Here is a 67,979-nt window from a genome sequence, read left to right as displayed (position 1 = left end):
CAATTGGGTCATGTCATATGTATAATGTTTGAACATCAAACATTTTGACGAAGAGAAGAAATATAAATTAAAATTAATTATTAAAATATCAAGAATTGAACTTAAAACTTCTTAGTTCAGAGCATCACCCCTGTCAGTATTGTAAATAGTTTGACTTTGAGCCTATTATCCATAGGAATAGATCTTAAATTAACTAACACGTCAACATACCATTCAAATGTGAAATAATGTAAGATCACATGTCATTTTGTTGTCAGGAAACTTCTTCTAATTGCCAAAAGAGTACGCAGGTCGAATTTTCATAGTGAATGCCAAAAAAAAAAAAAAAAAAAAAAAAATTGAGACTTTACATTAAAAAAATAAAAAGTTATAATCGTCATTTTTGACGGGTGACGCTTTTCGACTATTCAAATTTTCTTTTCATCTCTTTTTATCAGACTTATAAAGTCAATTGACACTTAGCAAACATAAAACATAATATGGTATTACTTTAGAATTCCCTTCCCCAGTACTAAAAAGAAAAAATCCTTAAGCTGAATAAAAAACTTAAGCATAATCTTTAATAAAAAATATATATCTAATATTAATTTTTAATATGCATATAGTTTTAATAGCGAGTGCTTAAAATCATTAATTTTTAACATTTTGTAGTATAATAAAATTGATTAAGAATATAAATATTATAATTTGCTTTAAAAAATTGGATGCAACTTAACAAATTATCTCAATGCGAAGCATCCACAATAAAAAGGCCAATTGGGATCTACAATACTTGCTTGCCATGTGAAACTTACTTTTTTTTACACGTACTACCTTTTCTAGTCATGTGAAACAATATATAATCTGTGAAATGTATAATTTTTTTTTTATGTTTTATTGAATTTTTTTTAAACCTTAAATTTCATGGTGAATTATTATATTTCTAAAAAATTATCAAATTGGTAGTATTGTAAACCTTTTCAAACTACTAAAAATAGTTTTTTTTTATATTCTTTTTAGCTTTTATATATAAAGTATTAATTTGATTTACTATTAGTATAATTTTGGAATAATAATTTTTATATTTTTTTAATTATTGAAAAAGTGTTTAATTTTTCCAATCTTGTAAGTTGAAATGTTAAATAGAAAAATTTACGAATTTAAATATTTAACATGTATATTTTTATAAATTAAAATATTTAATAAGTTAAAATAAATATTGAAAACACCATGAAATTTTTTTAAATAAAATCCACGAATAAATCGATGATTTAACCATATATAATTAAACACACAAGCATATGATGTTCTTAAGCTACCACCAAGTTAATAATTTAATGATAAAGTACATAAACTTATTTAATGATTAGAATAACAATGGCCATGATTGTGAAATCAAGAAATTAGAATGTAAAATGAGCTATAAAATAAGATTAACTCAAATAAAGAACCAATTGAATAATTTAAAAAACAAAAACAGACTAATTAAAAAATAATAATGATAAGTGAAATTATCTTAAAATAAATAACTAATTAAATAATTAAAAGAAAAAAACTCTTCCCAATTGTCGCATCGATACAGCTCTGCTCCCAGCGTATCAACCGAGTCCATAAGCCTTTTTTTAAGAGCTAATCTCGCGACTCACACACTCTCTCTCTCTCTCTCTCTCTCTCCATTTGTCCTCCTTTTCACATTCCCTGCTTTACTTCAATCATTGTACGTATAAATAAATATACACATCTAAGCACAAAGCGGAGCTAAGATCGGATCAGATCATTAGAGTCTCTCTCATTCTCAGATCTCTCTGTTTCTGTTTGATCTAATCCAGGTGAGTAATTTCAATTCTTCTTTCTTCTTTTTCACTGATTTCTTTTCTTATTTTCACTTCTTTTCGTTATTAGATTGCTATGATATGATTACAGTTTCTTAATTGTCACGACCATCTCCTTTTGAAATTTGTTCAGAGTTCAGACTTTCTGCTTCTATTACAGTATTTTTCTCTTTATCTTTCCTTTTAATTATCCTTTTTTAAGTTCATTTGATTTCGTTTCTAAAGTTTTTCGCCTGCCTTAAACAAGGAAAAGACAAAACAGGTTGATTGATCATTTCGTTGATAATTCCTTTTGAGTCTGTTGACCTTTTTTTATAACTTAAATATGTATAAATAATAGGCTAATTGATTCATTTAATTTGCATTTTCGGACAGGTGAAGAATGGCGCAGATATTGCTGCACGGAACTTTACACGCAACGATCTATGAGGTGGATAAGCTTCATAGTGGGGGTGGACCCCACTTTTTTCGCAAGGTATATAGTTGTATATTCTCGATTTTTTTGTCCCTCTCGGTGGATCTTGAACTGTATTAACTTAATTTGTTTTGGTAATGGTGCTATTTTTTTTTTTTTTTTTTAATTCAGTTATTATGGAGTTTTTCATTTTTCTTTTTGGGAAAGAGAGCTTACCTAAATTTTGGTTGTTGGAGTAGCTTAGTCATTTGCACTGCAGTTATCTTAATTAGCATACTTCAGGCAAAGATCTTTTCTCTGTAATGCTTTTCCATGTATCGTGTTGGTGTTGATTTGGAATCAACCTAAGAAATTCACCAGTGGGAAGTGGTGAACTGACTTTTATTAAAGGTCCTTGTTTGTCTACTGGCAGATTAACCTGGTGGACATTTATCTATTTGGGTAAATGATGTCTAGTATTGACTGATTGAGTACCAGTTGACCTTTGTTTAACATTAAGCTAACAAATTCATGAATAATGAATTGTTATTACAATCTATTGCTGATCAAAATTTAGTTTGAGGGAAACTAAGTAATGAGAATACTTGATGATATTTTTATCAAGTACCAGGCAATCTCCATGAATTGTTAACTTGAATTAACTTCTAAGAACAAATGATTTGGTGCTCTTTGTTAAAAAACTCGTTTCTCTTTATCACATGCCTGATAGGATTTAAACATGTTTTCTGCATATTCATAATTGAAACATTAACTTTAATTTGTACCCACTTCTTGCATTTTTAATACATTTCCAATGATCTTGATTTTTTAACATTTTTGTCTTTGTTCGGAACTTTCATTTGTCTTGGTTCGGAACTTTCATTTGTGATGACAATGGCCTTTCTGATCTTATATTGCTAATATTTCCATTTTCTTTTGATATGTATAGAGTAGGGTATCTCAAAAAGATGAATTATCAAGAAAACAGAAACAGGAAAAGGAAGATTTGTAGTTAGACAAATATCCTGGCTATCTTGTCAACATGAATTTGTGTTACTGTCTGTTACACCATGAGACTTTCAGCTCTTGATTTTGAGTACTAATGAGACTGACATTTTGGTAAACTAATTACATATGATGTTGGAAACAATTCCTGGTCCTTCTCATATGAGTGGAAGTTTATTTTTTTAATAAAGTGGTTGAAGCAGAGGTCCACAGGCGTGCCTTACTTAAGGCTCAAGGGATTGCACCTCAACATTCCTTAGTCCTCAGGCAGGCTAACTCATTCAGGCTATTGCCTCTAGGTAGAGGCGCTCCTTGGGCATGCCTTTCTATCTTTTTTTCTTGAACAAATCACCTAGCGTTTTCTTTCAATATAAAGATTTCTAGCAAGCATCTATTTACATAAAGTAAGTAATAAATAAAAGAAATAGAATGGAACACAAAAACTCGTGATGTGTTTTGTCATCTAGTCTTCAGCCAGCAACCATTCAGATATGCCTCTCTCAATTTCTCTTCCGAATGTTTGCTCTCTATTTTCTATTTTCTTTTTCATATTCTTGATACTCTTTTCTATCTTAACTCCAATATCTTAAAATATAAATCTTCATGTTGCCATTTTTTTTCAAAGTTTTTCTTTCTTTTTCTTTTTTTGATATCTTAATTTATAATTTTCAAATTTATGTGTTTTAATTTTTTTTTTTTTTTTTTTTTTTTTACTTTTCACCTCACCTCATTCAGGTGCGTGCCTTGGCCCAATGGCTAGCGCCTAGGCTCTAGCAGTCCTTTATGCCTTAGTGTGCCTTGCGCCTTTAATTACTTTGCAAAGCTCAAAAACCACATGTCTGCATTGAGAACTTGTTTGTTTAGATTTACTGCAAAATTTTCTGAGATCAAAATATTTTCATCTGTTGCATATCTTGTCTTGAGGATTGAATTGGCTGTAGGTAGTTGATAGAATTTTGAAAGACTCAATGCCAAAGTTCTATGAAGCGTTATTTTTGTTGATCTCTCTCTTTCCATTATGACATTCAGTCTACTATAGTCCCACACTCCTATCCCATTGGTTATTTACATGGGCTGAGATTCAATAAGTTTAACTTTCTAGTTTTCTATGTGTCATATCATGATGGCCTATTTTGTTATTTCCTCATGCAAAGAAAAGTCGTGTTTGGTAATACAGAAATGATTTGCCATGAGAAGTTATACTTAACTCAATTTGAAAGCCTTAATTCCAAACTATTTGCAGTTGGAATATGGGTCTGTTTCCTCCATTCTATTCCAAACCAATTTGGGGAAAATGAGGTGAAAATATAAAGAAAATTTGAGTCATTTCTGGAAAGTATATCAAATATATTTGTGAAGGTAATGTACTTCATCACAAACATTTGTAAGTAGTAATCTTGCCTGTAGGAGATTTGTTTTTTTATTGTAGTTTTACTAAAAAAAAAATGTTTTGCATTTATTTCAATTTTAAAATAGGTTTCATTTTTTGGCATTTTTATCATTTGAAGATATTTTCTTTCTTTTTAGTTGTTTTTACAGGGAATAATATTATTGACGAAGAAAGAAATGATTGTACACTCCTATAACTCAAAAAAACCTGACAACAAGAAACATAATATACAAACTAAAAAGTAATGCCTTCCAATTGAGTTGATTTTCTCTTTCTTTTTTTTAATTTGTTTATTTATTTATTTTTTGTTGTGATTTATTGCCTCTGAGTTTTGGTATTTTAGGGAATAAAACTTTGGCTTTCTTGCTCTCTGAAGTTGTATTTGTAATTTTCTTCTTCTACTGTTTGGCATCACGAACTTCTTGAGCTCTTTTTCCTTTTGGATACTAAACTATGTTTTCCTGTGCTGCTCAACAATCCATTTGAAGCTATGTATGTTTTTTTTTTCTCCTAGTGCCTGAGATTATTTACAAATCACGGTTATCTTTTGCGGCATGCGATCTTGGTGTTATAAATAAGTTAATGGCACTGGAATTTAAAAAGGAAAAAAAAAAAATCTTTGCTTCAACCTTCAAGTATCTGATTGTAGATCTTTGTTGTAGCTCATGGAAAACATTGAGGAGACAGTTGGTTTTGGCAAGGGAGTCACTAAACTCTATGCAACTATTGACTTAGGAAAGGCTAGAGTTGGGAGGACCAGAATACTTGAAAATGAACACTCTAACCCCAGGTGGTATGAGTCTTTTCACATTTACTGTGCTCATCAGGCTTCGGATGTTATATTCACAGTCAAGGATGATAATCCCATTGGGGCAACTTTAATTGGAAGAGCATATGTGCCAGTTGAAGAGTTACTAGATGGGGAAGAGATAGACAGATGGGTTGAGATATTAGATGAGGAAAAGAACCCTGTCAGCGGTGGTTCTAAGATCCATGTGAAGCTGCAATACTTTGACATTAGCAAGGACCGTAACTGGGGCCGGGGTATCAGGAGTCCAAAATATCCTGGAGTGCCTTATACATTTTATTCACAGAGACAAGGATGTAGAGTCTCTCTCTACCAAGATGCTCACGTTCCGGATAAATTTGTTCCTAAAATCCCTCTGGCTGGGGGCAAGTACTATGAGCCTCACAGGTGTTGGGAAGATGTTTTTGATGCAATTACGAATGCAAAACATCTGATCTACATCACTGGCTGGTCTGTTTATACTGAAATCACCTTGGTAAGAGATTCAAGGAGGCCAAAGCCAGGAGGGGATATCACTCTTGGTGAGCTGCTTAAAAAGAAGGCAAGTGAAGGTGTCCGGGTGCTTATGCTTGTCTGGGATGACAGAACCTCTGTTGGTCTATTAAAAAAGGATGGATTGATGGCTACTCATGATGAAGAAACTGAACACTTCTTCCAGAATACTGACGTACATTGTGTTTTGTGTCCTCGAAATCCTGATGATGGTGGAAGCATAGTTCAGGATCTACAAATCTCTACCATGTTCACTCATCACCAGAAAATCGTGGTGGTTGACAGTGCATTGCCTAATGGAGATTCTGAGAAGAGGAGAATAGTTAGTTTTGTTGGGGGTCTTGACCTCTGTGATGGAAGATATGATTCCCCATTCCATTCCCTTTTCAGGACATTGGACACAGCACACCATGATGATTTCCATCAGCCCAACTTTGCTGGTGCTTCAATCCAAAAAGGTGGTCCAAGAGAACCTTGGCATGACATCCACTCTAGACTTGAAGGACCCATTGCATGGGATGTCTTGTTTAATTTTGAGCAGCGATGGAGAAAGCAAGGGGGTAAAGATCTGCTCCTTCCGATGAGAGAACTGGAAGACGTCATCATTCCCCCTTCTCCAGTTATGTTTCCTGATGACTATAACACATGGAATGTCCAGTTGTTTAGATCCATTGATGGTGGGGCTGCATTTGGTTTCCCTGATACACCCGAAGATGCTGCCAGAGCTGGGCTTGTTAGTGGAAAAGATAATATCATTGACCGAAGCATTCAGGATGCTTATATCAATGCCATTCGAAGGGCAAAGAATTTCATTTATATTGAAAATCAGTACTTCCTTGGAAGTTCATTTGGTTGGAGTCCTGATGGTATTAAGCCCGAGGATATTAATGCATTGCATCTAATTCCCAAGGAACTTTCACTTAAGATAGTTAGCAAGATTGAGGCAGGGGAGAGGTTCACTGTCTATGTTGTTGTTCCAATGTGGCCAGAGGGCATCCCAGAGAGTGGATCAGTTCAAGCAATATTAGATTGGCAGAGAAGAACAGTGGAAATGATGTATAAGGATATTGTACAGGCTCTTCGAGCCAAAGGTATTGAGGAGGATCCTCGGAACTACTTGACATTTTTCTGCATTGGCAACCGTGAAGTGAAAAGGAGTGGTGAATATGAACCTTCAGAAAAACCTGAGTCTGATACAGATTATGAAAGAGCTCAATCTGCCCGGCGCTTCATGATTTATGTTCATTCAAAGATGATGATCGGTAAGTGCCTATGTTAACTTTACGTTGGCCCTTTATTTTATTATCTTCTATTGTTGCAAGTTGCCAAGTTCCTTTGCTAATTTTAAGGATGTTTAAAATGGTTCTTCTTGCAAAATGAAGATGCACATGTACTCATTTGACATGACATATCCTAGAGAGGGGGAAAAGTTCAAAAAAATTGCTACTTTGGGATTGTAGATCTTAGATTGATTCATACTTGTATTTCTCTGTCTTGCTTTAATTGTTCGATATTGTTACCTTAAGTATTTGACACTCGGCTTTTGCAGTTGATGATGAGTACATAATAGTTGGGTCTGCCAACATCAACCAGAGGTCAATGGATGGTGCCAGGGACTCAGAAATAGCTATGGGAGCCTACCAACCATATCATTTGTCAACCAGGCAGCCAGCACGAGGTGAGATCCATGGTTTCCGTATGGCATTATGGTATGAACACCTTGGCATGCTTGATGATTCCTTCCTTAATCCGGAAAATGAGCAATGTGTAAGGAAGGTGAACCAGGTTGCAGAGAAATATTGGGATCTATATTCAAGTGAGACACTTGAACACGACCTACCTGGTCATTTGCTTCGTTATCCTATTGGGATTACAAGTGAAGGAGATGTGACAGAACTTCCAGGAACTGAGTTCTTCCCTGACACCAAGGCTCGTGTTCTGGGCGCCAAATCTGATTACCTCCCTCCTATTCTCACAACCTAATGGAACTCTACTCAGTTCTCTAATAACAACTTGCTTTGTCGACTGGTTTATATTACTAGTTGTAGTGAAAAATAAATCATCCTATTCAATGCTTGCTTGCTGTATTGTTTTCCTGCCAGGATGTTCATATCAGTGTTTACAGAGATGTGTTAATGCTATGTTGTGATATGACGGATGCTGAGTTGCTGACTGATTTGAACTTTAAGCTTTGTTGATCTCGCCTCTGTATGTTCTCTTCATTGTCCTAGATTGTCTACAATTTTCCCTGTAATCAATTTCTTAATAATCTCGTTCCGAAATCTTTATATGTTGCTTCTCTTTCCCTCTCTCGCTCAGGAACTGAAATGACTGAAATATTTCGTTTTAGTACTTTTTCTTTTTGTAGCAATTGTGACAAGATCAAGTGTTCTCTAGCGCTTTTGACTAATAACTTCAAAAAAACGGTAAATTAACACGTGTTATACAAATTATTATTCCCATTCAACAGACGGTTGATTATCTTATTTACAATTGAAAATGCGAAGGTGGAGTATTTGTTAGTTGATTAGGAATATTGGATTATTTCTTGTACTATCTACTAATTATTTTACACCACAAATTTGTAATGACTGTGATTGGGATGTCTGAATCGACGTTACGAGATTATCTATATGGTGATTGTGACCAATTCGATTAGGTGAAGTAACTTTATCATTTTGTACAAGTGTCTGGTCATGTTGCTTCAGGAAAAATGTCGACGAGGTCATCTTGATATCTACTTCTCATCTTCAAAAACTGTATCGTATTACTTAGAGTCTGGCATTTCTAGTCGGCAGACAATCTTTATAATATTCTCTTAAAATTATCGGTAAAATGTTTTTATTCTAGACGGCTAAGAAAATTACCACTCTGTCGTTCAAAAGCGATCCATCGTTTAGTTTAATGCGAGGTCATGACCTGTCGTTTTCTCAAATTGCAAAAAAGAAGTCAAGATGAATGGACGGTTAGCTTCGAATTTATATGGATGACATTATATTAGCAAGTAAACGACAAGTTTTGGTACGGAGAACGAATTATTTCCCATTAGACTGTTAGATTAGAGCACTTCTGCCCGTCCACGTGGGCCGGCATTTTTTAAATTTATTTCTACCTCCCAACTTGTAGTACGTCAAGCAGCTGTTTGGATGAGCATTAGTAATTAGTTTTCATAGCTAGTTAAGAGTTAGGGTGAGGAAATAGATCGGTTCGTTCAAACCAAACCCAACTAAGGAGGGAAAAAAGCAAACTTATGAGAGTGTATTGGATTAGGATTATGCAAAATTTTTAAAGAATCGTTGAGTTTAATAGAATTAAAGGATTTCTTAAAATTTTCACAGATTCCATTAAAATTTTACATAGAGCTTTATGAAAATTGGTGAGACTTTTTTTTATAAATTTTGATTGACTTTGATAAAATTATAATGATTTCTCCATATCTAATTAAAATTAATTTCAGAATTTAATTGAACAAATTAAAAGGTTTTGGAAACCAATTGAAAAACTGAAAAACAATAAGAAACCAAAAAGTTAACGTGTCATCGTTTCTAAAATTATTTTTTTTTTCTTGAAAAATGACTAGACAATCAATCGTCGTAAATTAAAAAACAAAATAAACTAAAATTGAATTAATTTGATCCTTGTCAATAAGTAAATCTCCGTTGAAAGCAATTCCTCTAATAAATTTGCAACAGAGACTTTTTATTTCACTTTTAAATAACAACCTAAAAATTTTGCATAATTTGAATTTTTGAGAAAATCTATAATTGGTAGTAAAAACATAATAAAAGTATGATACATTGTATACTAACCACAAATCATTGTTGTTTGATCACCACGGAAGTGCAATAGAGCACAGAAAATGACATGACTTTTGTCTGGAATATTTACGTTCAAACATAGTTTTATATCAAACACATGGATTTAAATTTGTAAATCAGCCGCGAAGCCACGTTGAAAAAAAAAATTTCTGAAATTCTAATTCCGAGTCAGTTATATTTTTCTTGGAAAATCCCAATCAAATTGGAAATTTTCTTTTATAAATACGCACAAATATAATAAAACAGATGTCTCCAACGTCTGGTCAGTTATAGTTAGAAGGACACGTATTAACGACCAAATCGTTTATCATGTCGTTAGATGGAAACGTGCTCTTCACTACTTGGTGCCAAAGCGGATGTTGGACAATTGATATGCCTCCACGTGTGAGTAGAGTAGGCCCTTTGGGGATATTTATCCCTCAAATTGGGCTCCACAGGACCCAAACATATTTCTCCATCAATATCTTTTTTTTTTTTTTTTGAAGAAAAGAAGAAGTTAGGTTATCTACTTCATATTAGAATTATATATGTATCATTTAGCTAGTAGTTAGCTCCTTTTTTTTTTTAAAAAAAAGTTATAATATATAAAAAAATAATAATAATATGTTCATGTAGTCACTAATGGACTTATGGCCCCCAGCCCATGATATGTTAATTTTGACCTCACCGACTTCATAATACTACTAAATATATTTATTAAAGCACTTTAGTTTGATTAAATTTGACCCTTTGTTGTTGGAAATTCATACAAATTTTTCTAATTTTAAATTGTATGATCAAATTATTAATATGATGGAATATTCTTCTTTTTAGTAAGTGGGAATTGAAATGAATTGTATATAAAAATAATTCTTATAGAATTTTCTCGATTTATATAGAAATCAAATTCAAGATGTCTGAATAAAAATTTTAAGTATTAGAAACGAGAGATTGTTGAAGTCATTTTGAATATTACAAAATTTTGATTGAACTTTAATCAACATATGATTAAAATTAATAATTCATAAAAAAAAAAATTTACAAACTAATTAACTATTATGACATTCAAATTTAATTAAAATCATTATTGATGAGTTTAAATTTAAAGTTAAATTTTGAAATTTTATTAATCAATTCCCTTGCTTTTAATTTGTAATTTTTCAATTGAATCCCTTCAATCAATGGTATATATTAATGAATTGATTAGGCATAATTTTTTTATTTCATAATAAACACTATCTACAAGAAATATTATGCTCACGCATAAAATTTGCCACATTTCAATTTACATACAAAATTAAAAAAATAATTAAACCACCTCAATTTAAAAAAAATAATAATATTGCAAGTTATATTTTCCAAAGTGATAGATAAAATATAATAAAAAAAAATCTAAAAAAGGACATAATGTAAAGGACAGAGAGATTATTTTTTTTTTGTAACAGAAAAAATTATACTTTTCCATCTCATAAAGATGAACTTACTTGCTCACGAGGAATAACATGAGATGACAGAAATTCATTTTCCCTTAATCAGAAATTTCGAATTTAAACTCTGAGTATGGAGTCTTTAAATACTCGGAAGGGAGCGCTTTGCCACCTCTGTGGACTACCTATCATAAATTCGGATTAATCGGACCAATGAACTTCAAACTTCGGACGGTTAAAAAAAGAAAAAGATGAACTTACTTTCTTTTTTATTTAATCCAAATTATGTTTTGAAAATGAATTTAATTTTTTTAATTCTCTAATGCACTTTCTTTTACAAATATACCTCTAATTTGGTATACATTATCATTAACAATTTATAGAGGCATAATAAGAAAAATATTGAAAAGGTTTATTATAATTTTTTTAATAAGTGTGAAAATAAAAATAAGGCATGGCCTTGATTGACCATTGAAATTGGCATTGGCATCATTTCCCATTCTCGATCGAGACCCGAGAATTTGACCAACTCGTATTTTGTAGAGGCGTGTTGACTGCTCGATTCGATTCCTCCTTAAACCTTCCGTGTGGGTCAACAAAAATCCCAAACCAAACGCATCAAAAACAACAACAACCACCCTTCCCTCTTCCAATTCCTTCTATCATTTTAAAGCAAAAGGAGCAATCCACGCCTATATCAAAATTAAATAAAATAATAAAAATTCACAAAATGCATAATTTCATATTTATATTTTACATGTGTGAATTTATATATTTAACTAATAAAAATTTAATCATCAGGTGAATGGTGAAAAAATAAAATTTAACTTAAGTAAATTTTATTTACTAAAGTAAAAGTAAAGTCTAAATATTGACAATTCCTAATCCCTTTCAAAGGGTGATATCACATGACTTTCCAATTTAAAAAAAGAAAACAATAAAAATATCAGTATGGCCTGGCCTACAATTAAAACCCAACCCATCTCTGATTCTGATTTCTGAGTCTATAATTCTATATAAGTTCTCTTCCTTCCTGTACATGATTCTTGGTACAAGTTAACCAACCGAACTACCTTCTTCTTCTTCTTCTTCTTCTTCTTCTTATATCTTTCCCCAAATACAAACACTCTCTCTGTCTCTTTTGGCTTCAGTTCTTCAATTGATAACATGTCATCTATTCTTAGCTTAAGCTCTCAAGGTTTGGTCTTAGCCACAGCCATGGTAGTCTCTAGCACTGTACTGTTTCTAGCTTTTACTAAGCAAAAAACTGACCTTCAACCTCAGACTTCCAAGAATCTTGATTCGCAATCTCCAACTCAAAGTCTTCGTTCTTGCTTGTTATCTTCGGGTACGTAATGGATTTCCTTCCTTTAGTTCCTCTTCTTGATTTATTTTCTTGGGTTCTTCTTTTTTTTTTTTTGTGTGTGTGTTTCTTGGATCTTCTTCTTCTTCTTCTTCTTCTTACTAATCTTGTTCCTTGATTTTTGTTCTGCAGAGGAAAAGAAAAGAGAGAAGAAGAAAAACAAGAAAAGAGTGAAATTTGCAGAGAATGTAAAGGACACAAAACGGAACGGAGAAGATTACAGGAGAAAGAAAGGAAAAGAGAATTCGACTACGAAATTTGATAGAATTTGCAGAAATGAAATTCCGGGAATTGAAATGCCGGCTAATAGGATTGCTCTTTACAATGGAATTCTAAGGGACAGAGTACACAGAATTGAATGCTCATACTAATTTCTCTGAGTCTCTGTACAATTCTGGGTCCAATTATTTTCTCTCTCTTTTTTTCTTTTTTAGTTGGGTGTAAATATTAGAAGAGCTTTGTCCAGATTATGGTTTTTTAATGGTAGATTTTGGGCAGAGCTCTGTTTCTCAACTAATTTTCCATGTTAAAGATGTATTTTCTTTCTTTGAATTCCAACTTTGGTTTCTTGAAGTCAAAATATTTGTATGTTGTTGTTGTTGTAGACTTTGAACCATGAAATTATTCTTTTTTTTTTTTTTTTTTTTTTTTAAATTTTCATGATTTTTCTGGTAATTCTTTGCTAGGAAATAACGAATGGATATCTAATTTTTGCAAATATTTTAATTTTACTGCTTTACTATATTCTAGAAAAGAAAAGTCAATTTCACAGATTATTTTAATTATTTTCTTCAAAAGACAACAGCTAATACTTAATAACTACTTAAGCAAAGCCAATCTGTATTTTATATTTTATGATGATTGGTAGGTAGTTGTGAGCTCGTAATATTTTATTTTTTTTTATATACATAAAAGGTAAGGTGAAAAGCTTGTTAATGATATAATATAATATACTGATGCTTATTCCATTAATGCAAGTATGGATTAATTTTTTAATTTATCCATATATCGATTAAATAAATTGATTATTATTATTTTTTAAATTCATCTTACCACTTTTCCGTCTCTATTATTAAGTTAATTAAATTAAGGAATGTCTTGATTACAATATAGAAAGAATGATTTAATTGTTCTTTCCATATAAAAACATATGCAAAGAATTTTACTTTATTATTATTAGATTTGACTAATTATTGACTGTATGTGCAAAACTGCTTGAAATCAAAACTAAATTTTTTATTAATTAATTTTGATTATGTGCTAATATCATAGAAATCAAAACCAAAATTTATATAATTCATTTATCAATTCAACATTGGAAACTTTTTATTTATTTTTTTTTTCTCAACACATGAAAGGGTCAAAATCTTGGCACTATAACCAGATAAGCAACAGTCAAGTTGGCAGGCAAGTTGGTCTTTCCTGGAACCAGAGAGATCACTTAATGCTTAACTATTTTGACCAAACTAATTTTTTCTCTTTCCTAATTTTCTAATTTATCATTTATTTAGATATAATCCCTTTGTTATGTTAAATTTGATACTTTTTTTTAAAATTTTTTTCCATTTATCATTTTAGAAAATCAAGGAAGTATTTTTTTTTTTACAATTTTATTTTTAGCTTTTGATATTTTTACTAAATAGACAGTAATTAATTAGAGAATTAATAAGAAGAGATTTAGCCAATTACTTTTTTTTTAGCTTTTGATGTCTTTACTAAATAAACAGTAATTAAATTATTTATACATTTTTTAAAATATATTTAATAAATTGCAGTTCAATTTTTTTATTGAACTTTGAATAATGTTAATTAAAAATTATGGTGAAGATGTTTCAAACGCTGTGATTTTTTATTTTTGATATTTTTAATAAAATGTCATAAATGCTAGCCAAGAAGGAAGGTAATCTGGAATAAAATAAAAAAAAAAAACAGGAAAAAATAAATAATAAAAAAAAATCTGAATTAGGCAATAGGCAATAGGCACGTCTACTTGTCTTTCAATAGAACTAGAAATAGTAGAAGTCTGGAAGAAGAGATAAGAAAGGTACAGTCAAAAGAAAAGAAAATCCATTTTTAAGTTTTGCCAATTTTCAGTCTCAGAGGTAAGTTTATGCTTTCTCTTATTTTATTCCTTTCCCAGTTCTATTTTTCACTCTTCGTCTCTTATTTTCAGTTTCTCTTTGAAGGGCTATTTAGTCTTTCTATTCTGGAATTCGATTCTCACTGCTGAAATTGCTTTCCCTGGAAAATCCTACTTCAAGATCTGATTGACTCGTTGGCTTCTTGATTTACTGTATGCATGGGGTAAGTTTTTTTTTTCTTCTGGTTATTTCTTGATTTTGGGGTTTGTGAGGTTTTGCTTGTGGGAGGGCTTTTGATTTTTCGATTGTGAAATTGTATATACTAGGCTTCGTTTATTCATGATGTTTATGACTGAACTACTTTAATCTGTTTGGTTGCCCCTATATCCGTTGAAGAACGATTTTGACCTTCAACAAATGGGTTCTGTTTGCTTATCTAAATTTGTATATAGGTTTGTGTTTTCTGCATTTTAGTTTTAAGGTATTGGTGAACAAAGCTTATCTTGTAGTTGATTCTCAATTCCTTAAGCAGATATGAGGTTGTGTTTTCCATTGGTATGATTTGGAAAATTAAAATTCAATTTGAGTATTTATCTTGCACGAACTTTTTATGTTTTCTTTTGTTGGCTAGTATCACATGAATCCTAATGTTTTTTTTTGGGCAATGAAACTGAGATGATAGAACACTGTAGTTAGTTTCCTGAAAGTTCTTTAAAATCTTGTTCGGTTTTCTTGTTATTATTTTAGTTAAAATTGTTGGTAGAGATCTGTTTTTGAGGAGTTTTTGCATTTTTCTTTTAAATACATGGAAGCTGCATTTGGTTAAGTAGTCATGTTACATCTAGTTGTTGTTTGATTGACTGTGTATTGAATAGCCTTTTCATTTGTGTGAGGCCTAATTCTAAATTTCCTCTTGATTTTTTGCTCACTTTGAGCTCAGAAAACAATAGCAAGGAAAGATTTATTTGTTGGTGATACATAATCATCCCCCATGCTTTCACTACTTATTCCACATGATCATCCTCTATGTGAATGGAATGTGGTGCATGATCCTTCTCTTGATTTTTCACCAAGAAACATGGTGATAACAGCCAAATTGAAATTATGTGTTTGGTTTTTACACGAGTATAATCCAGCTAAAAAATGTGGTATGATTTTACATTTCGGATGATTTTAGCCCTTGTTTTTCTCCATTATTGGATAGCCTACCAGGATATACATAGTTCATTATAATACTTGCAATTTCTTTGAATTGGGTTATCCGCAAAATTCAAATTATAGTTATTTTTAGTTAACACCGCTAACTACCTCTGTAGTTTGTACAATGAAGCTGTTTGCCTGTGCCACATTAGTGCATATTATTTAGATAAATTACTGTGGTAGATTACAACATAAAGTTTTTACCAACAACAACAACAACAATTAAGCCCTAATCCAAACTAGTTGGGGTCATCTATAGAAATATTTGGTTTTCTTTCCATTCTATTCATAACTAAGTCTGCACTAACACCGAAGCGTAATGGGTCTTTTGAGATTTCTTCTCTCCATATGGTAATAGGTCTACCTCTTCCTCTCTTAATACTCTTCATTATCATTATGTTACGTCTATGAACTTGGGCATGTAGGGGCTTACGTAGGACATGACCAGATTATCTCAAACATCCTTCTCTCATTTTTATTCCCAATATGTGCTACTTGCTCCTTTATCAGATATGGTTGTTTCTTATTTTGTCCAATTTACCATACATCTACCATAACATCTACATTTCTGCAACATTACATTTTTACCAAGCCAATTAAAATGCAACATAGCTTTTTTGTGGGAAATGTGGTAGAGTTGGTGATGATGCCCAAACTCTGATGTTGATGAGCTGTATTTTAGTTGGCTTACGCTTACAAATGGCATGATAGATATATAATCTATGCATAAATCTTCCATTGTTTTAGTTTTAGGTGGATCATCTTGTTTTGGTTCCTTAGCCAAAACATATTGAGAAATATATATATTGATCAAATTGATAGCTCTAGTCCAATCTAAGAAATGGTGCTTGCAAAAATCATGATTGATAATCTTGAAAATGTCAATGGAGGTTGGTGTATTCATCTTAAATGTAGAGGCTCTGCTACTTGCTGCCGAATTATAGCTGTAAACTTTAGTATTACTAAAATTGTAACTAATTTAGAGAGAGTGCAGTAATCTACACTTGGAGACTAAGCAGCAAGCTCAATTGGCTGAAAAATTCTGATCCAATATCAATCCTTTTTTTCTTCCCTTATAAAACAATAATTTTTTTAGTTTTCCGTTTGAAAAGTAAAAATTGAAGAAAATAATACTTCGTATTATTATAGTTGGAAAGAAATGAAACCATTTTCTTTTGTCTGTTAAGATTGCTATATAGATTTTCATGTACATTACTGCACTTAATGACAACGAAATTGACTAGTGCAGGGGTTTCCTAATTTGTATATCCTGATGTCTTTCTATGTTGTCTGTTTGAATTTTTCATGATTGATTTTATTGGCTGACAATTTATAAATAATGAACTTAACATGGATTCATGAATGTTCTTCCAATAATGATTTAGGATCCTTGCATGTTTAAGTTTTTTTGTTTTTTCTTTTATTTTTCTTTTTTCTCTCCAGTGAATATTGATAATTCATCAAAAGCTCAAATGTTTCCAGATTATAAAAAGTTATGGCATTATGGATTTCTAAGAGTTGATAAAAATGCTATTCTCATGTGTATTCAGCCATGTGAAGATGTTTTTTCTGCTCTATCCCATATGTTTATGGCTTTTTTCATTTTCAGTTTCAGGACTAATTGTGTGATTTCATATTTTTATGATTGTATCTTGTATCTGCTTCTTATTGTGTGGCCATGTCTATGCTCCCTTGTGGCTGCTATTCATCAGTTGTATGATTGTATGTGATTTGCAACAGAGCAGTGGTTGTCTTGGATGCTACAAGAAGCCCACATTAATTACCTCAATAGATGAGCCATCAAAAAAAATTCGAGGTCAGGCAGTGAAGAAACCTAGTATATCAGAGGATTTCTGGACTACCAGCACTTGTGACATGGATAACAGTGCAGTTCAGTCTCAGGGAAGTATGTCATCTATCAGCACAGTCAACCAGACCCTTGATCCACATGGTGGCTCTAGTAGCACTATTGCACCTTCTGAATTTGTAAACCATGGTAAGTTTTCTTGGTAAATCTTCAACTTCACTGGATTAGAGTCTCTATATATCTGACAGCTGTATACATCAAAATTAAAGGGCAATGGCTCACCATATAGTTGCTGATGAATGGTGCACTTATGGAACTGACCTTTATTCACAATTTAATTGTTTTTCCTCTTTTTTTTTTTTTTTTGGTATGACTAAAGGCAGTATACATTTCAGAGGCTACATGTACTTGTGCCAGTATATATTTCAGAGGGTGCAGGGGTGGTAAGATTTAAAAATCGGGGAAAAAAAAACCCACCTGGTAGCAAGGATCATTTAGCCACTTATCCACAATCCTAATCTTCCTTGGCTTTTTCTTATTGTTTTTCTTTGTCTACTTGGATCTCTTTTTGGATTTGACTTAATATCCTGTTTACCTTTGCCTGTGTCCTGAGGGTACAAGGGTACTATTCTCTGTTATCCATCACCAGTCCAGCATGTTTCACCACTTACTGCTCATATTCATTCTTCCAATCCGTGTGTGCATGCATGATTTTGCTTATGCTAAATGTGTTCTTTATGCAGGTCTTCTTCTCTGGAATCAAACAAGACAACGATGGGTAGGAGATAAAAGGTCTGTCAACCGTGCACAGCAATCTTGGGACCCCAAACTAAAGTGAGTTTCTTTCCAATTTTTTTGTTGGTCGAATCAATAGGAGCTGATCCTGCATTATAAAAGTATTGTTTTATCACCTGTGCATAAGTGTTGCAAATGAACCCAGCACTATTATTAATGTGGCGTTCACTGAGTGCACCAATTTGATTGAGCATGCAATTTATTTTGATATGCGTCATCATTTTTACTAGTTCAGATTTCTTTTATTTATTTATTTAAGAAATATGCTAACCATAAAGTAGCTAGCAATTTGTCTAGACCAAGTTCATTCTGTAATGAGTTGGGTTTTTGTTTCCGTGCATCTCAGCTGTGTGCCTTATTATTTGCAAGTGACAGAACTTCCAAGTTTATGACACGACTGTTTTGGATGACTCGCTTTCCAACTTTTCTTAAAATATCAATGCATTTACATTGTATACTAGTAGTTTATGGTTTCAATTTTTTGTGAAAAACTAAGTGGAATAAGTGTGTCCTTGTATGGGCCAATATTTTTATCCTATTTGAGTGAAGATACAAATAAAGGGAGGATTTATTTCGTGCAATTCCTATTTGTCTTGGCTAGTTCTGATTTATGAGTTTTTTCCTTGGTGAAATTGAGTGTTATAGAGATGTCAGGGAAATTTCAAAATTTTTTAAATGTCCACGTGTTAGCTTGTGGAAAGATTTTCTTTTTGTTAAAAAAAAAAAAACTATGTCAAGTTCTTAAATTTCTAAGGCATTACATGTAGAATTGTAGATGTGGGGAAATCATCTCTGGATCAGATACCTGTCATCTTAAATATAAGCATTGATCATTCATGAATGTTTCTGGTTATCTTGTCAGCACTCATTGTCTCTCCATGGTTAAAAACTTCTGGCTTTGCTGCAGTTGGAATGCAACATACGACAGTTTACTTGGGAGCAACAAACCATTCCCTCAGCCTATTCCTCTCTCTGTGATTCTCTCTCTCTCTCTCTCTCTCTCTCGCTCTCTGCCTCAAAATGTTGATTTTCTAAATTAACCATATTATAATTATTATTATTATTTTCGATCGACCTGAATGACAGGAAATGGTAGATTTTCTAGTGGACATATGGGAGCAGGAGGGCATGTATGATTGAACAGCAGAAATACAAGACAATTGAAAGGGTTGATTAGAATGGAAAAAACATTCAGATAAAGATGCTGTTGAACAAACCGTGGTGTGTATATTAAATGTAACATTATTTATGATATGCCCACCTCGGCTTTTGTTTTCCCCTCTGCATGCCATTTTTAGACTGTGTTTTTTCTATTGCACTCAGAAACAAATTAAAAACTCTGGCTCCTCTGTTTTCTCATATAGTTTCACTGAGCTCATCCTATGGCGCCTTATTGCCATGCACTCTAGCCAGTGAGCAAGTGTATCACCAATTGCAACCTTTTTACCACCTAATTGTAGTTAAATGACTTGGGGTAAATTTATGTATTAAAAGCTTGGGCAAAAATTTAGAAGCATGAAACTATTTCTGAATTTTTGATAATATTTGATAGACCCATTCGAAACTTTAAATTAATAAATTAAAAATCACTAAAATGATGTCTTTTCTCCATGTAAAATGATGTCATCCAAATATTTATGCACATCTCTCGAACACTCTTGCATTTTACGTTAAAAAAAAAAAAAAAAGGAAAGAAAAAGTGAAATGCATTTCAGAAAGGCCAAGAAGCATCTTCTCATGCTTACATGTTAAATCTCATTTCTCGATATTCCACCATATTCAAGAAACTCTTAGACCCTTCTCCAAATGTCCTGACCCAAATCCACAGCTCCCTTTAAATCTTGTCCCAACCTTCTTCGCAAAAAATAACCAAGTTCCATCTCTTCTTTTTAAAGTTTCCCTCTCTTTTAGTTCTATTTTAAGATCAAGAATGGCTTTGGCACGACTAGCCTTGAGGAACTCACTGTCCACAAGGGTTAGTTCTTCTTCTTCTTCTTCTTCTTCTTTAGTGGGTAGTGTTGGTGATGTGAAAGGGCAAATTTGGAACAGTGAATTGTTGAAGAGGTTTATGGTAACTGGTGCTGATAAGGTAGCTGGTGAGACCTCAGATGGCAAAGAGGTTGCTGTGAGTGATAGTAAGAAGCCTTCTAAGCTTTTTTCTAAGAGGAAAGGCAGGAGGGGCCTTTGGAGGGGCAACGGACAAGAATTTGTTCCTCAACTTTTTGGTAATTTTATATATATATATATATATATTGAAATTAGTTGCTACATTTATTTTCAAACAATAATTTGTCTTTTATAATTTATTTTAAATACTTATATTAATTTATTTTGGATTTGAAAATTCTTAGATATATTAATTAATTAATTTGCTGCTCTCTCTGTATTGACAGAGTTCTTCCCCTCAGGATTAGGAAATGCACTATTGCAAGCAAGTGAAAACATGAACAGACTAATCCAAAACCTAAATTTGACACCAACAAACCTGATGGGTCGTTTCAAAGAGAAAGACCAGTGCTACAAAGTAAGATATGAAGTGCCTGGACTTTCCAAAGAAGACCTGAAAATCACCATTGACGATGGAGTTTTAACAATAAAAGGAGAGCATAAAGAAGAGGAAGAAGAAGGATCAGATGATGAGCGTTGGTCAATGAGAAGCTATGGATACTATAACACAAGTGTTTTGTTGCCTGATGATGCTAAAGTTGATGAAATTAAAGCTGAATTGAAAAATGGTGTCCTGCATATTTCTATTCCAAGAACTGAACAGCCTAAGAAAGATGCCAAGGAGGTTCCTATCCATTGATGGATGTGAGGTTTCTTTTTGTATGCTAAAACTGGTCGATTGAGTCTGGTTTTTCAATTCGATCAGTTTGTGCTTAATTAATGAAGTGTGCGTGAAGAATAACTTATAACAAGATTAAATTGCAATTTGTTTTTTGTTCTTGGGTGACATCGTTCCTATCTTATTATAATTATATTCCTGTAATATGTTCCTGTTGGAGTAATAAGTATAAGTTTTTCTGTTTGCGTAAAATATTTATTAAAAAAGTATTTAAAAAATAATATATACAAGTGCTTATAATGTTTTCACTTTTTAATAAAAATTAGAATTTTGCTTTTTTAATTTCAAAAGCTGCTTTTTATCTATTGTTTTCTCTAAATTAAATATGATTATTAACAATTTGTCGCTATTAATATATTTTTAATAAAAATACTCATATTAAAAGAGTAAATATAATTTCATTTCTTATTTTTCTGAGTAAAACCTTTTAAAAAAACTTCTCTCTTTCTTGTGGTTCGGATCTAAGAACCAAAAAAAAAAATATTCAAGGACGAAATTGTAAAATTTAAAAGTACAAAGGTAATTCCGTTCTCAAGTTAATTAAATCCGCAAAAGAATCTGAAAAATCCCCACTAAGATACTGACACATGTCAGTAATAGAGTGACGTGATTCTTATGATTCCAACAGTTTCGAACGTACGGTTAGGCAACGTCTTATCATGCGCGGTTTTATTTCGAGTACGCTAATCAAATACGTATATGAACTGACTGCCGTCGGATGTGATTACCAAAGATTCCTTTCGCTCCAACGACATTATCAAGGTATGCGTGGCGCCAAACTTTCTCTCACCGGCATTACAATTTGTGAATTAAGCTATATCTTCACTATATCTCAACACCCTTAAGTTATACTAAATTAATAAAAAATATTTTTAAGTATTCAAAAAAAGAACAAAATATAGATTCAAAAAATATTTATATTACAATTTTTTTATTTAAAGGAAAAGGGTAAGCTCTCTCCCTCTCCATATAGAGCCATTGGATTAATTTTGACTCAGAACTGATAAAATTACAAAATTTTATCTAAACTAAGTCTATGACTCTACTCGTGAACCGAACCAATAAGAATAAATTTTTTTTATTGAAACGGGGATAGTTTTGATCATACACTGGAAAAAAAAAGATAAAATTAATACACTTTTTAAAAAATCTTTATTGTGATTAGCTTGATCTATAAGTGTGACTATAAATCCAGTCGTAATTTCCATTTATATATAAAAAAACAAGTTTATCATTCGATGCATTTTCGGGGGGAAAAGTGCAGTAGCTTGTAGTAATAAATAGTAAACTGTTGATATAAGATTGTAGTACTTAATTATGCCACTTTCAGTCATTTAGATTTACAAGATAACTGTTTGATTTTGCTGAACTTGCAATAAAAACTTGGCAACTGACTGAAAAAGAAAGCCTGACAATGAAGCAAGAAAACCCTTTTCGCTGTTCACTCAACGACATCAAAAGAGTTCATTAAAACCCTGGTATTTCCCTCGCGAAATTCTTTGATTCAACTATTACCTCCAACCAATTCCCTATTACGAGTTAAATCTTGGGAACTTAAAGTTCAAAAATTCAACGGTCAAATGTTCAAAGTTGATTAGCGATTCTATTTGTTAAGTGTCTGAAATGTTAAAACTCACATAGGAAATGAAGAAAAAGAAAAAGTTCATCAAAAAAGCTTGTAACCAACTGTTCTATATGAACAGACAGGTTTCTAGTGGGTAAAGGTAGTGTAGCCTGAACACCTGAACAGCTAGCCTTCTATTCCATATTTCCCCTTCTTCTTCTTAAAGAAGAAAGAAAAAAAAAATGGAAGAACGAAGAACTTCCGTTTCTCTCTGTATGTATATAAAAATAATGACAAAGGGAAAGTTCCGATATGCTATCTTTGTGTATTTGTTTCTTAGTCTAAAGAATAATAGTTTTGAATCAGAAAAGAAAAAAATTTAAGATGCTTTGGTAAAAAATTATTTCTTTATGCTATAAAGTTTAATTCATAATAGCTATTAACATATTTCCAGTAATTTTGGAATATTTTTTTTAGACAAATCAGATGTGATTTAATTGATTTTTTTATTTTTTTATAAAAATATAATGAGTTAAGGGTTTCGATTTAACCCTTTTGATTATAAACGTTTTCACAAATTTGATAAATTAAATAAATAACTACCTTGTTGTGTAATTCATAATATTGTCTAATCTATCGAGCCTCTTAATAAATAAAAAAAAATAATTGACATTTATGGTGTACCAATTAAATGGAATCAATTGAATTTCCTAATATAGAAATTAAATTCTACGCTTTGAACTCTAAAATAGTAAACACCAAACCCTAAATCCTAAACTCACATGAAAACCTAAACTCTATTTTTACTATTTTTAAGGACTGTCATGAATATTTTTTGACATAATTATAAGATTTATCTAGTAATTAATTTGTGATATTATGCTGACAACGCATGGTGAAAGCGTGATGAACACAACTCGTATTTAACTATGGGAAATGATTGATGGAACGATTCGTTCCAAGGCACGACAATTCTTTATTGCCAAATATTGCGAAATGGGCCCAGGTACGTTGGAAGTCAAAAGAAGTAGAATTACTAGTACAAAACGACAAACATCCAAAAGCAACAATTATGACAGACTGTTCCTTTATAATATACAATAAAAAATAAATAATATATTATAGATAGAAACATCATTCAATAGGAAAACCTCAACTCGTTTATTTTTTTGGTGGTAAGCAATATAAATCATTCAATAATATAACCTCAACCCGACTAATTTCATGTTAAACTTATTTTTCTTTGAATTTAAATCATTCAACTCGACTTGAGATTAGGGAAATTCGTAAATGAAAAAATATTTTATTTATGATTTCACTTTGAAAATCAAACTTTCATCGATTAAGATTGAAACTCCCTATATATTAATTAATTTTTAATTTTCCTTTATTATATTCTAACTAGTAAAAAATAATTATGATAATTGCATCTCATTTTGCTAAGTATTAAATAGAGATAACAGATTTATATATTAATAAAAAGATTTAAAGTAGGATTGTAATTTTACTACCCATGATGGATTTTGATTTTGACTCAAGGACTTTGATACCTGTTATATGTTTTACCTATTTAAGGTTTTTAAATTTTAATCTTTGATATAATTGAAAATTGAATAGATGACCTTTAAAAAAATTATTTTTTCAATTAAGTTATTCTAATAAATTTATATTAATATTAATGCGCATAAGCGATACTAAATAAGTTTGTGATGAGTATAAATATTGCTACGTAAATTTAAATGGATTTAGATATTTTATATTGAAACGAATATAGATATAGATAAGAGAGCTCTTTGTGGATGATCAATTTGTCATTATTTTTAGCGCTAAGGTCGTACAAGTAATAAATTTAATGAAACTTCGAATTGATGTAAAGAGATTTAAGTAAAGAATTAAATTTTGCAGTATAATTACCTTGGAGACGATTTTCATCCTACAAATTTTTGCACACCTTTAACTTTCCTTCATATATATTTTATAATTAAATAAAATTGCAATATTTGAAAGTCCATTTAAATAATTTACAAAATTGGGATCATCATGCTTTTATTTTTCACTTAATTTATAAAATGGCGGACCTCCCCTTTGTTGCCTGACCACGCTGAAGTCGAAGCTGCCATTTTTGGCATGTCAGCAGCACTTGATATGGGGGCTGGCTAATATTGTTCTCCAGTGTAAAACAATTCCAGATACTGATTATGGCACTAGGTTGCTTGTTCTTCATTCGATCCTTAGTAGATTGCATAATTTTCATTAAGAAACCAAATACGTAAACACCGAAAATAAGGAGACAGGAAAATATATTTGCAATAAAATAATTGAATTGAATAATAAGATTAAAGTTAAAAAAAGTCAATCTAGTAGGAAAATATTGATAATAAAAAAATTTAACTAAAGAGGTTTAAACTGAAAATTAGGGAAGTCTATCTAAATAGGAAAATGAAAACTATATTAATTAGGATCGTACAAAGATCAAAGACAGTCAAGTCAGCTAATGGGAAATGATCCAATAGTGAAACCCGAAAGTCAGTACTACAGTTTCCCAAAAAGAGAAGCAATTGAAAAATTAAAAAGAAAAACAAAACTGCATTAATTCCTTGTTTGGAAGGGTGTAAAATTTGAATGTACGTAAAATAAAGCATGAAAATTTCTTTGAAATTATTAAAATTTTTTATTTGATTTGAAGTAAAATATCAAAGAGGAAAATAAATAGTAAGATTTTCCACCCCTATTTTCCATCCCTTATTTTGCTTCCCCTCTTCCCAAACAAAGCATAAATCTTTTCTTGTCTAGAAAAAGACTAACAAAATTTTCTTGAATTAGTGAATAAACCCACTCAAATCAGAGACATGTCCCTTCCAAGCCCAACAACCCTATATAGCCTTCAACACTGTATATATACACCCTTGTCATCAATACTTTCTCTTAACCAACCAAGCAATCAAATATAAACCAAACCCACCAATCCCTCCCTGTAACATATTTTCCCTGTTCTTGATCTCTTCTTACTGTCTTGCCTGTTGTAGCTCTCTAGCTCTTTCTTTAATTACTGTTACACACATCAGAAGTTTCACTATTCTGTAGTTAAGTGTTCTTGGACTTGTTATGGCTCCATCAAGAACCTACCCAGATAGGCTCAACTTTGCTGTTGCAGTAACTGTGGCTGTGGTGTTTTGTCTCACTTTTCTATCACCATCAATATCAGGTAAAAATAAATCCAACCCATTTGAGGAAACATGTAAAAAATGTTAATTATATTAAACTATTATTATCAATATTAATGTTTTGGCAATATTTTTGGTTTGACTTCTAATTACAGCAGCACAAGGGTTTGGACATGAGAAGTTGCAGCGAAAGAAGAATATGGTGTTGGGTTCAAAGCCTCCAGGTTGTGTAAACAAATGCTTCAGTTGCAGGCCTTGCATGGCTACTTTAGTAATTCCTTCTCACAAAGACAATGGTTTTACTACTTTTAAAGCAGCAGCAAAAACGTTATCTCACGGAGAAGATGATAATAGTGGTTACTATCTTCTTTCATGGAAATGCAGATGTGGAGATAAGCTCTTTAACCCTTGATGTTACCTTTATATGTATATTCTTATATATAAATAACACCCTTAACTATATGAACATATATAGATAGCTAGGTTTACTAGCTAGCTAATTGATTAAATTCTCTACGGTTGTGTCAGAAAATTATATGTTCATTAGTATAATTCTACTGCAAAAGCTTGCAACTCTGTAGATGATTCTAGCATGGAATGATATTTTATTATTTATATCTAATTAATAATTATTACGTGTATAGTATTGCACATGCAAGTGCATAATCATGTAGGTAAATAATGTTTGAAAAGACTCAACTCTGTGTGTGTCTTGTATGGAAAAGGAAATGTAAATGGTGATGCTTCATCATAAATGCAAAAACCAGAAGAGGAAATGTCAAGTCCTCCTGAATCCTGATAAGCTTGTGTGTATGATAATTCATACAAGAGCGAACAGACACAGAAAAGGCTTTTATTGTCAGGGAAAATATACTATCAGATGGTACAAATACATTTTTTTATCTGTGTTTCTATAGTATATCCACTGGTGAAGCATGAAGTTTGCACATTGCTTTGACTGTTTCAATCTTTTTCTTCTTTTTGAGTTAATATATATATTTATATACTGTTTCTATAGTATATCCACTAAAACTTTATGTACAGCATGTTTTTTGGAGTTTTTGTTGCTTTTATATACTGTTTATTATGTGAAATAACTGCACGCGATCAAGGTATATATTGATTTCAGCAATTTTGTAATATTGAACATAGCAGACGTTGGAACAAATAATTTATATAACTGATTCCAACTAATTTAAAATAAAAACTAAAAAAAATTCTCATATGTTATCTCATAGCAACTTCATAAGTTTTGGCTATCAAATTTGAAATTTATTTGTCTTGGTTGACTTCTAAAATTGACCATATATTATTTTTAATGACAATAAAAATTGATTGAATGCCACAAAAAACAACTCAATCTGCCATTCATTTTTTTTTTTTATGCTAAAGTATGTAATTTTGGCTATTAAACCTTTATTTACTTAGTTTGTCATATTCATCGTTCAAACTATTTCAAAGACATTGAAAATTGATTTAAAGTCCCTTCGAAACTATTTAATGTTTTGTTAAGATTTTACTATGTCTATTTACAAAATCATTGTCAAATTTATGTTTTTTATTTTAAATAATTGATGAACATAACTTTTTAAATTCTAGAGTTCCTATTTTCATTGACAACAATCCTATAAGGAAAAAGGAAATGAGTTCATTTTCATCTTCATTTCCAATACCAAGTTTACGTGTAGGACTCTTGTGGAGTCGTTTATTATGTGTTTTTATAGCCGTCCCACACCGATGTTTTATACCCTAATTTATATAAAAAAATTAATGATAAATTATGTCATTTCTATAGGGAATCATAAAGTTTTTTTTTTTATATAAAAAATAAACCTTATAAAGAGAAACGAAATAATTATTAATAATTTCTAATTTAATATATCAAAATTTTAACATCAAATTGAGCCGTTTTAAAATACATTATTTGAGCATTTTAGTTTAATTGATTTGCGGATTTTTCATTAAAAATTTAGCATCAAGCGCCTTTTTAAACTTGTTCCATTCATGTTTATATTTATATTTGCATTATATTAATCTTATAAAAATAACTATTATTTTTTTCAAATTAATATTTTTTATATGATCATTTTATTTATAACTAATTGATAAAAATAATAACTATTAAATATTAAAAAAAAATTAGTTTAAGATTTTTTTATTTGGATAACATATTAAATAAATACACGCACAAAATATATTAGGGCATAGAAATATTTTGGGCCATAAACCCATCTTTAGTAACCCAACCCGATTTTGATAAAAATAAACTTACCATCATTCATTACCCTTGAGAGCACTTCGATCTTTTTAAAAATTTTCTCGAATGGCCATTCTCTCTCCGCCTCCGGCAACCACTACCACCAGCACAACGTACGCACGACCACAATCATTTCCAAAATTCAATCCATTGAATTTACAGTCTCACCCTTCTCTTCTTTTCCCGATTAATCCCAGCCGCCCGTTCCTGCCACCTCGTCCGAATCCAAATGCACGGCTTCGCAGTCTCTACTCGGCCCTATCTCCCCAACCGCCCACGCAGCCTGACCCGCCTCCCGAAAAGGACCCCGTTCGACCCAAAGGTTAGGATACGAACGTCTTGTTCAATCAATTTGTAGTCTTGCTATTCTAAATCACCAAGTTACGAGTTCAATATTCTTAATTACCTTTTTGCCTTTTATTTTTAGCTATGCACATGGATTTCCATCAGTTCAGTTGATAGTTGTATGAATGGATGATTCGCAAATTTGAAATTATTTGGATATTTTGTGTTTCTAAATGCAAAAGCAGTCTTATTCTATTGGAAATATCGATTTAATCTAAGAATGGATGTGTTATGGTTGTTCAATATGGGAGAAATTCAATAACTTAGTGACTAATGCTACCTTGGTTCTCTCAGTTCTTTCCTTTTGGCCTTATGGTTGGGATGCTACTAATTTTTTACATGGAGAATGCTGACTTGGGATTTCTCAATGCAAAAAAGTAGACGAATAATTTGAGGATTTTATTGCATCTAATTGGGTTGCATTAGTCAGAATGAGAATAGAAAGACATAAAGATACTGATAGAGCTGAGATCTCAAATGCGGGAGCAATTATTGAAAACAGCCTTCCTATATGGGATTTACACCAAGCATTTTGTGTAATTCAATGGAAAAGAAAGGAGATGAAGGTGGAAGTGGGAGGATCATGAATAAATTAGTATAGCCAAATTGGCACAATGTGGTTTTGGTGGCATTATCAAGCTTTATGAATCATAAGTTTTGCATGGACACTGCGAAGTAATCCTCTTACAATATAGAGTGATCAACCATTGCTCTCAAGGGTTGTGAGTTGTGCTACTTGTTCTACTGGGTTGATATACATGAGGTTTTCCTTGCTCATGGAGACCAGCATCCGTTGTGGTTGTCTATAGCCACCTTATGGATGGAGATACTCTTAATAAGACTATTGCAACTTGTGACAAACATAGTTTATAATAAATGGCCATGGAACTTGTAAAGTTTTCTTAATAGGTTGAGATTTGATACTTGCATTGGTGTTCTGTTCTGTCAGCAAACGTAGATAAGATGCTCTTAAATTCAAAGAAACTTATCATCATACACTTTATACATTAGTAATAGCATGTTATAGTTTGATTCTATTATATCCTAGTTCCTTAGACACCTTAAGGTATGTATTGAACATTTAGAATTACTTGAAGTTATATGAGAATAGTAGAAGTATTAATCTGTAGCTCTTTTAAGTTGACATTTGAAAGGAATTTGCTGTTGTACCCTCTTTTCATTATCATCACTATCAGTACTTTCCTTGCAGTATGAATTCAGTTCTGAAGCTTGAGGACTGGATATTATATCTTCTGTTCTCGTCTTATAAACTTGCTTGCAGTGTGTTCTAGGCCAGCTTAGTCTATGCGATTCATTCATTTACTAAATTGTGCCATTTAAAACTGACTGGTAAATTTTGCTTTGGTTTATGTTCAACATTGTTTAATGTACAGTTTATTGATTCTCCTGGTAGCTGCTTGTTGATTTAATAATCTAGGTAGTAAATAGCTATGAAATTACGACAATCACATTCAAAGTTCTCTGAAATTGCATTTTTTAGCTCCCTTATTGTCATTTTTGTCCTCATGCAGGCATTGCTGCAACTTTCTCTAGATTTCAGGACCGCGTTCAGATCTTCCTAGCTGTTCTTTTCTGGATGTCTCTGTTCTTCTGGGCTTCTGCATCGGGTGGAAGAAATGGTGATAGTGGTAGACCAAACAAGGGATCTCGATTTAGAAGATGACATAGTAAGCATTTAAGTTGTATATATAAAACTGTCTTTGAGGGATTTAGTATTAGATTATACATGGCAGATACAGCTTTGTCTATATGGGTGGTTATAATAGCGTTGTTCACATTCATTTTGTTACTTTACTTAAATAGGGAACATTGATGTTGCAAATTGTTAGTTCACTTGAATAGGGAACATTGGTATTGCAATTTGAAAATGAAAATTTGACATTCAGGAATTAAATTGAGTGGAAGATTCTTTTCATGTGTAGTGGGAGTGGCTCTATATTTCTGATTGGCCTTCTTGTGACTCCTGGTGGAAACTTAAAGTTGGAAACATCTGTTGTATATGCCATAGAACGTTTCTGGTAATATTTGTCCCAAAATTTGAAATATTAAGATATCTCATCAATTTAGGAGATTTGAAGCCATCATAATGCATTTTGTGGAATTTCAGGTTTCTGCTGATGAACCTAAGGTTTAGGTAAATATCCTGAAATTATTTTCACCTGGAAAACGACTTTAAAGTTAACATAACTTTTCCATAATATTGATTTCTCAGAGGTGTCTCTGTTTCTCAATAACAGCATTAAAAACACTTGTAGAATTTGTAACTTGTGTATAAAAGTTTGATAATGTTTCTTCTGGATAAATATTAGGAGTAGCCAATACTGATTTGGTTTTCTGTTGAAGGCTTCCATATTATTCATGGATAAATATTAGGAGTAGCCAATACGGATTTGGTTTTCTGTTGAAGGCATCCCTATTATTTCCTTAGTGATTTAATTATTTTCAAGGCTTGAAATTATTCCCATCTTTCATCTTATACATGGCCGGACATTAGAGCATAATTCAGTGTGAAAATAAAACCGGCACACTTAGACACATTCTTTCTTCACTTTTGTTGGATTTATACTTGATGGAGTTAAAATGCTAAGGATTCTCACCTATTTTGCTCCTTGAAGTTGGAGGAGTAAAACAGCCTTGTTGCCAGAGGCAACAAATTTTCTTGGGTCCCAGTTTCGAGTCCTCATTTCAGTTTCTAATGAAGATTTCAACATGACAGCGATGGCAATTAGAATAACTGCTGATGGTGCACGCAATTGCCGGTAAAATACACTTAAGTGAGAATGGCAGCGTGCTACCAGGGGGCCTGCAAGTGCAGGTTAGCGCGTAATGGTAGATGGCTTTGGTATGTGAAATGTTTTGGTTACAGAGGGTTAAAGGTGGACTGATCCTAGCTGGATAAAGTTAGACTTTGGAGATTGAGGTAGATATTTGAAGGTTAGTGGTGTAGATTATAATGAGATTGAGTTGAGAATATCTTGAATCTAGGGGGAAAAGTGAGAGAATTATCTCTTCCTCAGTCTTCAAATATAAAGAAAAATGAAAATCTATCTTATTGAGATAAGAAAGAACATGCAGTGCAACCTACACATTGTATGTCCTAATCTGTAGATTGAAGTGATTTCGGTAGTGAGGTGGCACTTCTTGGATGGACAATATTATACTTTGTACTTGCTGAAATCAAACTTGTATACGTTTTCTTCTTTCATTGGGTGCAAAACTTCCTGCTCCCTGTCATGAAGACCGTGACAAATTCATCTTAGTGATATGTTTCATCCTTTAATTGATTATTGAAGTTGAAATGCATGAAGGTATGTTTGATTTAGATATTGAGATTAGCTCGTCACTTAGTATTGATGGTTAGTTATTGGTAACTAGTAATTCAGATATCGAGCACTAATGATTATAAATTATAATGCACAGGAAGCTTTTTCTTAAGTTTCTGTTTTGGTAACAGTAATTTGATAGATTTGCCATCCTTTGCCTAATTGCCTTGAGCCATTTGTACTGCACAGCTTGATTTTCAGCCCGTTTGTGATTTATCAATAGTCACAAATTTTGATATTTCAAGGGGTCTCAAAATAGACACTTGAGAGTTACAACTTACAAGAGTGAAATAAAATATTTCTAGGAATTTGTAACATAAGATTAAAAATATTTTAACTTTGTTTCTTTATCTGATGAAGATAAATAGGATTCTTGTCTCCCTTTATTTCTTTTAGATGTTTGATGTTTGATCATATGTTATCTAATAAAACCCATTATATATATATATATATATATATATATATATATATATATGTAAACTAGTAATTAAATTCGGATGTTGAATATTAATTCTCAACTGTATTAAATATGAGATAGTTATACATTTAGTGTTTGAACTTTTTAGTGTTTTATATTTTGGTGTCTAAATGGAAAAATATTTGTAATTAAGTGTGAATTAATAATTTTAATATAATTAAGTGTTTTTAGCTGGAATTTCTCACGGGAAATCAAAATGAATTGTTTTATTCAATTGCGTCACTTTATTTAACTGTCTAGATTATTCCTTCCTTTTTTTGTTTTTTCTCCTTTTTTTAATATTATTTTGAAATTAAAAGGAAATTAGAAGGAATTTCAAGATTTTTACTAGAAAGAAAAGATATAAGATAATAAAAAAAAAAAAAGAGAAGAGAAATGAATATCTATGTTTGATGTCTTATTTAATAAAGTTATTCATCTTAATTTTAAAGTTAAATAATACGGACAAATGTGCTTTTGCAATATTTTCAGTAAATCAGACATTAATTAAAAACTTTTTCCGTTCGGAAACTAAAATAAAAGGAATTAAGAAGTTCAGAAACTGTAAATGTAATTAATCCTTTGAAAAGATAAATTTTTTGTGCTTTCTTTTTCAATAGTACCGTTTACAAGAAAATCCACCAATCCCGAAAGGCAACGTTGATTGTCGTATGGCACCCTCATGAGTCTCATCTTCAGCCCCACAAACTGAAAAGTGAAGAAAGTGTTGTACGTGTCTGAACTGGTTTGGCAGAGAGGGGGCCAAAGCTAAGGTGATGGCGATGCCTCTTTGTTGCACTGACAGAAAGCTACATGAGCCGTCGATTTCCCCCTTAATTGGTTATCAATCAAACAACAAATCAGGTGGGTCCCTGTCACGTGACCCTAAGTCTACGTGTCTATTGCTAACGGGCCGTATGCTCACGTGTATTAACCTTTACTTCATTCGTGGGCTTAAACAGCGAGGACACCGCATTATAGACTATGTCCACTGTCGGTCTCTGTCGTTTTATTACATTTTACATTAGCGGTTAGGATGGAAGGGTGACGAGCGGCGCCTTCGATCCTTCGGTAAGAGTATAAATAGTTATAAATGATATAAATAGTAAAATTATTATCATAATTGATAAATATGAGGACAGATTATAAGTATTAAAATATCCACTGCTCGTTTTTTGTTTTATTACACAGCTTAGCATAAATATTTATGGATATTCTATTAATTTATTAATAAACGATATATTTTAAATAAACTTGAATTTGAATAATTTAAAGTTTATATATTCAAATCATTTAATGGGTAAAAAAAGTTTGAGATGAATACAATTAGTAAAATGTTAAATAGGTTCAAATATTTAAATTAATATTTAAATGAATTTGAAATATATAAAGATAGTAAAATAATTATGTTAATTATCTATTTATTTCACCAAATTTTTATTTTTTTTCTTCCACTGAACTGTTCCACTAATTTAATTTTGGGTCCGCCCTACTACACGTCTACAAGGTATAAATTCTCTCTTCAGTTCTCTCAATGTCTTGAAAGAGGAGAGGTTCCCTTTCCTTCTCTCTTGTTTCTGAAAGAGCACATTGCACCCAAAAGCTACTTATACTCAAAAAGCACTTGTCTGTTTCTCAAATATATCTTTCCATCTCAAAAGCACTTTTCCCTTAAGCATGCTTTTAAGGAGCTCTTCAACTTCCATACTGGACTCATGGCTTCCACACTCCAGAGACTCATCACCAGAGCCAGAATTTCAAATTTTTCAAAGAACCAAATCAATAATCTCCTTTCACTCCCAAACTTCCATCGATGACGCAGTAAAAAGAGTGGTCACAACCCAAGAAAAACCCATTTTGCGAAAAACCAAGAAAAGCTCATCTATATGTAAGAACGATAGTAATAATTCGGATCAAGAAGCAAAAAACATTTCAAGAGTTCAAGGACTCTTTTCAAGTTCTGGGTTAGGAGAGAGAGTGGCAGATGATAATGATAATGAGGTTAAGTATAAGCTGCAAACACTAGCGGTGGGAGGTGGTGATGGTGGTGGAGGTGGTGGTGGTTGTGGTAGTGGTAATGGAGGAAGATCAGATGGTGGAGATGTTAATGGTGGGTTTGAATTTTATGGGAATGACAGTACTGATGCTTATTACAAGAAAATGATTTCTGCAGATCCTGGCAATGCACTTTTACTTGGAAATTATGCTAAGTTTCTTAAAGAGGTATAAAATTAAGATCTTAATTGATATAGAAACTGAAGTTTATTGATAAATATATTATTTAGAAATTGGTTCTACTTAATTCTTGGTTTTAATTTCTGTGGTCAGGTTAAAGGAGATTTTGCTAAAGCAGAGGAATACTGTGGAAGAGCAATTTTGGCAAATCCAAGTGATGGAAATATTTTGTCAATTTATGCTGATTTAATATGGCAAAAAGAGAGGGATGCTCAGAGAGCTGAGAATTACTTTGATCAAGCTATTAAAACTAACCCTGAGGATTGGTAAGTGTACTATATTACAGTTTGTGACTTTTGATTTCTTCCCCTGAATTTGAGCATATATTAAGATCTCTTTTTGTTTATTTTCTTGATTAATCTGAACTGGTTTAATTTCAATATGAACTGAATTATTTTGTACAAACATTTGATTTGCATCTTTTCAAAATTAAAGATTTGAGTGCTTGTATTAGTAATTACACGAACTAATAAATTTTCTTTTCCTTTCAAATTCTTGCAGCTATGTTCTTGGTTCATATGCTAGATTCTTATGGGATGCTGAAGAAGAAGAAGAAGAAGAAGAAGAAGAAGAGCAAGAAAATGAAAATGAAACTGTGTCTCCACCAAGTTTCTTCCATGGTCCTTCCCATCCTCCTCTAGCTGCAGCTTCATAATCTCTTTTCTGTAAGGAGATTAGTTTTATAATTTTGTCTAAAAATAACTTAGATTTGTAACAATGTTATCATCTAAATGTCAACTCTTTTCACCTGTGGAATATAGTAGAGATAACTTAACATTTTTCTTTTTCTTTTTTTATAAATATAAGAGAAGTAGCATAAATATGAAAGATGAAATTTTAATCTTTCAGATTTCCTGAAATATTCCAAGATCTAATTCATGTATAACAGAACTCAAAACTATTTTAGTGTCACCAATTGAAACTCAATGGTAAAAAAATAATTTGGTGATTACCCTATTTGCTATTAATAAAAATTATCTCTAAGCAAGATTAAGGATTTTCACTGAGCAAAATATTTAAATTTACTAAAAAGAAAAATCAGCTCTAGATATACTAGAAAAAATAGTCCCTTTCTGTGTCTGTATATATACACACATCTAATTAGTGGTCAGCTATGTATGGGTCATCACTACATTTCATTTTCTTTCAATCTAATCTACATATCATGATAAGCTTGTCTTTAGTTATTATTAGGTATGGAAGTTCTGTAAAGATAATATAGTATATTGACCTATGTTTCTTACAATTCAACTAGTCTTTTGTGTGGAATTGTATAGATTGGGTTTTTACTTTTCACCTTTGTAAAAGTGAAAAAATAAAATTACAGCTAAAGAAATGGAAAACCGCATGATTGTAGTGAAGGACCATAGGCAATTAAAGATGTTTTAAATTTTAGTTATTATTTTCTATATTTGATTATAATTATGAATTTGGGTTATCTATGTATAAAAATATTGAAAAACTCTTATTAGATATAAAATATCATATGAAATAACCAACAATAATGAGTTGTTTGGGGGTACAAACGACTTTAATCTCTGTAAGGGTAAAATTACAACTTTGATTCTTGAAAAATGGCTTTACATTTTAGCAGGAAAGGAAAAAAAAATTTTATGCTCTATGGTATGACTGTGATTAAACCTCCTAATTATAAAAAAATAAAAATAAAAATAAAAATAAAAAGATGAGATAATTACCCAAAAAAGTGACAATCATCAACAACAGCAACACAATCCTTTTTGTTCTTTTGTCCTTCATATAGTGAAAGCAACATCATGGTCTATTATCTTCAGAGATTAATCTAATGAACACTCCTAACTAAATTTAGGAATGCAAAAAAAAAAAAAAAAAAAAAAAAAAAAATGCAGAAGTATCATTCATAATAGTGATTACTACGTATCTTTATTTTTTATTTTTTATTTTTTTTGGCATAATATGATAGTTTTAAATTCTTTCTACTATGCTTTACAATAACAAGAAAAATTAACAAGTTCCCAAAATGAAGCCTAAGAACTTTTTAAGGTACTAAATAAAAAGAAAATGTTATTTCATATGCAGAAGTCTATCATTCAGAGTCCGAAAAAATTGTTGGTGGGCCTATCAAATAATGTAGAGTGAAGCTCCGTTAGGGAACTCACAAGCCCAAATGAGTCAACAAATTTTCAAGGCAATGCAAACGACTCGTCGTTTTAATCAAAGAGAAGTATAAAACAAATGTCGTCGTTTAAGATATAACAGAGGTTTCTAAAATGAAGTAATGATTGGCTTGCGTGATCAATTGTCTGACAGTTTCATTGTGTAGATTACATTAGAACAAAATTTCATGAAATTTCATTATCAGAATAGAGATTGAGACAATATCTACGCTGTAAGAACTACAAACATACAAAGAAAAGAAAATTAAGAGAAGAAAGCGTCACAAAACCCGGAATTTCATATAAGCTATAACATATCTCTGCTTCTGTCATCTAGGGCCTGATAGCCGAACATCTGACAGAAATGCATCGCTAGTGTCATCAATAATGCCCAAAGAAGAGCTTTCTTTGCTGCTCCATTTGGTGAAACTTGACAAATACCTAGAAGCTGATTGAGAAGAAATTGGAGGATCAGGCACTTCACCAAGACCTTCAAGCATTTGTACCACTCTAGTCATTGGAGGTCTTAACTGCATTTCTTCTTGTATGCACCATAATGCAACTTTTATTGCAGCAAAAATCCTCTCATCATTTGCATCAATATCCAGCTCTGGATCAATAATTTCTCTTAGTCTTCCTTCTTCTAACATCTTGAAGGAATATGAAGGGAAATGGGCTTTCTCTGAAGTTTCTGATGCATCATAATTCTTCCTTCCTCCGATTATCTCTAACAAGACCATGCCATAGCTGTACACATCGCTCTTCTCCGATATAGGATTGTTGGTTATCCATTCTGGTGCAAGGTACCCCCTTGTCCCCCTCACTGTAGTATAAACAAGACTGTCTTCTCGGTTCATTAGCTTAGCCAAACCAAAATCTGAAACTTTAGCGGTAAAATTATCATCAAGAAGCACATTTTCAGGTTTTATATCACAATGTACAATCTTCACCTCACACCCTTCATGGAGATAAGCTAGACCTTTTGCCATGCCTAATGCAATATTGAATCTTGTATTCCAATCTAACAAAGGATTACTTTCTTCCTTATTCTTGAAGATCCATTTATCTAAAGACCCTTTTCTCATGAACTCATAAACAAGAAGCCGATGAGACCCTTGAGCACAAAAGCCTTTGAGCTTGACCAAATGGACATGATGGATACTACCGATGATACTCACTTCAGCTCTAAACTCTTTCTTCCCTTGTCCAATGCCTTCCAATTTTTTGATAGCTAATTGAGTACCATCTTGCAGCACACCTAGATAGACCGAGCCAAACCCTCCTTGGCCAACCTTCATAGAGAAATTTTTAGTTGCTTCACAAAGATCACTAAAGCTGTAGCGAGCAGGCATTCCTGAAAGACTGTCCCAGAAATTATCATCTTCCAGGTTCTGTTGAGGAAATTCCATGAATCTTTTTCTTTTGTTGTAATACCATATTCCCACATATAGTAAACAAGCAATCACCACTAATGTTGCAATAACAATGACTGCAATCAACAAGGCCTCCTTTGCTACATTTTTCCCGCTGGCCAAATTTTTTTCACCTGTTGACACCTTCATATATGAAATATAACCTGAAGAACTGCCCTGACTTCGAGTCAAGCTCCCTAATTGATCAAACAGAAAGCACGTTCCAGTATTTTCTTCAAAGAACAACACAATGCAAGAACAGTTTGCAAGACAAGCTTCTTTGCAAGAGTTTAAATTGGATTTCAAGAAAGGTGTAACAAACCCAAGTGCAAAATAATCAAGCTTCTTACCAACATAGAAAAGCTCAACCGAAGTTTTTGAGCCATTACAAGTTGAGGCCACCGGAGGTTTGCAACCAAACTGAGAGTTTGCCAGCTGGGGTGGACATTGACACCAATTGTCAAAATAGCAAACATAGTATTGGTCACAAGGCTCAGGAATGCTGCAAGAATTTTGTGGTATCTTAATTGACTCGAGGGTAACTGACTTTCCCTTTTGAAGATTATAGAACCCAATTGCCCCGTCAGAGCCTAATTTCAAAGCCCATGTAGCATTTGGATCTGAATTATCAGAAAATATGAACCGCCAGAGCAAGACACTATTTTGATCATAAAAATTCCATGAATTGGACACTAGAGACACAGAATGAACCCTGCCATTGACACTATTATTGGCTTTCCCGCCATCACTAGCCAGCGACCAGTATACTTGTGGAGTCTTGTATCCTGCATACAAGACCAAATCCCCGGACTTAATTTCAAGGTAAGTACTTAAGTTATTTTTATTTGGGAAACTTTTAAGTCTCATTCCTTCTACAAACTTCTGACCAGGTAAGAGTGTATCAGTGGGGTGGCTAAAACTCTGCCAAAGAATACTTCCATTGTTCCCAAGCAACAACAAGTTGCCCGATTCCATTAACTCCATAGACATAACTGTTTGCCCTCTTGTGTCTGTTGACCAAGCTACACCATCTCCCCTTTGTAAACAAACGTTCCCATTTTTCTCAAACATAAATTTATCAGAATCACTAACCAAAGAACCTCTATTAGCAGTCCAAACGACTTTGGCACTTTTCATATGGATAACAACCAGCAAATAAGATTGTGCATCAAGTCCAGTATAAAAGCCAAAACCAAAAGTTGAATTTTTGGATTGTAAGAAAATCCCCTCCTCCTCTATCCACTCCATTTGAGATGCTTGGAAACCAGGATATATCTGTCCTATACTCACAGGACCACAAATACTGGTTTTGAACACAAGAAATAGACATAAAAAAAAGACTCTAAATTGGAAAAAACCCATGGTCCCTGTAACTGTATCAATCCAATAAACACCACTATCTAAATCCAAAAAATTCGTTCAAAGATTGATTCACACTCAAAAATCCAAGAACTTTGAGTGGGACCAACAATGGAAACAAAAACAGTAAAAAAAAAAAAAAAAAAATACAAATAGATTGACTCTTTGGTTTTGCCTGTACTTTTCTAATTGTAATTGAAAAATACAAATCTGAAGATAGAATGGCCTGTAAACCCACCGAAGTTACGAGCTTGAAGTGAAAACAAGAAATTACAATAATTCAAAGCAAGGACAATATGAACCAAAGATTACTAGCAAAATACAAGCATGCTACAGAAAGAAGAGAGCTTTTTCAATATGATATAACCGAAAAGGAAAGAATAAGATGAGCACCCAATAGAAAAAGACAAGAAGGGTTTAATGGCTAACCTCACTTCTTGATTTCAGTTACAGAAACCAGTGGGTTTTAAATTGGCTTTTTCTTGATATATAAGACACGACATAACAGAGCTGTATAGAGAAGATGAATCTTGTTCTTTGTCATTCTCCCTGCGTCGACTATATGACTCAAAAAAGCTATAGAGAAAAAGGTGCCACTATGCAGAGCAGGTGACGCCGGGATGGAAAATTGATGAGCGAAGACCCCAAGTCGTCTTCTTTTTTTGTTTTTTCCTTTTTTATTTTTTTTTCTTTTCACATAAATTTTGACGCCATCGTGTTCTCAGCAACATACTCATCGTTTAGTATAATAATGATTTAGTATTATAGCAAACATGCATCTCATTTTGTTTTTCTTTTTCCGTATAACATTTTATTTTTCCCTGTCTTTTGAAATATAATATTTTGCTAAAATAATTAGTGTTTTTAATTTCTATTTGGAAAATAAACAAATAAATTTTTGAAACAAATGATTTTAAATAACTTAATGAATTCTTTAGAAACATTAAAATTTTCTATTAGGCAAATAAACAAATAAATACTAAAATAAATTAATCAGAAAAATTAAAAATAGGTTATTAATATTTTTTTAATTCATATTCATTATAATATTTTAAATTTTATTATTTTAAACTTGTGATATTGCATATCTGTTTTTGTTAGATGAAAAAATTAAATTAAATAATTGGATTTAAGCTGAATTAATTAATTAAGGAGGGGTTTACACGTGAAAATAAAGGTTGACCATGTTTTTCATAGCAAAAGATGAGAATAGTTGGGAGCAGGTTTGGGCCATCAATTCTTTTTGCCTTCTTTACGACCATAAAGACCTAAAAAAAATTAAAAAGTTAGCACTTACTTTTATTTATATTTCTTATTTTTTATTGAAAACCACCTATGGTTGAGGTCCATATTGAATGGAAAATACTCGAACTTGAGACATTTCACTATTTATATTTTCTATAAGATCTAAAAAGATTTAGGCGGATTAGACATAATGATTTTATTTAAACCCTTTAGACAATGTTTATATAATATGTGATTTTCTCACATTTGAAATTCAAGTGTTATTCACTTACTATAACTTGATATTAGACTCGATCAAATTGGATTTGAATTGAAACTAAATCTAAAATTATTTATTAAAACGAAATATTGAGATTATTTCCTAAATAGCAAAACATTGAAATGGTAGCCTACTGATGTTATGACAGTTACCGCTTTTGACCTGAAATACGAACATTTTATACCTAATTTGATTTTATTATTACTTGATTTTGGAAAAACTAGTACCCGCTTCGAAGTCAATCCGATACACTTTTAAAAGAAGGTTCAGCTAACCGACATTTTGTCTTGACAATAATGAAAAGACATGTTAGAACAACAATTAATGTCAAAGACATACACCTAAATATAGTTTTTGATCAATAAGATCAAGCAATTACTGACTGTAAAGCAATATTTTATTTGTTAAAAATACAATTATAAAATATGACATTTTTTAATTAGTTAGGAGGACCACCACACAGCTAAGTTAGTGATAGAAGATGAAAGTGGGCACTGATGGATTATTTTATGGATTACTGGACAATGGACACGCATTAATTATTATAATCCAATCCAATTGTCTCTTCTCGTGTGTTTGTTTGGAAGAAATATTTTACATTTCCTCCTCAAAAAAAGGCCATTTTGCAAATATGGGCCTTTTGTCTTCGGCCCTCTTTTGATAAGTTGGCCAAGCCCAAATATTGAGCCTATATCCATAAAAGCAAACTGCCCACTAAGCTTTAACACAAGTCATAGGGAAACAATTGAACATGGACATATCAAAATAAGCTAGAAGGGCAGGCAAAAAACAGTATCTAAATTTAGGAAAGGAGAGAGAAAAAAAAAAAAACTTGCAAATTCATTTAAAAACAAAAGAACTGTATACTCATAGCTTATGTAAAGCAATACCGTCTCTGTTCCATTTTGTTTATTTGTTATTCTTTTTTCAGATGTCTCAAAATATTTACAATATTTCTAAATTTATATATTTAAATAATTATTTTTTTCATAACAACCTTTATGATCGTTCATTACATACATCTTTTTTATTAATATATTAATGAGTTAAATGTAAAAACTAGTAAAATAATTTTTGTTTACTAATTTCTTAATATGCGTATTTTGTCAAACCATGCAAACAAATTATGACGAAAGAAGTATAATTTAAAATATATTTAACATTGATATTGAAATTATCTCTCAAAAAGATATAGTTTTAAATACTAATAAAAAAAACAAAATAAATTTATAATGCTTGTTAACATAGTTCTTTAAATATATCAGTTATATTAGAGCTATAATAAGCTGAGCCGAATTTTAATGAGCTTGAGCTCGACTTGATAAGTATATACTTAAATTAATTTTGTATAAAAATAGTCAAACTTGAATTATGTTCAATAATTATAAATGAGCAGAGTATAAGTTTGAATTTGAAATTTATCAAATAAAAAAACAAAATTCTGATTTAAATTTAATTATTTTTTACCTTATTGAGTTAACTAACAAGTTAATGATTCAAGTTTAAATTCGGTTTGGTTGCTAAATAAATTTAATAGCTTCACTGAAATATAGCTCAATAAATTTATCAAATGAATTCAAACGAATTTTTATCGAGTTAAATCTCGATTAAGTGAGTAATTTTTATAATTTAAAATATCATTGATTTTTTTTTTTTAAATATTTGTCTTTTACATTGAACCATTAATCCGGTTTGAAAAATTCTGTAAATTTCCATCTAACGTAGTCAAGCTTTGTTTTTTCATGAGCTTAACAGGTCACATTTTACCGTACAGCATAATCAATGTGGAGCTGTACAAATTAGATTTGACCCAGTAGAGAAGGGAAGATGAGAAATGACTGAAGTGAAAAGGGACGTGGCGTCAGCTTCACTATAATTCAATGTGCGTGCTCCCACTCGCCCACCTACACCCTCACCGCCTGCCGTTTTCGGACTCCAACTCTACTTTCCAATTTCATTTTTTCACCTTTTTAATTTTTGAATGAAAACGTTATCTTGCAACCGTAACTTGCAACGCAAACCAAATATCTGTGACTGTCACCAAACCAAATAGTGGTCCTCTTCCCGCTCCTCTCAGCATCACTCCACTCTCTCAACTTCGAGCGTGTAACTTAGTTTGCATCAAGATGGACTCATTGGTAAGTTCACGGATCCGCTGTCCAGTGTTCAACACACTTCAACTGTAGCGCGTGACCAAATTATCCACTAAGAATTTGGCTTCGCTAAATTTTTTATTCACGTAATATGTCCTTGTAATACGTGTCACCTTATCCGAATATTCGATCAAGTTAAATTATTTGTAATAATAATATTTCAAACTTAGACTTTTATTTCTCTAAAAAAAGTTGTTTTGAAAATTTGAATAGAAAATTCTTTTTTCCACGAGAAAGAAATTTAAATAGCAATATTAAAAAGTTTAAATTTTTTTTTTTGAAAGGTAAGCTTAAACTCTATATTTTTTTTTTAATATTGAGGGAGAGGGGATTTAAATCTGAATTTTTTGCCAGATCGTATATGTATTTATCACTGGGCTATGTCTAAGTGTACAACTTAAAATTTTATTTAGAAAGCTGTAATGACATATAATATAATATATTAAAAATGCATTTTATATGCATTACATTGCATCATATTGTCTATGTAATATTAATTTTAATATTTTTATAACTTTTTCATAAAATTAAAGAAATAATTAAATCATTTCGATTTTGTTCTAATTGATAAAATTAAAATTAAATTAAAATTATTTTAATTTTTTAAAAGGCATATAAATAGAACAAGAAAAAATAAGTTAAAAGTATTAAAATGAATAGAATAAAAGTAATAGTTCATTAAATTAAATAAAGATAGCATGCAATATTTCATATATAAAGATTGCCTGACAAAAAGTTATTAGTTGATTGATTAGTTTAAACGAAATATCTTTCATCTGGTTAATAAAGATTAAATATAAATTTATTTTTTTATAAAATTAGGAGTTTACATGATGGAGCAGAGAGAAATTATAGAAAAAATAAATTTTTTTTTTTTGGAAAAGCAATTATTTTAAAAATTAGGATTCAAAAAAAATTGTAAGTATCCCTTTAAAAATTATGTTTAAAAACAACCTTGACAGGAGGAACATGTGCAAAACAATAATATAATAAAAAGGTCAAGGCCAGATAAATAAATCCAAATTGCATTTTTTTTAATTTAAAATTGTTATTGCTCCATGTAATTTGGAATACCCAGCACACTACCAGTGAGGATTTCTTTTTTGGCACTATCCAATGCAAAGTTTGACACGTGTAAGTGTAACATTACACGTAAACATAAATTAACAGAAAAAAATTATGTTTATTACGGAGTAAATCAGCTTTATCAGAAAACGTGATCATTAATGCTTTGTTTGGATAGAGGGAAGATGCAAAAGGAGAGAGAAAACTGTTCATTTTACCTTCTTATTTTACACTTTTTATTTTGTTTGGAGGAAAAATAAAATAAGTAAATTTATTTTATTTAGTTGCCCTTCGTTGTATTTATTTTCCTCCTATTTTGGAGAGAAAAATATTTTATATCCGCTCTATATTTTACCTCCTTTTAAAATAAGGTATTCTATAAATTCCAAGAAACTTTCACTTATTATTTTACATTCCTCCTTATTTCACATCCAACCAAACAAGCTCTAGAAATTTTTGGTACTACAGAGGTGAGCTTATCACTTCCCTACTGGATTATGTGACAGTTTTTTTTTTAGAGGGAAATTATAAAAATAAATAAAAAATAAAATAATAAAAAGGAAAAAGGTATAGAGAAACATCAACCAACGACAACAAACATATCTCAGACTCTCAACGGTTTGTGCCCCTCTCTTCGCCACACACACAAAGCACCTACACATAAATACCAGAGAGAAAGAGAGTTTCTGGAAAGAAAACAGTTTTCTTCTTTAAGGCTTTGGGTTTGTTTTTGCAGGTGAAAAATGGAAGCTAAAGAAGAAGTTATTTCTGTTGAGCTACCAGCTCCTCCTGCTTGGAAGAAAATGGTTTGTGTTTCTTCTCTTTCTGTATAAAAAATTTTGAACTCTCTCTCTCTCTCTGTTTTATATAGGTACATGTTCCTATGGATAGCTTATAGTTTCTTGTCTTGCTTCAGTACTTGTTGCCTTTTGCTTGTCGGATTAATTTGCTGTTTTTTTTTTTTCTTCTTCTTTTTTTGTAAAGTGATAATTTTTATTTTTGGGGTTTGCTTAATTGGTGTTTTCCTTTTTCAGTGTTATGTCTTAGAAATTAAGTACTTGTTAATATTGGAGTTTTAAATTTATTGTGATTTGGGTTTTTGAACAATTTGGTGATTCTGGCAGTAATTCTGCTTTTAGGGTTTTCTTGGCATGTTTAATTGCCTTGGTGGTGGTAGTTGTTATAGTTAGGGATTTAGGTTCTGGTTTTCATTTCTTTTCGTATTCCCTCTCTGAAACTTTTTAGGTTAATTATGAATTCCATGTGATAAATTCAACTCCCATCAGCTTTTACCATACAGTTAATTTCCGTTTTGTGTCTTTCTGTTCACACACACACACACACACACACACACACACACACAAAAAAAAAAAAAAAAAAGCTATTTGGTTGGAATTAAAGGGAGATTCCCCCCCCCCCCCCCTGGTTGTGGGCCTTTTAGCTCTGTTCTGATAGTGGAACCAGTAAATTGTTTAAAAGTTCTTACCATTTCAGTGTTCTTTTATTGGAGTTCTTTCTGAATTCTGCTGCATTTTGCCTCCACATTTGATAAGATGCTTAATGCTTTTCTCATGTATTTACAAAGTGAGTTGAGCTTGGACTAGATTAAACAAGATAATAAATTGAATTTCTACCTTTTACAAATAACAGATATAGGTCATTGTTATTGTCAGTGAGATAGAACTGAAGGAAGTTACCTCTCAAGCAAATAGCATATAGCATCCCTCACCCCAGTTGCTTGGTTATTCTAGTATTTTCAAATGCAAGGTCAGATGTGCAAGCAAAAAAATAACATAAAAACAGAAGACCTGCCTTGTGCAGTGAATAGGAAAAAATGTTTAAAATATACCACTTAAGTGCAACTGCTCCTGCAATTTTCCTTATCATGTTTTTGGGGAATATTCATCTGGATTCATGAAATAGATGTTAATGACGAAAATTGGGACAAACCGATGCTTTTTTGCACTTTGATGAAGTGCTGATTTTGTGTGTATCTAGACCAAATATTATTCCATCTCAATGTACATAGAAGCAGACTAACAGTTTTAGCAATATATCAGATTGCTTATTTTGTTGTCTTCAATTTATTATAGCTTTTAACTCCCAGACTTTTAAACTTATGGGATTTTCTTGAGCATTTTTGTTCTTTTTTAGAAAAAAATGGGTTTTATCATTGCTTTTAATGTGCTTTGGAGTATCTTTTTCTAATTGTGGGCTTGTTTGCACTTCTAATAAATTATCTTATTTTGTGTAAAAAGATAAAACAAAAAAAACCTCCCCCACTTTTCCCTGCAAAAATGACTAATGATTTTGACTTTAAATATGTTTGAAAGGGAAGAGGGACTGTTCCCTCTTTTTTTCCAAAACCTAGTTTCTCTACTGCAATTATATATGTCTAATTTCTGGAACAGGATAGTCTTTCCCTCACTGTTTCCATTTTCTTTTCGTTAGCTAAAGGAACATGAAGATTTAATCCATTCTAAAGAAAGCAACAATGCAAGTTTATAGTAAGGTCTCTGACTAGCTTTAATTTAAATATTGGGGGCAGTAGAAGAGAAGGGAAAGTTGGGAATTTGAGTGTTAAGAAAGAGTCATGTTTCAATACCTAGCTTCAAATGTCAAGGTGGATGTACATTGGTTGGCTTCATATCCAAGAAGAGGAAGTTAGTTTCTATACAAAAGGGAAAGTACAAAGAGATGGATGGCCTTTTAATAATAAGGAGAAACTGCAAAATTCATAGTTTTTATCTCTTGGTTTGTGCAAAATCTGTAGTTGTATGGATATCACTCTCTAGTGCTATTCACACTTGTGCGCTCCCTCTCTTCTATTATGTTTTTATTCTTTTTCCTAGGAAGTTTGATAGCCTGATTACTACAACAACAACAACCAAGCCTGATCATCTAACTAAAATCTAAGCGCTGGAGTCCTTGACTTGTAAACTCAAGCTGATATATAATTGCACTGTCTTGAGCATCTTTATTTGTCTAATATTCATCATCATCATCATCTTTTGCTCTACTTTATTGGTGCTTGCACTTTAGAATATATGCTAGTCTTCTCTGTAATTTATTAGATTTAGATATTTTGTTTCTCATATATAAAATAAGCAATGGTTCATTTGATTTGGAACTGGAAAACAGCATCTATTTGGTGTTGTGGTTGACATTAGTTGACCTGGGATTTTATTATATCACACATTTTAATGACTATCACGTGGCAGTATCTGGTTCAAATATTAGATGCAAAGATAATAAGTTGAAAGTAATTACAATAGAAAACTTTCATTGTTGAGATGTTAGAGTTTAGAAAGAAATGGAATGATTAGTGACTTAGTGTACTGGTACTAAATACTTGGCTAATATAATTTTGACTCGGAATCCATTTAAAAGGTGTTTTTATACTGTGGCTTCTGTGGTAAGGCTACTGAATTAGATGGATTTACTAGTGTGGACATTGTCTTTTGGCTTGGACAATTTGGCCCTGGGCTAACTCCAAATATTTTTCTAAGTTGGGGTTTCTAGGTAGTTAATTCAGGTTTTCATTAATTTGGGAGCTCTGGATGTTAGCAAATGACATTCTATGATCTAGTTTCCTTGAATTGATGCCTAAATCTTGACTTTTGGCCTAGAAGTTTAAAGTTTTGCATAAGGATATCAATGAATGAAACGGGGTTGCCAGCTCTTTTCCCAGTCCATATCACTTAAAAGCTCAGGCCATATACTTCTATAGTTACTGTCAGTGAGATTACTTGAAAGTTATGTTTAGGTAGTGTTCATGAGGTTACTTGGTTATTTGCATCTATTTTGGCATACAAATACTTTTTTGCTCATCCTTTTTGGGTTTTGTTAGTAATTCTACTTTTTCCTAAACTATCAGTCTTTATATATTGGGATGCCAAGTCTTTAGCTTGTTAACTAAGCTGCATTAGAAACACCCAGTATTGCTGTGAGGTTTGACTTGCTTATAATTTATGATTCTGGTAATATGCAATAGTCAGATTTGAGTTACTAGGAGCTTTCAGGTTAGCCAATTGCATGATGAGTTGCTTGTCATAATTTGCTTGATTTATTCTCAATGGCTGAAACTTTGTATATGAATCTAAAAATGTTGTTGACTGGGGTACCTTATCATGAGGGTTTAGATGCGCTTTAGTCTATTGTGATTAATATTTTTGTTTGGGTGAAAGGCTTCTTCTTTCTGCTAAAATTTGGTTTCATCATGAACTTGGAAGGGCTTTGTTTCAAAACTTGATCACTCTGTAGTCAAGAATGCACTTTCAATAAGGTCATGAAACCACCTTGAAGAATTACCAATGGTGCCCAAGATCAAGGCTTCTAGTAATAATTAATTTATTCTATAGTTCACCCCCTAAATATGAAGTAAATTTGCATTCAATTGCCCTTTTCTTCATCCTTTACTGCATTTTGGATTTGATGAGGATGAAAGGACTCATTGAGGGGCAAATCGGCGGATTAGATGAGATAGTATGAGCATAATCCGTTACTGTCATTATCGTTATTGTTATTCCCTGTGGCCATGGGAAATGACACGTGTTCATTCAAAAGTCTTTGTGCCAATTGTTTGAGGCTTTTATTTGCAGGATTAATAGTCAGTGCCGGATGATAATTTTATGGAAATTTATTGAGTTAGAAGGAAACATAGCATTAGAAGTTTGGGGGCAATGTATTACAAGTTTCAGAAAGAGTTGGACTCAGGATGGTGCACCCCAGACTCTCAGTGGAGGCAATTTGTTAATAAAGATTTGTCATCAATGATGTGATAAATTGAACATGCTCAAAACATGGTGTTTTTATATTGTTGGTTTAATGAAATGCTATAAGGAAGATATTGCCTGCGTAACCCGATATTTGAGAGATGTCTTTATAATAAACTAAGTGCATGCTGGTCAAATTAGAAGTAGGGTTTTTGGCAACTAAAAATAAGCCATGCCTTGTAGAGGGAGTCCTAAATTATCAAGTAAAATTTTATGGAAGATTAAGAATGATAAAATGCAGAGAGATTAACATTCATGAGAAAGCATGGACAAGGTTAGGGAATATGCGCACAAGTATGAAAGTGCCCAGTTCCATGAGCTAAAGAAGGAATAAGAGCTGGTATGTATGGTGTTAAGGTGCAGTTGCTGGATTAACTGACTGGAAATTTGGCAGAAAATGGTTATTTTGTAGGCCTCCTGATCTCACACTAGCTTAGATGTAGTTTCAAGAGAATAACTGAAAAAGCAGTAACACCTGTCATTTAGGAATAACTGACAAATGAAAACATCTGTCTCTCTTTTCACTCTGATTACTGGTTCTATCTATTGGTTTATGGGTTATTTATGCTTTATTATATAGTATAATCTGCTGAATCTTATTGATTAAAATGTTAAATAAACATCAAGGGAAAGGAATATAGATGGGTATTAATTGGTGTTGTTTATTGTGTAGAGTTCTTGTTGCATGACAAATATCTTCTGCCTATTTTTTTTACAGTACTTGCCGAAGAGAGCAGGTACACCAAGGAAGAGTGAAATCATGTTTATTGCTCCAACTGGGGAAGAGATCAATAACAGGAAACAATTGGAGCAGTACCTGAAGTCTCACCCTGGTAATCCAGCAATCTCAGAGTTTGATTGGGGTACTGGAGAGACACCCAGGAGATCAGCAAGAATCAGTGAGAAGGCCAAGGCAACTCCAACACCGGACAAGGAGCCTCCAAAGAAGCGAGGCCGAAAATCATCAGGTTCGAAGAAAGATAACAAGGAAACAGAATCTACCCCAGAAAAGGGCGAGAATGAGAAAGAGATCCAAATGCAAGATGCAGAGGGAGCTCGGAAGGAAGATGCAGATTCTGGAAAAGAGAAAGAAGTTATCAAGGAAAATCAAATTGAGAAAGTTGATAAAGGAGAAAAAACTGCTGAGACAAAGGATCCTGATACAAAAATGGAAGAAGCTGCACAAGAGGAAGTTAATAAAAACACTAAGATCCAAGAGAACACTGTTGAAGACAAGGAAATGAAGAATGTTAATGAAGAAGACAAGGATAAGGAGGAAAATGCAGTAGAGGTTGGTCCTGGCGACGCCTCTGCAAGTAAGGTGCCACAAACTGAGTTGGAGAAAGAGAATGCCCCAGGTAACAAGGACATCCCAGATTCTGCGACTGTGGAAGTGAATGGGGGAGCACAGAAAGAGAGCGCCAATGGAACAGTTCCTGCTTCTGAGGGAGAAGTGAAAGAGAAACCAGAGATACAGGAGAATGATGCTAAGAGTAGCATCCCTGTAGATGGAAAAGGCAAGACAATAGATGGGGAAATCACAGAAAATGGAAAAGTTAACCAGGCAGCGCAAAATGATACCCCGCAAAATGCAGCTCCTCCAGTGAGCTGCTGAATGTACTGTACTATTTGTCCATGATCTGTAGTACTCTGCTCTTTTAGTTGTGATGACTTTTTGGATTCCTTGGATGACTGTAGCATTAATGTTGTCGTCGTTGCTAGATTTCATTTATGTCAATACTAGATTTTAATGTATGTAGGTAAATCATGTATGCCACCTAGAGTAGGCCGTAGTTGTTGCAGTTTTTGTTACTTTGAGCAGGAACTTATGAATGTAGGCTCCAGAACTCATCTCAACAGTTATGGTTAGTGACTAAACTAAATTATTCATGTGCTTGCACTGCTTGTTTATTGTGCTGCTATGGACTGTAAGTGTATGGCTTCATGCACCCAGCATTTCTGGTGCTGCCCTGAGATCTTAGCATGAAAATGCAAGTGGGCTAGTTTGAAATCAGGAAGGGATGAATGATAGCTGATTAAGAGAGAATTGTATCGTGTTAGTACCTCACTTGTGTCATCAGATGGCGGACAAGGTTAAATGGGGATAAATCCAGTTAGGCATTGATCACGGTTTGGTTCTAAACTGGAATTAAATCAAAACCCAACAGATTAAAATCAGAAGCACCGGCAAATCGGTTTTGGTTTCACTTTTTTTAGAATCAGAATCTATAATTTTGAAACCAAAATTCACGGTAGCATTACCTAAATCCAGAATTCATCTTGGTATAAGGTTTTCCTATTATAACAGGAATTTCAAAAGGATTCCCATTCTTCTATTAAATATTTTACATTTTCCCTGAAGTACTGCTATTTTTCAGGATAATTTATATTTTAGATTTTATTTGTTGCACTATTTATTGACTAGGATAAATATAGCCGTAGTTGGAATGAAAATTAAAAATCAGTTTTCAAAGTTATAATTTTTAACGGTTGATATAAAAATTGAAATAATGCTATATTTAAATTGAGATATGATTATCCATAGTGATTGACAATATTATTTCGGTTCATTTAGCATTTCTATGAATATAAAACAAAACATTTTATTTTGGTATGAGTAAATGTTAAGATTAAATTGAATTATCACTATAAAAATTATTAATAAAATAAATCAGCAAAAAGTAAAATTTTTTATTTTAACTTTTATTTCCAATTCAAGTCATCAGACGGAAATGAGAGGAATATCGAGAAAAACTAATACTTGATCTACATTGAACTATCTTTCCTTCATCCAGCCACAATGTTCCTTGTTTCCATAGGAATGCACTCAAGAACTCCTCCATCTTCACCCAAGAAAAGTATATATAAGACAAGACTCTAACTTCCAACATTTCTCAAGAAAAAGAGAGAGAGAGAGAGATAGACGTTTCTAAGGAGAAAAGTTCCTATAAGAATTCAAGAAAAGGGGTTACTTTGTGAGTAAAGTTAAGAATCTATACCAAGCCCTCTCAAAATCTTCCTTTCATCTATGGGTAAAGGCTAAGAATCTTCTTTTCAAGATTTTTGCATTAAGGCTAAGAATCTTTTTGTAGTTTTCTTTAGAGGTCTTTATGGCATTTCTCAAGAACAAGAATTGGATTATCATCCAAAGTGCTAATCTTTTTGGCAATTTTGAATTACAAAAGGTTGGGCCATACCTTCTCTTTTTCTACAAATGGGATCCACTTTCCTTGGTAATTTCTCCACCAGACTTATGGGTTCCTCTTCTTTCTTTCTTTGCCTTCTCATCTTCTCTGTCTTATTTTCCAATGGTATGCACTCTTCACCTTTCTACTTGAGTTTTATTCATTTTTCTTCTCAAGATTCTCATTGAGTTAAAAGGATACACTGCACTTTCCTTCTTATTAGCTTAATGATCTGTAGAATTTTCTCTCCAAAAAAAAAAAAAAAAAAAAAAAATCTATGTCATGACATTTATTTTTTTAAGAATTTAAGGTTAAATAGCTGAATTGTTATATTGGAGCAATTGCATTACATTTGCTTGGAATTCCTTTTATAAGCATTAAGTGCTGATTGGAAAATTGACGTACACATGGATGAGGAATATTTAATTTTATTAACATTTTTGGCTTCTTTTTCTAGAATTTGTTAGCCTAATAGTCAAATTCACCCCAACCTTTTTGTGTTTTCTAAATTTTTTGCATAAAATAATAAGCTTAGAGAACAATTGCAAAAAATGTTGTTTCTGCTTTCTGGTATGTCAATCACCTGAAGTGAAGAGTTTAATTTCATAGATAGAATCATATTTATCTTTAAATGAGTATTCAATGTTTCTTACAGTACAAATTGAATTTTAGAAAATCTAAATGCATTTCACATCTCAAATTATAACCAGTGTTCTATTTAGTAGCTTTAGAGGGTGAAACTAAGCCTAAAAGAGCTTATGCTATCTACTCTGCAGTTGTTACGGGGAACGCATTCACAGGAACATATGGAGTAAACTATGGCAGAATAGCTGATAATTTACCTTCTCCGGGTAGTGTGGTGACACTACTCAAAGCAGCAAAGATAAAGAATATTAGAATCTATGATGCAGATCATGAAGTTCTAAAGGCCTTTAAAGGTTCAGGCATTCAAATAATAGTTGGACTTGGAAATGAGTTTCTGAAAGATATAAGTATAGGCGAAGATCGAGCTATGAATTGGATTAAAGAAAATGTGGAGCCATTTGTTCCTAAAACAAAAATTGTGGGAATTGCTGTAGGAAATGAAATCTTAGGAGGTGATGATCATGAACTTTGGGAAGTTCTGTTGCCTGCAGCAAAAAATGTTTATTCTGCTCTCAAAAGGCTTGGTTTGTCGAAATCTATTGAGGTTTCAAGTCCAAATTCAGAAGCAGTTTTTGCCAATTCATTTCCACCTTCGGCTTGTGTATTCAAGGAAGATGTTCTTATATACATGAAACCATTATTGCAATTCTTTTCCCAGATTGGTACTCCATTTTATATAAATGCTTATCCGTTTTTGGCCTATAAGAGTGATCCTGAGCATATTGACATTAGATATGCACTTTTCCAGTCAAATGCTGGAATTGTGGATGCAAAGACTAACCTGCACTATGATAACATGTTCGAGGCTCAGGTTGATGCAGCATATGCTGCATTGGAAAAGGCAGGCTTTCCGAAAATGGAAGTGATTGTTTCGGAGACTGGTTGGGCTTCTCATGGAGATGCAAATGAAGCAGGTGCTAATTTGCAAAATGCAAGGACATACAACTACAACTTGAAAAAAAAGCTATCTAAAAAGAAAGGCACTCCTTATAGGCCTAAGACAGTAGTGAAAGCTTATGTTTTTGCTTTGTTTAATGAGAACTTGAAGCCTGGACCAACTTCTGAAAGAAACTTTGGTTTGTTTAAACCTGATGGAAGCATTGCATATGATATTGGATTTACTGGACTAAGAGAATCATCTTCTGCTTCATCTCTTCTTTCTTTCAAGGTATCCAATCTCTTCTTTTTCTGCAAAATTATTGTTTTCATTATTGTATTAACTATTATTCAATCTATAATACAAAGACTAATATTTTGGATTAACTTTTTTTTTTTTTTTGATTGCAGGGGATTGGAGGTTATGGTTGGCTGGGATGTTCCTATTCATTGGTTCTTACAACCTGCATAGCTGTTCTGCTATCAGTTACATTTTTATAATTTGATGAAAAAGATTTATTTACAGCTCCTTTTTATCCCTGTATATGATGATTGTGTAACATATCAATTCATTTGTTATTCTTGTACAGACAGTTATTTTCTTGAATCAATATAACAACTAATAATTGCTGATTGTTTTTTTTTTTTTTTTTCATATACATACAGCAATGTAAATAAAGTTTATAAAATGGGGAAAATTGCAGCTATTTAGATAATCATTCCCTCTCATAATTTATTTTTTTTTTCTCTCAAGAGCAACAAATTGACATATAACATATTAAATGAGTAAACTTAACCTGCAAATACTTCAAAATTGGATGCTTTTTTGGAATTTCTTAAAAAGTAAAATACCTATTGGAATTTGTTGGCCCATTGGATGCTTTTTTGGCTGGGTTGGGCTCAGCAACAAAAGGTAACTCTCCTCATCGTTAAAGCCCATTTCACATATTAACAAAATAACAACTTAATTATAGAAAAGCTGTTATAAAGAAGGTACCTGCCTTCAATTTTCATTTTCTTAAAAAATAAAAAAGAAAATTACATAGGAGCTATTGTTATGGCAATTATGAACTTTGCATTTGGATTTCAATGGGTAAGCTAAGGCCATCTTGCTACGTTCCCTGACCCAAGAAAGTGTCAACAAAAGCAAATGGGAAGGCAGAAGTTATGAAAATTCTCCCATCATTAAATGACCATATAATCCATTTTAAGTCTCTTTGGAAGTTTTCCATTCTATAACTACAAGTCTTATTTGTCTGCGATATAAAGTCTTTCTATTTTACGAAAATGCCATTCAACAAGAAATATTCTTTTCTTCATTTTCTTTCGGCTTAATATAAATTATCACCTAAACTTCATAAGAAAAGTTTAATGGTGATCTCAACTTTTATGTTGGTCCATTATATCATGTAATATATAAAATTATATATATTGAATGCTTCAGTTTGTAAAATTGCCTATGTGGAATATAAAATTTTCAACGACCACTGTGTTCAATAAAAAAAGGCACTTTTTGTATATATTTTAACGTAAATTATTAGAGAATAATTTTTACATTTGCGACAACATTAGAAATATTTAATAAGTATAATATTTTAAATTGAAATATTCAAGATATACAATTTTATAAATTAAAAAAATATTCAAACTTTATACTTTTAGAATTTTTACATAAACTTTTTTGATGAAAATTGGTAAACTGGGTTGGCGAGCCGTTATGAATAAGGACTCTTTATGGGTGCAGTGCTTAACTAAGAATTACATGTCTGGGTGTTTCTCCATGGAGTGTAAACCGAGACTACGTTCATCACATGTTTGGAGAGCTTTCTGTCAAGGCATGTAGGTTGTTAATTTGGGATCTTTCAAAGATGTGCGGAATGGGTTGGAGACACAGTTTTGGATCGACTGGTGGCTTCCCTGTGGCCCTCTAATTCATTTTGTTAGAGGTTCTTTACCTAGCTCGGAAGAAGGATTTTTGGTGCGTCACTATTGGGTTCCGGGTACTGGCTGGAATTTGCGGGATCTTTCTAACTTTTTGCCTGAACATATTCTTGATCGTTTGAATTGTTTTATGTTGTCTGAAGACTTGCGTAAGGAGGATACTATCACTTGGAAGTTCTCTGCTTCAGGTATTTATTCGGTTAGCATTGCCTATGAGGCTTTAGCGCAAGGCCCCGTCCCATCTGATCCGATATTATGGAGGCTGATTTGGCGGATTCGGATGCTGCAACGGGTTCTTTTATTTTTATGGCAAATTGCTCATCGGAAGATCATGGTGAACCAGGAACGTTGGCGCGGGCATTTTTCGCACATTGACAGTTGCCCTATCTGTCATCACAGTGTTGAGAGTATCATGCATGCCTTGAGAGACTGTTCTCATGCGAAGCGGGCCTGGATGTCTTTAGGGGCCAGGACTATAATTCCCGAGTTTTTTCTTATTACTGACTTCACCACTTGGTTGAGTACTAATTTACGGCCTCCACCTATTTTATTGGGGATTGTCAGTGGGATATGTTATTTGCTAACTCCATTTGGCTCCTATGGAAGCAACGAAATGAGTATGTTTTTCATCCAGACAGGCAGCAGACTTTTGTATCCAAGCAGTTCTTGATTAGTAAGGCGTTGGAGATTAGACATGCACGGGATTCTCTTGGCCTCAATAAGACCGCTGAGAGAATATATTATAATTGTATTTCTTGTATCTCACCAATCGATTACATAGATCTATATTTAAGGAATTCCTATGCTACCTAGCTAATTAGAAATATAAATCATAAACTAATTAGGAATTTAACTCCTAACAGAATTCTATTTACAACTAATGCTTAACACTCCCCTCAAGTTGGAGCATAGATATTAATCATGCTCAACTTGTTACAAACTACTGCTTTCAGCAAAGCACAATACCATATTCAGCAACTGTACCCACTTCATTATGGCAATATAGAAACCCAAACCAAATAGTAGTAGCAGAATTAAGACAACACACTTAGGTTGTCGAAATAAATCTCACTGAACCAGAAAACAACTCATAGGGCTGTTTCAAGCTCCATAATCAATGCCTCAAAGAGGAAGCCCGGTAGTGCAGATATTCAAAAACGCAGCAAAAGAAAATCTGGCAAACGGAGCACACCACTGAAGGCCAAGAACACAATGCAATTCACTGGGGTTACACTGCTCTCGATAAAGGAGAATGTTCAAAAGCAGAATACCTGTAACTGCAGCAAAGGTGCAGTACTAAACCCTAATGTAAAAAGGAATAACTAGCAAATCACCGAAAATTACCTAAACCAATTGTCACAGCAATGGAATATTTCCTCAGCAAATTACAGCAACAACAGTAGCAGAGGACTGCCCGACACAGTTGCAATAGAATCGCAGCAAACAAACCTATTGAATAAGCCCAAAAATGACGATGTAACTCACTGGGTGGCACGTCTCTCTTCAAGCCAACGTTGGAGAGAGAAACCGGAGTGAAAAGGACCATTGGACATGCGCCAGCGCGTGAACCAAAGTAGAACAAAAACAGTAAGAATGAGGTGGCGAGTGGTGGCCATTTGCTTGGAATCCGGCGACCGGATTATGGGGAGTCGCTGATCGGCGGCTGGAGAATATCCCGGGGTGGGCCGGGAGGCAAAATACTAATCCTAGAAAAGCTTCTTAGGGTGGCACTGGCTTCTCATAAGGGAAGTTTCGGGAAATTTCTTTTTTTTTTTTTTTTATGAATGGAAAGCTCTGATACCGTGTTGAGAGAATATATTGTAATTGTATTTCTTGTATCTCATTAATTGATTTCATAGCTATTTAGGAATTCCTATGATACCTGTATGAGGTTTATTTCTTGGAGCCCTCCTCCGCCTTCCTGGGTTTCAGTTAATGTGGATGGTAGTTCCAAAGGAAATTCCGGTAAAGCGTCATGTGCTGGAGTTTTCAGGGATAATCATGGACGGTGGGTCCTTGGGTTTAATGCTCTACTGGGTTCCTGCAATGCGTTAGAGGCTGAACTGTGGGGCACTTACTATGCTCTCAAGATCGCATGGGACCAAGGTTGGAGAAAGGTTGTGCTGCAGACTGATTGCCAGGCGCTGGTGGAGAATCTTTCTGGTCAAGGGCCTTGTTCTTTTAGACTTGCTAATCTGGTTCGAGCTTGTAGGGCCCTGCTGGATTTGGAATGGCAGGTGGAAGTGATAAAGATCTATAGAGAGGCTAATGGTGTGGCGGATTTGCTGGCCAGTGAAGCTCAGGTTGGGCACTTGGAGCTACAGGTTCTGAGTTCTCCCTCGCCTGCGGTTTTGCGTCTTCTCGAGGCAGATAGGGCTGGTGTGGTTTGGCCACGTGGTTTGTTCTGGCTGAGCTTAATGCTCTCCATTCCATTTAAAAAAAAAAAATCAATAATTATTATTATAAATTAAAAAATTTAATAAATTAATGTCAAAAATTGAGGAACTCATTAGATTTTTTCTTCATATGTCAATTTATCCATTTTTCCTTATCTTTCTGTCTTTGAGTTAGACCAATTAAAATTCAAACTCAGAATCGCAAAGAGTCTAATATATTGACTTTGGGCCAATAATTTCCACTGACGTAGAAAGCTTTGTAGGAGTCATCTTCCTTTCCTTTTTTTTTTTTTTTTTCTTTTCTTTTATTTTATTTTTCACTTTCTTAATTTTCCCTCTTGCGTGAATGTACTTTTTTTAAAGATAAAAACAAAACATACTACCATTACCATCATGTAACATACTTGTATTTATATTACATTCTTAAATTTATATATTTATGATAACGACCGATAAACTAAATCTATTTTTATTGATAACATACTTTTTTTTTTATATATTTGCATGAGATATCCAGCACATTTTCTCACTCTAGTAGAAAGTTTACATTGTAGAGGATCAAATTCATAATTAAATTATGGTGATCAACTCGATAAGTGCTCTTTGTCACTGTCCTATAACTTAAAAAAAAGAGTAATTAATTAACATTTCACAAGTAATTAGGTCTAACAAAGGGTTAAGGCCAAGTCAGGCCATTTTATGTTATGGCCCAAGAAGTTGCATGCATGGATTAGTCTTACAGCGAAAATTTCAACTTGGGCTATTAATTGCGCAATATATCAAAGGTCTACGCCGGTGGATTCTACATGCTAATACCAAGAAGACCGCCACTCTTGCTTACCGTACTCGCCGGTTGCCCCGTCCAGTCTACATTTCTCGTCAAGGCCGCGTCAAATTATCAACGAAACCTAGTCTTTCTCTATATAAATAACCATGCAATTCTCAGACATAGCACAACACAATTATATACTCAAAAACAATATAGAAATTTAAAATATTTTAGCTTAAAGAGAGAAAACTAAAGAAATGGCAAGGTTTATTATTGGTTTAGCTTTTGGGTTTTCCATTGCGGTGCTTTTGCTGCAATCTGCGGCGGCACAGACGGTGCATGTGGTCGGAGATAGTGCAGGTTGGACCATTTCAAGAGATGGCGCAGCTTTTTACACTACTTGGGCTAGAAACAAAAATTTCATTGTTGGAGATATCTTAAGTAAGTCTTCTTTGTTATTTTTTCTTTAATTAATTACCTCATCAAGCTTTTAAGTATCCTAATTATTAAACTTCAATGGCTGAATGAAAATACATAAGACAAGATTATCGTAATTAATTAGTTAATTAACTAATCGACTTGTTATTGCAGCCTTCAACTTCACGACCAACTCTCACGATGTACTTCGAGTCCAAAAGTCATCCTTCGATGCATGCTCTAACTCCAACCCTATCGGAGACGTAATCACCACCGGTCCTGTCAACATCACCCTCGACACAGCCGGCGATCACTATTACATTTGTACATTTTCTCAACATTGTCAATTTGGCCAGAAACTAGCTATCACTGTCTCATCTTCATCAGTTAACACACCAACCGCCCAGCCGCCTTCCACCACCACCACCCCAAACACTCCCGCCACTCCTTCACCGACAAACACCACCGCGGATTGCCCTACATCCAATGCTCCTTCTAGTGGACCCACAAGCTCTAAAAATCCACGGACAATGGAACCCACTGCTTCACCTCCTCCGCCAGGTTCTTCATCTTCAAAGGTCTTGGCTGGATTCTCTTTGTCTATGCTGGCTGTTATAATGGGCTTATTGTTTTAAGGACTAATAGGTAATGTTTGCTTAATTTTGGGGGTGTTTTGTGATAAAATAAAGTTTTGAATTGATCTCTTGGTGATTATTGTCAGTGTTTTTTTTTTTTTTTTTTTTTTTCTATTTTTGGAGCATTTGAGAAGTGATTTTTGTTTTTCAGCGGATAATATATATATGTTTTCTTTTTTCAGGCATGTACCGGAATAAAATCAATGATTGTTTATTTTATTTTTATTGAATTTTACAAATTTTTTGTTCAAAGAAATCCCAAATTTTATTTTCCCTATTATGCTAATTATAAGTTATTATATATATATAAATAAATGAAAACATCAGTAAATTAGTCATCGTTGAAAAAATATTAAATAATTAAATCATCAGAAGCAACTCTCTCAATTATATATATATATATATACCTGTTCTATTCCATTTCCTAATCAATTCCCTTTCAATGGACCTCCATCATACCCTTTTTTAGGTTAACCATCGACACACATGTTCTTTTAACAAGTGGTCGACATGTGTACAATACTCCATAGTCATATGTAATATAGTCGGTTGTTTGGTACTGTTATATTTAAATAATTGTTTAATTTTAAAAAAAATGGAAGCCATTAAAAAATATTTTAGTATAAACTAAAAAATCCAGAAACCCAATAGTTTTAAATAAATGGTAATTCAACGGGGGAGCCTTTAATTCCTTTTCTTTTCGTATACAAATCTTTATGGAATATTTATCTCTTTCATATCTGCTTTTCCTTTTTTTAAAATTTATACAGTTGCATGTATATATATATATACGTACCACCTACCTCACAGTCACATATAATACAAATAATAATAATAATAATATTCTGATTATTAGATTATTACGTGTTTTGTGCAATATATTTGTCTTGTCCTCAATTGTACCTTTTTAATGAGTGGAATTAAAAGGTTGTGTCGGCATAGCTTTGGTTCTGTTTAACTAAAAGCTAAAATTTTAAATTATCTTTTTTCTTTTTTTTTTTTTTACTAAAAAATAAATTTCAAATAATATACTATTGGAAAGAAATAGATATGTGAATATTTATATATAAAAAAAAATCATGTTGTAATACAGAAAATAAAAGATATAGAGACTGAATAAGACTAAGCTACCTGAATAATTATCGACAGGAAAGGGTCCATATGAAATTTTTGTGAGTCCTTTTTATTTATTATTGTGTGCATGCATTAATTATTCATTAAAATATACTAAGAAGGTAGGTCCTCGTCAGCGGTTGAGAGCCATATTATATTTATTAATTGTGCAATCAATACTCAAAAGAACGTAATTATATTATCTTCAAGAAAAGTTTTTATTTTGAAAATGTAAACCATGCAAAAAAAGTGGGCAAAAAAGAAGTTGTGAGAGATAATTTTATTTGTCATTAATTAAAAGAAAAATAACATTTATAACAATAGACATGATGAAACAAAAAAGTCAAGACGCACTTAAAAAAATTCTGATTTTTGAATTTTTTTTAAAAAAATCGAAATCCATGAAATTTATTTAAGGAATATTTGTATAAAAATTTAAAAAACTGAAACTATAACATGCATTGGTTGCCTAATTTGCTCAACTCATTAGCCTTTTTCAGAGATATAAGCCAGACAATATATGTATATAAGAAGTCCTTGTCTAGCCACCAAACCTAGAAAACATGGTTCATCTTACCAAATATAGCTAAAGATAATTTATTATTTATTAACTACCAGTTGATAAATCTAACAATCCCGAAATATAGTTATTTATTATAATGTTTCCTGTAGCCCATGCTTTTATTTATTTTCACGTGAAGACCATTTCATCAGCTTGATTAACTTATGTTGATGATACTGTTTTTTTTGTTTGAAAAAATATCCTCAAGATAATTATCTTCAGGATATTATACTCTCCATGCAAAATTGTTTAATGTTCTTATACGATATAATTTAATTATATTATATATTTATTAATTATTTTAATTTATATTCAAACGGAGAGTTAACAATGGTATAAAAAATTATAAATAGATTTGAGATGAATACAGTCGAATGATTACTGATATACGTTACCCTTCATCCATCCGCTGTATTAAACGGTTCACTAACAATATTCATGGATATCCACACTCTGTCCATTTTGGGTTAAATAGTTTAACCTCTCAGGGTAATTCAAAACTAGTGTATACTCTCCTCCCACTGACATTCCTATTTATAATGTAACACGTGTGGATATGTACTGCGATTTTATGATAGCATAGTCAGTGGAGCGTGACGTGGAATGGACTGTTTTTGTACTGTTTGCATTCTGTCAAAAAGAAAAAGTACTGTATTTCATAATTTTTAATATTTACATACGAAGTTTCGATAACGACATTGACAAAGTAGAAAGTATTATATCTGATTTACTACTTCTATTACATATCTTTATACGGGTTTTTTTATAAAAAGTATTTATTTTTTATAATAAAATCTCATCACCCGTAAAACATACAATAATTAGAGGTAAATATTAATTATTTCCATATGAACATACAAAGCTCAACTAAAGCGAGAGCTCACCAATCCCTTATCAACTTCTCATCATTATAAACTACTAATTATTACATTTCTTTTTCTAATATCAATAAAATTAGCAAAAAGAAAATAAAATACATATGCCGAGACAACGCCAGATTCAACTCTACTATTGATCCTCTGTTATTGGGTGCACCGCAGTTCCATCCACAACGTACTCATCACCGTTGAGTTGATCAAGAACCAAGACCAAACCCATAGCAAAAGCCGCATCGAATCCGGGCTTTAGACATAAGGAGAAGACGTCCTTACCGAGCACAACGTTTGTAGAAGCATCGACTTTGCGTCTAATCTCAGCCACTGATTCCTTTACTGTATTGAAGATCGTGCAACACCTGTTAGCAAAGGAACCTTCTATCTGGTACTCCTCTCCTGGATTGCCATACACTTCTACAGCAACGCTACACCGTCCGATCATCGATGATCTTCTTACGCTGAAGATCGGTTTCTGACCGTCTGATCTTTCTCCTAAATACCCTTCCCATCGATTATGTAGACTAGGCCTCTGTTAGACAAGCGCCACGAGTTGACTCAGTTACTTGAATGTTCGCAAATTACCAAATTTAAAATGGAAATAAATCTATACCCAGATTCAGAAAACTAGAATTGGAAATTGTAAATCATACAAAAAGGAAAATGTAATATCTTTCTGTTTTAGTTTTTGGTACGATTTAACTTATAACTCTCCAACTCACCGAGTGAGCTCGGAAAGACGAGTTATGAGTTTTAACGAAATTAAAACTTAAATCTGACCACAACACATCTTTTGAAATCACAAAGTGAATTAAACCAAGTTTGCAGTCTCCGTTTCTGAACAATGTTTGACACTAATCGTTCTTAAAACTCAATGACACAACGAGTTGACTCGGATCCACTAATTAGACTGACGTTTCAACTTGAACTATTGAAACCGAATCAAACCCACAAATTCAAATCTCAGATTAACCCACAACCTGAACAGATTTTATTCCTATTCTTTTACGCGACTCACTGACTCAACCCGCTTATACAGTAACCAAGAGGAAAAAGAAGGGGAGAGAAATATAAATTACCTTTTTTCTAACGGTGAGCAAGCAGCGGCCATGGGCGTCCATGAGAACAACTTCACCAGTATCGCGAGTATCAGGTCCGTATGAATCAACTCGGAAGACTAACTCGCCTTTACAGTCATAGACAGTGAATCCATCATTAGCGAAGAACAGAGAGGTTTTAAGTACAGTTAAAAGCTTCTCGTCTTGGTATATAAACCCACTATCTACAACCAGTCCTCCTTTCATTGCTTCCTTTTTCTCTCTGGGCTCCTAACAATAGTTTCTTGTTAATATAAAAAAGAAAATAAAGGGTTATCTTCAGCTCTCAAAGATGAATCTCTACTCTTGTGTGAATGATTGTTTTGAAGGTACAGAAACGTTGAAGCCAAGATTTATAGTGGCTGAGAGAAAAAGAAAGCGACGCGTAGACAAGGCAAAAGTAGGATGTTTTAATGTTAAATTAGTGCAATTTTAATGTTAATAATGTCTTTTAACATGATAGTTAAATATTGAAATATCTTTTGTCACGAATCACTGACACAAACTACTAGATTACAAATTATTTATTTAGTAATATATTAAACAGATTTTTAGGAACACAAATAAATTAGTAAAATCAAAATCTTCAGTATAATAAATAAATATCAGAATTATTTTGTGATAAAAATTATTAAAATATAATATAAATATTAAAAAATAATTTTTGATAAATTTTATGTGTAATTAATTAACTAAATTACTTAAATTTATTAAAATTCATTAGCTTGTAAAATTGAATGTGACAAATTTTAAAAATGAGAGAAGAATATATCCTGATAAATTTCAGGACCAGGGCAGAGAATAATTAAAAATAAAAAAAGATAAAATTTGTTTGACTTTTTTTTTTCAGTAAATAATCATATTGGCATTAGGGTCTCCTCTAATCTTTGGGCGGTGGGACTTAGCTTGGAATCTGGGACAGCTATAGTGGGACTCGAATACGTGAAAATCGGTTTATGACTGTCGACTGAGTCGCCCTGGCGAGTTGGAATCTCTGAACTACTGAATTGTGAATATTGAGCTTTGGAGTTGTAGTTTTGAAAATGTAAATGGAGATTTGGGTAAAGCAAATCTGGCTTATATTTCTTTTATGTATTATTTATTTATTTATTTATTTAAATATAAAAAACGTGTTATTCTGCTTTCTAAAAAAATATAGCAAACCTTCATTTTTTTTTTTTTTTTAACAAAGCATAAAGACAATTGCTTTAGAAAGAACACCATATTGGAAGTTTGGAAGTTCTTCTGCAAAAGATTAGAGAGACCACTAAAATGATATTAGTATAATATCAATAGCATTCTAGCATTAGGTTAGAGTTGTTTTAATTCAATTATTTTGATTATAAAAAATATAAAAATAAAAAAAAAAATCACCCCACCACAATTTTTGTAAAATTAGAAATTTTAAGACAAGGTGTGTGAATTCAACTTTTAAGTTGAAACGTATGCTTTATAGTTTTTGACATTGCCAAGAAAAATGGAGGTGATAATAAGAAAAAACATTGAAATTCCACTTAAATGAGAGAAAAAAAAAAGATTTTCACAATTTTATTTAAATGTATTTTTTTGTTAGTATATTAATAATTTAATATTTGATTTTTTGTTCACATTATAGAAGATTTTCAATTTGAAACCTATAGATTTCTTTTTCTGTAAGAAATTTCAAAGTCTAAAAAATAAAAAGTTTCAACAATCTAACAAGATATTTATTTCTTTTCCTTTTTTATTTTTTATTTTATTTTATTTTTTTTGTCACTAAAAGTGGGTTACCATATTGACCTAAACTAAACCCGTTATTAACCAGCTAGCAACTGCCCTCCAACAAGTGAGCAAAAGGTCCAGAAAATATTCTCTTTTTTTTTTTTTTTTTTTTTTGGGTGACAGGGAAGAAAATCTTCTAATTAGGAGTATTAATGGCTATATATATATTTATTTATTTTCAGTACATGGAATAAAAACATAGGCCCATAATATTCCACCAAGGACTAACCCCACCTTCTGTCAATTCTCCTATCTTGAAATTTATTAGAACCACAATTTATGGGAAACTAATAATAATAGAAAAGTACATTATTAAATTATTTATTTCCTACAATTTAATAAATTTTAAAAGTAAGATTTTATTTTCGAAAATTTTTTTATTTTTAAGAGTTAACAAAATTTATATCAAAAAATAAAATAATAATTCGTCGATAATTACATTATATATCAGGAAGTCAATTTCCCAGTTTTGCACCACCGTCACACGTTTTCTTTAGGTAAAGACAGGACATAAGCAAAGATTAGTTCAACTGTTACTCTCTCTGTTGATTTTTCTTCATCCTTTTGTGCAAGAAGAAGGTCAAGATTAATTATCATTAATTTTCCTCTTAAACATTAATGAAACCATTAAATGGGATAAAGAAGATAAAATAAAATAAAATAAAAATAGTGGCAAATTAGCTATTTTATTTTATTTATCGAATAAAGTTTTAAAAATTACGAAAATTAGATAGACACTTTATAATACAGTGAGTGCCATGTTAACTGTACAAAGTGATGACTGTTTGATTTGAATATTAATTCTGAATTATGATAATCTCTTTAATAGAAATGTTACAAATTTGTCAATTAATTTGAATTCAAAGTTATATTATTTAGTAACAAACATAATTAAAAAATACACCTTATCTCTTTAGTCAGGGAGTTATTTGTTTAATGGATGTTCGCTTTATTTATTACTAAATGTTAGAACCAATTAGCACCTCCCTCTAAAGTGCCTTGGTGGTTTGATACTTGCACAGTCTTATCTTGCTGCCAAGGTTCGAGGACAGGTAAGAAGGAGAGGAAAAAGAAGAGAAAAGAGGTATTCTAAAATACCTCCCTTTTATAAATAATTTTGCTAATTATTTTCCATAGCGTTATGATAGATATGTTCTTACAGCAATAGTTATTTTTAATTTATTCATGGTAATTTATTTTTGCTGAACATAGGAATTCATCTTTAAATTTTGTAACTTTAATTTTACGGCACGCTAACCATAGTTTTTCGAATTATTGGCTTTTATATATAAAATATTGAATTAATATATAATTATCATATTTAGAATAATTTTTATATTTCAACTATTTGATAAGTGTTTAATTTATTTGATTTTACAGATTGAATTTTTCAATAAAATGATTTTGCAAGTTAAATTATTTCATATATGTAATTTTATAAATTACAGTGTTTAATAGATCAAAGTAAATATTGAAAGTGCTATAAAATTAAAATCACAAAGTCGATCAGCGGAAATTTTATGTAGCGAACCTATTTATTTTAGATAAACAGTGACTCTAGCCCAATGGATAGAGCATAGTTTGGTCCAAATGGTAATGGGTTGGACCTTCAATATTGGACTTCCATTTCAGGTTTGGTTAGGAGCTCTCATAATTTTGAGGTACTAAATTACAGGATAGATTGCTGAATTTGTCGGTGGAATTTGAAAGGTACTAAATTTTTTATTTGTTCAGATTTCTTTGAAAATTTCAATTTATCTTAACAGTAATTAGTTGATTTGAACTGAATTATTCAATACGGTCAACTTGGTTTACTAATTTTATAATGATTTATGTATAGTACAAGCATTATGATTTACAAATACAATACTTTATTAATGTTTGAAGTGGACAGGTTCAACTTTTAACCCTTTGAATATTTGAAGTGACATTACTAACTAACTAAATGGAAGTTGTACTTATTTCTTATCAATGAACTGAAATTTTTAGTTTTGTGAGATACTAATTTAATGATTTGTTAAAATTTAATTATGTATTTGTATTTATCTTTGATTAATTTAATTACATGTAACAGAAATTTCTTATTAAAATTAAAAAATTTAGATCTTAAAATATATTATGAGAGGAAGATTTATATTTAGGCTAAACTATTTCGGTTATCTCTAACCGTTCGACTTGTAATAATTTCAATATAAAATGACTTTAACTCATATCAAAAATTGCTCCCTAATTATAAATTCAATCAAAATTGACATCAATATATCATAAACGTGGAGAAATAAAAAAAAAAAAAAAGAGAAGCCTAACGTTCAATTTATTCCTAAATTGAGTTCAACTACGATTTGCAGTTGGGTTGATTTAACTCGAAATCAAGCATATATGGCCTGAAATATTTGAGTGGAAACTTTATATTCCTCGAATTGTAGCACGAGAACCCTAACGTTCGCTCAAGCACATAACAAAATTACATAAACCTTCCATATCATACGCATAGATATATGATAGACATACAAAGAAAAAGGAAATGAAAAGGTTGAAACCATGTATATATGATATATATCTGTTTTTTGAAAATGAAAGAACTTCATTAAGCATTACAATTTACAAAGGAAATACAAACATGGAGGTATATTCTCCTAAACATGAAAACCAGCATGATTATGGGAAGCTCTAGACAAAGTATGAGTTACTTCTCTCCTAATCTATTTGACAATAAGACCAAAAGC

At 32.1% G+C, this 67,979-nt stretch overlaps 12 protein-coding genes across 21 annotated transcripts; 10 read left to right on the top strand and 2 right to left on the bottom strand.

Moving 5' to 3' along the window:
* The first annotated feature begins 1,635 nt into the window (after positions 1–1,635).
* On the top strand, positions 1,636–8,182 carry PLDALPHA2 (phospholipase D alpha 2). Its single transcript, NM_001306005.1, has 4 exons — positions 1,636–1,808; positions 2,187–2,286; positions 5,263–7,162; positions 7,450–8,182. Exons 2-4 carry the CDS (start codon positions 2,194–2,196, stop codon positions 7,881–7,883), a joined length of 2,427 nt encoding a protein of 808 aa, NP_001292934.1. The 5' UTR covers positions 1,636–1,808; positions 2,187–2,193; the 3' UTR covers positions 7,884–8,182.
* A 3,926-nt stretch (positions 8,183–12,108) lies between these two features.
* LOC105634863 (cytochrome P450 family protein) lies at positions 12,109–13,067 on the top strand. Its single transcript, XM_012217803.4, has 2 exons — positions 12,109–12,472; positions 12,620–13,067. The coding sequence occupies exons 1-2, from the start codon at positions 12,292–12,294 to the stop codon at positions 12,856–12,858; spliced, it is 420 nt and encodes a 139-aa protein (XP_012073193.1). The 5' UTR covers positions 12,109–12,291; the 3' UTR covers positions 12,859–13,067.
* Positions 13,068–14,411: 1,344 nt separating this feature from the next.
* Positions 14,412–19,648, top strand: LOC105634861 (uncharacterized). 6 transcript variants are annotated; one of them, XM_020679629.3, is made up of 6 exons: positions 14,412–14,531; positions 14,661–14,791; positions 17,509–17,764; positions 18,319–18,409; positions 19,233–19,344; positions 19,457–19,648. In XM_020679629.3, exons 2-6 carry the CDS (start codon positions 14,783–14,785, stop codon positions 19,508–19,510), a joined length of 522 nt encoding a protein of 173 aa, XP_020535288.1. In that variant the 5' UTR covers positions 14,412–14,531; positions 14,661–14,782; the 3' UTR covers positions 19,511–19,648. The 6 variants fall into 6 exon arrangements, with proteins under 6 accessions (XP_020535288.1, XP_012073188.1, XP_012073186.1 ...); XM_012217798.4 differs by having other exon boundaries at positions 14,440–14,589; positions 14,674–14,791; positions 17,514–17,764; XM_012217796.4 differs by having other exon boundaries at positions 14,440–14,589; positions 17,514–17,764.
* Positions 19,649–19,879: 231 nt separating this feature from the next.
* Positions 19,880–21,323, top strand: LOC105634860 (HSP20-like chaperones superfamily protein). Of its 2 annotated transcripts, none has more exons than XM_020679628.3 (2): positions 19,880–20,595; positions 20,779–21,323. In XM_020679628.3, the coding sequence occupies exons 1-2, from the start codon at positions 20,301–20,303 to the stop codon at positions 21,174–21,176; spliced, it is 693 nt and encodes a 230-aa protein (XP_020535287.1). In that variant the 5' UTR covers positions 19,880–20,300; the 3' UTR covers positions 21,177–21,323. The 2 variants fall into 2 exon arrangements, with proteins under 2 accessions (XP_020535287.1, XP_012073183.1); XM_012217793.4 differs by having other exon boundaries at positions 20,764–21,323.
* Positions 21,324–25,523: 4,200 nt separating this feature from the next.
* On the top strand, positions 25,524–26,586 carry LOC105635052 (EPIDERMAL PATTERNING FACTOR-like protein). 2 transcript variants are annotated; one of them, XM_020679657.3, is made up of 2 exons: positions 25,524–25,984; positions 26,102–26,586. In XM_020679657.3, the coding sequence occupies exons 1-2, from the start codon at positions 25,885–25,887 to the stop codon at positions 26,353–26,355; spliced, it is 354 nt and encodes a 117-aa protein (XP_020535316.1). In that variant the 5' UTR covers positions 25,524–25,884; the 3' UTR covers positions 26,356–26,586. The 2 variants fall into 2 exon arrangements, with proteins under 2 accessions (XP_020535316.1, XP_012073434.1); XM_012218044.4 differs by having other exon boundaries at positions 25,530–25,984; positions 26,099–26,586.
* A 1,627-nt stretch (positions 26,587–28,213) lies between these two features.
* Positions 28,214–30,460, top strand: LOC105634859 (uncharacterized). Its single transcript, XM_012217792.4, has 2 exons — positions 28,214–28,522; positions 30,078–30,460. Exons 1-2 carry the CDS (start codon positions 28,267–28,269, stop codon positions 30,227–30,229), a joined length of 408 nt encoding a protein of 135 aa, XP_012073182.1. The 5' UTR covers positions 28,214–28,266; the 3' UTR covers positions 30,230–30,460.
* Positions 30,461–33,875: 3,415 nt separating this feature from the next.
* On the top strand, positions 33,876–35,360 carry LOC105634858 (uncharacterized). The gene is made up of 3 exons (XM_012217791.4): positions 33,876–34,569; positions 34,675–34,847; positions 35,083–35,360. Exons 1-3 carry the CDS (start codon positions 34,024–34,026, stop codon positions 35,234–35,236), a joined length of 873 nt encoding a protein of 290 aa, XP_012073181.1. The 5' UTR covers positions 33,876–34,023; the 3' UTR covers positions 35,237–35,360.
* A 1,529-nt stretch (positions 35,361–36,889) lies between these two features.
* On the bottom strand, positions 36,890–40,149 carry LOC105634857 (G-type lectin S-receptor-like serine/threonine-protein kinase SD2-5). The gene has a single exon (XM_012217789.4). The coding sequence runs from the start codon at positions 39,488–39,490 to the stop codon at positions 37,046–37,048; it is 2,445 nt and encodes an 814-aa protein (XP_012073179.1). The 5' UTR covers positions 39,491–40,149; the 3' UTR covers positions 36,890–37,045.
* A 4,596-nt stretch (positions 40,150–44,745) lies between these two features.
* Positions 44,746–50,874, top strand: LOC105634856 (uncharacterized). Of its 2 annotated transcripts, XM_012217787.4 has the most exons (3): positions 44,746–44,827; positions 44,946–45,015; positions 49,703–50,874. In XM_012217787.4, the coding sequence occupies exons 2-3, from the start codon at positions 44,953–44,955 to the stop codon at positions 50,597–50,599; spliced, it is 960 nt and encodes a 319-aa protein (XP_012073177.1). In that variant the 5' UTR covers positions 44,746–44,827; positions 44,946–44,952; the 3' UTR covers positions 50,600–50,874. The 2 variants fall into 2 exon arrangements, with proteins under 2 accessions (XP_012073177.1, XP_012073176.1); XM_012217786.4 differs by lacking the exon at positions 44,746–44,827 and having other exon boundaries at positions 44,834–45,015.
* Positions 50,875–51,756: 882 nt separating this feature from the next.
* On the top strand, positions 51,757–54,326 carry LOC105634854 (glucan endo-1,3-beta-glucosidase 14). 2 transcript variants are annotated; one of them, XM_020679554.3, is made up of 3 exons: positions 51,757–52,217; positions 52,946–53,982; positions 54,102–54,326. In XM_020679554.3, the coding sequence occupies exons 1-3, from the start codon at positions 52,199–52,201 to the stop codon at positions 54,189–54,191; spliced, it is 1,146 nt and encodes a 381-aa protein (XP_020535213.1). In that variant the 5' UTR covers positions 51,757–52,198; the 3' UTR covers positions 54,192–54,326. The 2 variants fall into 2 exon arrangements, with proteins under 2 accessions (XP_020535213.1, XP_012073175.1); XM_012217785.4 differs by having other exon boundaries at positions 51,758–52,295.
* A 4,661-nt stretch (positions 54,327–58,987) lies between these two features.
* LOC105634853 (blue copper protein 1a) lies at positions 58,988–60,035 on the top strand. Its single transcript, XM_012217783.4, has 2 exons — positions 58,988–59,237; positions 59,388–60,035. The coding sequence occupies exons 1-2, from the start codon at positions 59,054–59,056 to the stop codon at positions 59,846–59,848; spliced, it is 645 nt and encodes a 214-aa protein (XP_012073173.1). The 5' UTR covers positions 58,988–59,053; the 3' UTR covers positions 59,849–60,035.
* A 2,301-nt stretch (positions 60,036–62,336) lies between these two features.
* Positions 62,337–63,842, bottom strand: LOC105634852 (protein LURP-one-related 5). Its single transcript, XM_012217782.4, has 2 exons — positions 63,475–63,842; positions 62,337–62,927 (listed from the first exon to the last, which is right to left on the bottom strand). The coding sequence occupies exons 1-2, from the start codon at positions 63,697–63,699 to the stop codon at positions 62,532–62,534; spliced, it is 621 nt and encodes a 206-aa protein (XP_012073172.1). The 5' UTR covers positions 63,700–63,842; the 3' UTR covers positions 62,337–62,531.
* Between the last annotated feature and the right edge of the window lie 4,137 nt (positions 63,843–67,979).

Source organism: Jatropha curcas, chromosome 1 (genome assembly GCF_041381405.1).
Source record: "Jatropha curcas cultivar XTBG-Jc1 chromosome 1, XTBG_Jcur_1.0, whole genome shotgun sequence".
Classification (NCBI taxonomy): domain Eukaryota; kingdom Viridiplantae; phylum Streptophyta; class Magnoliopsida; order Malpighiales; family Euphorbiaceae; genus Jatropha; species Jatropha curcas.
The sequence above is the reverse complement of the archived record's forward strand: the minus strand, read 5'-3'. Positions and strand labels throughout refer to the sequence as shown.

What these genes read in the sequence shown, in the direction of transcription:
- PLDALPHA2 (NM_001306005.1), top strand. Translation starts at nt 2,194, where the DNA reads ATGGCGCAGATATTGCTGCACGGAACTTTACACGCAACGATCTATGAG. An exon ending in GACCCCACTTTTTTCGCAAG is followed by an intron (nt 2,287 to 5,262) that starts GTATATAGTTGT and finishes TCTTTGTTGTAG; the next exon opens with CTCATGGAAAACATTGAGGA. An exon ending in TCATTCAAAGATGATGATCG is followed by an intron (nt 7,163 to 7,449) that starts GTAAGTGCCTAT and finishes CGGCTTTTGCAG; the next exon opens with TTGATGATGAGTACATAATA.
- LOC105634863 (XM_012217803.4), top strand. Translation starts at nt 12,292, where the DNA reads ATGTCATCTATTCTTAGCTTAAGCTCTCAAGGTTTGGTCTTAGCCACA. An exon ending in TTCTTGCTTGTTATCTTCGG is followed by an intron (nt 12,473 to 12,619) that starts GTACGTAATGGA and finishes TTTGTTCTGCAG; the next exon opens with AGGAAAAGAAAAGAGAGAAG.
- LOC105634861 (XM_020679629.3), top strand. An exon ending in TTCTGAATTTGTAAACCATG is followed by an intron (nt 17,765 to 18,318) that starts GTAAGTTTTCTT and finishes TTCTTTATGCAG; the next exon opens with GTCTTCTTCTCTGGAATCAA. An exon ending in CTCAGCCTATTCCTCTCTCT is followed by an intron (nt 19,345 to 19,456) that starts GTGATTCTCTCT and finishes CCTGAATGACAG; the next exon opens with GAAATGGTAGATTTTCTAGT.
- LOC105634860 (XM_012217793.4), top strand. Translation starts at nt 20,301, where the DNA reads ATGGCTTTGGCACGACTAGCCTTGAGGAACTCACTGTCCACAAGGGTT. An exon ending in ATTTGTTCCTCAACTTTTTG is followed by an intron (nt 20,596 to 20,763) that starts GTAATTTTATAT and finishes CTGTATTGACAG; the next exon opens with AGTTCTTCCCCTCAGGATTA.
- LOC105635052 (XM_012218044.4), top strand. Translation starts at nt 25,885, where the DNA reads ATGGCTCCATCAAGAACCTACCCAGATAGGCTCAACTTTGCTGTTGCA. An exon ending in TCTATCACCATCAATATCAG is followed by an intron (nt 25,985 to 26,098) that starts GTAAAAATAAAT and finishes TTCTAATTACAG; the next exon opens with CAGCACAAGGGTTTGGACAT.
- LOC105634859 (XM_012217792.4), top strand. Translation starts at nt 28,267, where the DNA reads ATGGCCATTCTCTCTCCGCCTCCGGCAACCACTACCACCAGCACAACG. An exon ending in GGACCCCGTTCGACCCAAAG is followed by an intron (nt 28,523 to 30,077) that starts GTTAGGATACGA and finishes GTCCTCATGCAG; the next exon opens with GCATTGCTGCAACTTTCTCT.
- LOC105634858 (XM_012217791.4), top strand. Translation starts at nt 34,024, where the DNA reads ATGCTTTTAAGGAGCTCTTCAACTTCCATACTGGACTCATGGCTTCCA. An exon ending in ATGCTAAGTTTCTTAAAGAG is followed by an intron (nt 34,570 to 34,674) that starts GTATAAAATTAA and finishes TTCTGTGGTCAG; the next exon opens with GTTAAAGGAGATTTTGCTAA. An exon ending in AAAACTAACCCTGAGGATTG is followed by an intron (nt 34,848 to 35,082) that starts GTAAGTGTACTA and finishes AAATTCTTGCAG; the next exon opens with CTATGTTCTTGGTTCATATG.
- LOC105634857 (XM_012217789.4), bottom strand. Translation starts at nt 39,490, where the DNA reads ATGGGTTTTTTCCAATTTAGAGTCTTTTTTTTATGTCTATTTCTTGTG.
- LOC105634856 (XM_012217787.4), top strand. Translation starts at nt 44,953, where the DNA reads ATGGAAGCTAAAGAAGAAGTTATTTCTGTTGAGCTACCAGCTCCTCCT. An exon ending in CTCCTGCTTGGAAGAAAATG is followed by an intron (nt 45,016 to 49,702) that starts GTTTGTGTTTCT and finishes TTTTTTTTACAG; the next exon opens with TACTTGCCGAAGAGAGCAGG.
- LOC105634854 (XM_012217785.4), top strand. Translation starts at nt 52,199, where the DNA reads ATGGGATCCACTTTCCTTGGTAATTTCTCCACCAGACTTATGGGTTCC. An exon ending in CTCTGTCTTATTTTCCAATG is followed by an intron (nt 52,296 to 52,945) that starts GTATGCACTCTT and finishes TCTACTCTGCAG; the next exon opens with TTGTTACGGGGAACGCATTC. An exon ending in CATCTCTTCTTTCTTTCAAG is followed by an intron (nt 53,983 to 54,101) that starts GTATCCAATCTC and finishes TTTTGATTGCAG; the next exon opens with GGGATTGGAGGTTATGGTTG.
- LOC105634853 (XM_012217783.4), top strand. Translation starts at nt 59,054, where the DNA reads ATGGCAAGGTTTATTATTGGTTTAGCTTTTGGGTTTTCCATTGCGGTG. An exon ending in CATTGTTGGAGATATCTTAA is followed by an intron (nt 59,238 to 59,387) that starts GTAAGTCTTCTT and finishes TTGTTATTGCAG; the next exon opens with CCTTCAACTTCACGACCAAC.
- LOC105634852 (XM_012217782.4), bottom strand. Translation starts at nt 63,699, where the DNA reads ATGAAAGGAGGACTGGTTGTAGATAGTGGGTTTATATACCAAGACGAG. An exon ending in TGCTCACCGTTAGAAAAAAG is followed by an intron (nt 62,928 to 63,474) that starts GTAATTTATATT and finishes CTTGTCTAACAG; the next exon opens with AGGCCTAGTCTACATAATCG.